The sequence below is a fragment of the Pongo pygmaeus genome, chromosome 19 (genome assembly GCF_028885625.2).
Source record: "Pongo pygmaeus isolate AG05252 chromosome 19, NHGRI_mPonPyg2-v2.0_pri, whole genome shotgun sequence".
Taxonomy (NCBI): domain Eukaryota; kingdom Metazoa; phylum Chordata; class Mammalia; order Primates; family Hominidae; genus Pongo; species Pongo pygmaeus.
In genome coordinates, this window is record NC_072392.2 from 58,520,335 (window position 1) to 58,592,423 (window position 72,089).

General features: G+C 43.5%; 1 long non-coding RNA gene across 1 annotated transcript; it reads left to right on the forward strand.

Moving 5' to 3' along the window:
- The first annotated feature begins 596 nt into the window (after nt 1-596).
- LOC129017076 (uncharacterized) lies at nt 597-16,883 on the forward strand. The gene is made up of 3 exons (XR_008495001.1): nt 597-821; nt 1,248-1,336; nt 16,667-16,883. It is a non-coding gene; the product is annotated as an uncharacterized LOC129017076 (long non-coding RNA).
- The last annotated feature ends 55,206 nt before the right edge of the window (nt 16,884-72,089 follow it).

Consider the following 72,089-nt stretch of genomic DNA (forward strand, 5'->3'; position numbering starts at 1 on the left):
CCCTCTCTTTGCGGGGAAATTTACAGTCCAGGAAGGTTCATTTCACAAATCAATGAGAATTACGTGGAAATCACTTTGAGTTCTTTGGAAGAGAAAGTATTGGCAAAAATTCCAAGACATTCTCATTTATTTCGCGAGGCCGCTGGGGTGCAGGTGCAAACCTCTGGATTTGGGAGTCAGATGATCTGGATGGGGATAAGACTCCGCAACCTAAAAGTTGTGATATGAAGATATAAATTTAAGAAACAAAATATTGTCCTGTAGTTAATAGGCTGGGAATTAGAGCCACACTGCCTGGGTTCCAAGCTTGAGCAAATCACTTCCTGCTCTGTCTCTGTTCCCTCATCTGTAAAATGGGGAAAACATATCCCTTACCTCACAAGCTTATTGTAATGAGTTAATACAAATTAAGCAGGTAGCCCAGTGCTCCGCACAGATAAGCACTGTTAAGAGTTAACTATTATTGTTGTCATCATTACCTCATATAGTTATTGTGAGGAGCAGGAGAACTAGTGTATGTAAAGATCTCACTACTTTTTTGTTGTTGTTTACTTCTGTCTCTCTAGTGCCTAAAAAAAGGGTCCTGGCACACAGTAGGTGCTTGATATTTGTATATTTACAAATGAATAGGTGGTAAGAAGTAAGAACCAAACAAAAGGTTTATTCTCTTTCCCATAAAACACCCAGTGCTTGGATGGGTTACACTTCAATATGAGTTCAAAACAGCTTCTCTGACGGTTTTAGGATTGCAAGAAAGAAAGAAGAAAAAGATGATTCAGAAGTTAGAAACATCAGTGAGTTAGGACTTACTGTAATTTTATGTAAGTATTACAGATACATAATTATGTATTATGTATTACGGATACATAATTGTATCTGTAAAATGAATAGTAGACTCTTCCATGTCACTTCTTCAGCCACGGAATGAAAGGAAGTCCTCATTCATCCACTTGTTCATCTGTGGTGGTGAAGAGCCCAAATCTGAAGCCCAAAGCCTGGAGAAAAAGTTCTGCCCCTCCCTAGTTAGTCTTAGATCAAATTTGACCTTAGATCAAATTAATTTCTCTTTCTCTTGGTTATTGTAAAATGGGGGTAATAAAAGTACCTTTCTCCTAAAGTGACTGGTGAATGAAACAATGTAGGTACAGTGCTTGCCACAGTGCTTACTTAATGTTAATTATTAATATAATTTTAAAAATCATTGAGAACGTGCTGGCTCAATTGAGTGTGTTCCTGCTCTGCGCTAGGCCGAGGATACAAATAGGAATAAGATACCTGCCTGTCCCTCAAGATTCCTGAAGAGAGGCACTAAAGGAAACATTTCCTACAGAATAAGGTAAAATACAATGGGGGTAATTGCTTGAATAAAGTATGTACCTACTATGGCATAGTAAGTGCACTAGAAGAAGAGCATCAAAGTTAGAGAAGGTGTCATAAAGTAGGTAGCATTTGAAATCAGATTTGAAGGGTAAAATGAATTCTTATAAAGCCCTTTGAAGCAGTTAAATCTTATTAAACCTAATTCGAACCCAAAGTCCACATATCAAAGTCAATTATACAACCAGGACTAATTCAATCCAGGAGCTCAAATCAACTAAGGTTGGCATCCTTTATAACTGAGTGCCAGCACCAGGAGACAGCAATCCCCAGATCCAATGAGGTAAGCGCTCCTCTGCCCATTTCCCTTTCCCTGAGAAACTCCTCAGATCTTTGTTCTGCAGCTTTCCTCAGGCTGAAATGCCCTCCTCACATCTAAAGGGGTCTCCATTCTCCTTAGAAGTCTTGCCCTCCCATTGCCCCCACCCCCTGACTTGAGCACCATCCTCAGGATTCCAGTGGCAGGTAGAATGTACCTGAAACCTACCAGGTAGGAGGTAACATTTGATTGACCTTTCTGTTTGAATGTCAATCTTTTCAAAAAGAAGAGGGAGACAAGGAGACAGAAGCGAAGAAGGAAGACCCAGAGGAAAAAGTCTGATGGAGGATCGCAGAAGGGAGCAGGAGAGAGAAAGACAGGACTGAGAGAATGGAGAAGCAGATTAGAATGGGAGGGATCCCAGTTGTGAGGGGAATGGAATCATTGGGAGAAGGGAAAGAGAAGAAATAAATATTTTCAGCCCACAAAGAACGTATCAGTAACCACTTACATTCTGTAAAAATGACATTTTGTGTGATTTAAAGAGTAATGGAGGCCGGGCGCAGTGGCTCACGCCTGTAATCCCAGCACTTTGGGAGGCCGAGGCGGGCAGATCACGAGGTCAGGAGATCAAGACCATCCTGGCTAACACGGTGAAACCCTGTCTCTACTAAAAACACAAAAAGGCGGGTGCCCGTAGACCCAGCTACTCGGGAGGCTGAGGCAGGAGAATGGCATGAACCCGGGAGGCGGAGCTTGCAGTGAGCCGAGGTCGCGCCACTGCACACCAGCCTGGGCGACAGAGTGAGACTCCGTCTCAAAAAAAAAAAAAAAAAAGAGAGAGTAATGGAAATACGGACTTTGGATATACCATCCTGGTGGGGGATGTTGATAATGAGGGAGGCTGTGTATGTGTGGGGGCAGGAGTTATATGGGATTTTTAAAAAGTAATGGAAATAAATAAAAACATTACACACATATTGTCGGCTGGGTGTGCTGCGTCACGCCTGTAATCCCAGCACTTTGGGAAGCCGAGGCAGGTGGATCACCTGAGGTCAGGAGTTCAAAACCAGCCTGGCCAACATGGTGAATGAAACCCCATCTCTACTAAAAATACAAAAATTAGCCAGGCGTGGTGGCATATGCCTATAGTCCCAGCTACTTGGGAGGCTGAGGCAGGAGAATTGCTTGAACCCGGGAGGCAGAGGTTGCAGTGAGCCAAGATCATGCCACTGCACTCCAGCCTGGGTGACAGGGTGAGACTCTATCTCAAAATAAATAAATAAAAACATTACACACACATTGTCAAAAGTTTGGCAGATACATAAAAGCATAAAGATGAAAATTTTAAATGTACATTACCCAAAGAAGTCCGTATCATCACCATTCATAATCACTTTTTAACATTTTGATGTATTGACTTTTCCCTATATATCTTTTTCCTACATGGTTGAGATCATACTATATGACCACTTAACTACACACATTTATTAACCATCTAGTATGTGTTAGGTCATGTATTGACAAAATAGAGCATATACAAGCAGTTCATAATCTTGCTTATAATGGCACTTGAACAATTAGACCAACTGGGGTCAAAACTCCATACTTGGCCCAGCACGGTGGCTCATGCCTGTAATCCCAGCACTTTGGGAGGCTGAGGCGGGTAGATTCTTTGAACCCAGGAGTTTGAGACCAACCTGGGCAGCATGACGAAACCCCCCACTGCAAAAAAAAATAAAAAAATTAGCCAGGCATGGTGACACGTGCCTGTAGTCCCAGTTACTTGGGAGGTAGAGGTGGGGAGGTCGATTAAGCCTGGGAAGTGGAGATTGCAGTGAGTTAAGATTGCACCACTGCACTCCAGCCTGGATGACAGAGTGAGACCCTGTCTCAAAAAGCAAGCAAACAAGCAGAACTCCATGCTTGCCAGCTCCCTAACTTCAATCTACCGCTTTGTAGAATGTGTATGTAATAATAGCACCTAAATGTCAGAGTTGTTGCAATGATTAAAAGAGATAATCCAAGTAAAATAGGAGCCAATCAGGAATTTTAAGATTAATTTTAGAGGTTACTTTGGGTCAATAATCTGGGTCAATAATCACCGATTGTCTTCTATTCTTTGAAATATGGATTCACTCAATGATCTGCATTTAAAACTGTTTTGCAACCCCTTCTGTCTTGTAGGGGCTCCATTCTGAATGAGATGGTAGAGGCACTGGCTTACAAATTACCACTTAGCCTCCAGGAAGGTGACAGAGTTACATCACCTGAGACAGACAAGTCCAGGAAAGGGCACCTGATGCTCCACATTGTGATTCAGAATCATATGATTCTGAAAAATCTGCAAGGTCTAGAGCAGCACTGTCCAATAGAAATGCAATGAGAGCTAAAACCTATTGAAATAAAAAAAATAAATTTTAAAAAAAGGTACAATGAGAGCTAAATAAGTAACTTGAAATTTTTCAGTAGCCCTGTTAAAGAAGTAAAAATTAGGGCCTGGTGCAGTGGCTTATGCCTGTAATCCCAGCACTTTGGGAGGCCAAGGTGGGCGGATCACGAGGTCAGGAGCTCAAGACCAGCCTGGCCAACATGGTGAAACCCCGTCTCTATGAAAATACAAAAATTAGCTGGGTGTGGTGGCACATGTCTGTAGTCCCAGCTAGCTACTCAGGAGGCTGAGGCAGGAGAATCGCTTGAACCTGGGAGGTGGAGGTTGCAGTGAGCCGAGATCATGCCACTGCACTTCAACCTGGGCGACGAAGTAAGACTTCGTCTCAAAAAAAAAAAAAAAAGTAAAAATTAATGTGAAGTACATATTTTATTTATCTCAGTATGTCAGAATCATTATCATTTTACATGTAGTCAATATAAAAATTATTGAGATAGTTTGCATTCCTTTTTTTAACCAAACCTTCAAAGTCCACACTTATTTGCACTTATAGCACATTTCAGTTTTACCTAGCAGATTTCAAGTGGCCGTTAGCCATTTGCAACTAGTGACTACTGTGTTGGAGAGTACAAGTCTAGAGTCAAACGCTGAAAGCTAAGGACCAATTAAGCTGTGGAGTGAGTGGTCTTGAGCCTGGGGACAATATTGATTTTCTTAAGGTCATTTTAATGGTTTAATGTTGTACTTAATTCAATAGAAAAAAAGGTTAAGAAGTTACAAACCATTTTATTTCTTGAATGCGCAGACACCACTTCATTGAATATAGAAATAAACAGACCTAAAAGAAATCAGCAGGTTGAGACACTTAAAAAAAATTTTAATTCAAAGCATCAAATATCCTGAGTTGTCTCAAAAGTTGCTGACTTGCCATTTTTCTCAGTAGTGTAGCATCCACCCTCAACCTCAAGTTTTATTTCATTTTAATTGTTTTATTTTAATATTAAAGTCTACTTCCCCTAATTTTCTTACTTTGAAATTACGTTTGTAAACCATATGTAAATCAGAAATTCCCCTCCCCTATCTTTCTCCTACTTGAGCCAGTCATTTGACCTCTCTGGACCTATTTTCTCAAACATGAGGAAGAGATTGGCTTAAGTAATTGCTATGATTTAACACCTAGTATGTGACAATATATATCAGACACGGTGTCAAGTATCTTTGCTACAGTTTCTGATGTAAGTACCATATTATCCCAATTTTCTAGCTTGAGATACTGAGGTTTAGAGAGCAACCTGCCTCTTTGGCCTCAGGCCAAAGAGGTCTGTAAAGTATGCTAAGGAAGCCTAATCTACCAAGAGAAGCTCTAAAGAAACTTCTTAGGGAAAACAGTTGAAACCAAGTCTTGAAGGATGAGTTGGGTTGAGCAAGGAAAAGATTGAGAGGGAGAAGAAGGACAGGCACAGAAAGAAGATGGGGAGGCCTGAACAGCTTGGTGTTAGTAGGAAATGATTTGGCTGGTGAAGTAACCCCAGGAACAAATCATGAAGAATTTGGATTTTATCCGAAAGAGAAAAACAACTTTTTTTTTTTTTAAGACAAGGTCTCTGTCGCCCAGGCTGGTGCGATCGTAGCTCACTGCAGCCTCAGTCTCCTGGGCTCAAGCAATCCTATCACCTCAGTCTCCTGAGTAGCTGCGATTACAAGAGAGTGCCACGATGCCCAGCTAATTAAAATTTTTTTTTCTTTTCTTTTTTTAAAAAATAATTTTAAATAAAATGAGATGGGGGTCTCACTGTGTTGCCCAGGCTGGTCTCGAACTCCTGAGCTTAATTTTTAAACTTTTTTTTTTTGAGATGGAGTCTCGGCCTACTGCAACCTCCACCTCTCGGGTTCAAGCGTTTCTCTTGTCTCAGCCTCCCAAGTAGCTGGGATTACAGGCGCCCGCCACCACGCCTGGCTAATTTTTGCATTTTCAGTAGAGACAGGTTTCACCATTTTGGCCAGGCTAGTCTCGAACTCCCGACCTCAGGTGATCCACCCACCTTGGCCTCCCAAAGTGTTGGGATTATAGGCATGAGCCACCATGCCTGGCCAATTTAAAAATTTTTAGTAGAGATGAGGTCTCGGTATATTGCCTAGGTTGGAAACCATTGAAAGACTCTAAACATGAGAGTGACGAGCTAAGATTTGTTTTTAGAAACAAGATACCAGGAAACTTGTTGAGGGCATTTTGGTAATCTAGGCAGGAAGTGAAGAGACCTGAACTAATTAAGAAGAGCTGGTCTAAAAACATCCTTTCTGTTTTGCATCTATTCCCTCAGTCAAGGTGTCGACAAGGAAGATATGAAAGTAGAAGAAATCACTTTTGCAAAAGGCTGAGTATTCTTTTCTTACTGAGCAGATGATTTTTCTAAGAGTGACCAAAGCTGAAAGAGGAGACAAGTGTAGTTCTTTGAACCTGCTCCTCCTGCTAAAAAGTTCCAGGCAGAACTTTGGTCTCACAGGATAATTATTCCTGCCCAGATACAAACTGATTTGTAATTTTACTATTCTCTTCCCCCAAGAAAAGGTTCAAAGGAGTTCAAAAGATGTGACCAGCCAATAAAATAGAAAGATTAGTCTAGAATCTCTTGACTCAACCAAGAGTTTAAAGGGATGTAATAGTAATGTAAACAGGCTGGGCACAGTGGCTCACGCCTATAATCCTAGCACTTTGAAAGGCTGAGGCAGGTGGATTGCCTGAACTCAGGAGTTCGAGACCAGCCTGGGCAACATGCTGAAACCCTGTCTCTACTAAAAATACAAAAAATTAACCAGGCATGGTGGCACACACTTGTAATCCCAGCTACTCGGGAGGCTCAGGCATGAGAATCGCTGGAACCCGGGAGGTGGAGGCTGCAGTGAGCCGAGATTGCACCACAGTACTTTCAGCCTGGGTGACAGAGCAAGACTCCATCTCTAAATAAATAAATAAATAGTAATATAAACAAAAGTACTAGAGTTATATAACATTTCTGCCACTGGTTTTGACATTCCTTCATTCATTCACTTAATAATATTTATGTTTACTATGTGCAAGGTTCTATGCTAGGTACTGTGATGATTGAGCAATATGAAACAATGCATCAGAAATAGATCTGACCCTCAAGAAGATTTTTAATTCTCGGATGATAAGATATGAAATAAATAACTACAATTTTTATTTGAAAATGCGAAAAATTGATATAGATCAAATGCTGTGGAATTGAAAGAAGAGGGGGCTACCCCAAGTCACAAGGAAGAAAAGGTTAGTGGAGAAAAACTTTGCATTTTAAATAGATACGAATTAATGAATAAGATTTGAACTTGCAGAGATGTGGAAAAGAGCAATTTAGGCTAGTGCTTCCCAAACTGGAGTTTGAGGACAAGGTTTTGAAGAATGCTACTGGGAATTCCATGCAAAAGAGTTCTTGGCTGTGCTGTTAATTTGCCTCTGTTCTTTTTTTTTTTGAAGCAGAGTCCTGCTCTGTTGCCCAGGCTGGAGTTCAGTGGTGTGATCTTGGCTCACTGCAACCTCTGCCTCCTGGGTTCAAGCGATTCTCATGCCTTAGCCTCCCAAGTAGCTGGGATTACAGGTGCCCACCACCATGCCCGGCTAATGTTTGAATTTTTGTATTTTTAGTAGAGAAAAGGTTTCACCATGTTGCCCAGGCTGGTCTTCAAATCCTGACCTCAACTGATCTGCCCACCTCAGCCCCTCAAAGTGCTGGGATTACAGGTGTCAGCCACCATGTCTGACCTTTTTCTTTTTTGAGATAGGGTCTCATTCTGTCACCCACGCTGGAGTGCAGTCTGGAGTACCGTGGTGCAAACGTGCTCACTGCAGCCTCGACCTCCTGGGTTCAAGCAATCCTCCTACCTCAGCCTCCTGAATAGCTGGAACCACAGGCGTTCACCACCATGCCCACTCAATTTTTTAAATTTTTTGTATAGACAAGGTCTCACCATGTTGTCCAGGCTTACTGTAGCTAGAGGCTGCTCCTTGGAAATGACATTTCTCAGGCTCCCTTATCAATTTCCTTGTGGTTTGGTTTGGCCAATAGAGGCAAGGGTGGCCAATGAGTGGCCATGAGGAAGCTAGGATTTTCCCTCTCCCTGTGCCTCAGTATTAGCTGTATCTTTATGGCGCTAACTGCAAATGAACAGTTCTTCTCTCCATAGTCCCAACTCTGTTGGGCAGTCCTGGCTCCTGGGCTATAGTATGTTTGTTATCTATTGCCATATAATAAATTATCCCTGAACATCACAGCTTAAAACAACAAGCATTTTATCTCACACAGTTCCTGAGATTTAGTAACCTGTCAGTGACTCAGCTGATGTTTCTGGCTCAGGGTTTCTCATGAGGTTTCAGTCAAGATGTGGGCTGGGGCTGCAGGCATCTCAAGGCTAATGTAGGACTGAGGCACTCACTTCCAAGCTCACTTACACGGTTATGGCCAGGACACAGTTTCCTTCTGCCAGGTGGGCTTCCCCTCAGAGCTGCACACAACAAGGCAGCTTGCTTCTCCACTAGGAAGAAGAAGGGGGGGAGAGAGAGAGTCCAAGACCAAGATGGAAGCTGCAGTCTTTTTGTAACCTAATCTCACAAGTTATATACCATCACTTCTGCCACATGCTATTGGTCACAGACCAACTGTGATACAGAGTGTGCGGGGGCTACACTAGGCTGTGAATACCAGGAGGGAAAAATAACTGGGAGCTGGCTCATGCCTGTAATCCCAGCACTTTGGGAGGCCAAGGAGGGTGGATCATTTGAGGTCAGGAGTTCAAGACCAGCCTGGCCAACATGGTGAAACCCCGTCTCTCCTAAAAATACAAAAATGGTGAAACCCCGTCTCTCCTAAAAATACAAAAATGGTGAAACCCCGTCTCTCCTAAAAATACAAAAATTAGCTGGGCAGTAGTGGTGCACACCTATAATCCCAGCTATCAGGAGACTGAGGCAGGGGAATCGCTTGAGTCTGGGAGGGGGAGGTTGTGGTGAGCCGAGATCACACCAGTGCACTTCAGTCTGGGTGGGTGACAGAGTGAGACCCTGTCTCAAAAAATAATAATAATAATAATCATAGGGAGCTATCTTGGAGGGTAGCTACCACAGTCCACCATCTGTCCCCAATGATTTGTTGCTCCCACATGCAAGATACACTCACTTCTTCCCAAAGTCACCAGAAGTCTCCCCTCTTTACAGCATCAGCTTGAAGTCCAGGTGCAGATGAGGCTCCTTGGGTAAAACTCCTTAAGCAGAGCTCCTTGAGTACAGTTCCTCTCCGCCTGTGACACCAAAGAGACAATTTATCTTCCCCTCTATATACCCAACATACAACGATGAGACAGGTGTAGCAGGATAGAGGCTTAGTTATTCCTTTTCAAAAAGGGGGGGAAATGGCAGGTGCAAAGGAGTAACTGGCCCATTTTAATTCTGAAATACCACCCCACCACCAACTTTGTAGGTCTGTGAATCTTACTGGGGTTCACTTCATTAGACAAAAGTTATACCCACAAATCTCTTTCAGGTAAGCTCTACTCCACCTTGAGCTTCTGATAAGATGCCCTTAAGCTTCCTAGCAGTTTTGTCATTTTACTGAGAGAATACGGTATGGGAGGCACACCTTTCATCTCTTTCAGAGCTTTTTGTCTAACTGAATAGTACTCTGAGGCACAACCGTAAATCTTCCTGAGATTTTATTTTTGTTTATTTATTTATTTTTGAGACAGAGTCTTTGTCGCCCAGGCTGGAGTGCAGTGGCATGATCTCCGCTCACTGCAACCTCTGCCTCCTGGGTTCAAGCAATTCTCATTCCTCAGCCTTCTCAGTAGCTGGGATTACAGGCATGCACCACCACCCCCGGCTAATTTTTGTATTTTTTAAAATAGAGATGAGGTTTCTCCATGTTGGCCAGGCTGGTCTCTATCTCCCAGGCTCAAGCAGTCCACACACTTCACCCTCCCGAGTAGCTGATACTACAAGTGTGCCTGGCTAATTTTTTGTATTTTTTTTTTCATAGAGAGGGGGTTTTGCCATGTAGTCCAGGCTGCTCTCAAACTCCTGGGCTCAAGAAATCCACTCCCCCATGGCCTCTCAAAGTGCTGGGATGACAGACATGAGCCACAGCACGGGGCAATGTTACTTCATTTTCTTGCAAGCCTTCACCTGCAGCCATTTCAAACATCATGATGTTTCTATTAATAGCTTCTGTGAGGTACTTTAGACTTTGACTAATATTCTGCTCAAAGCCCACTGCCTAGTTCCAAAGTCACTTTCACGTTTTAGAATTTTGTTCTGGCAAAACCCTACTTCCGGGTACCAAAATCTGTATTAATTATCTATATTTCTGTGTAACAGGTTACTCTGAGATTCAGCAGTTTAAAACAACAAATACTTATTATCTCACACAATTTCTGAGAACTGGGAATCTGGGACTTGGATTAGCTCAGTGGTTCTGAGGTAGGAAGCAGGACTTAACTCCAGAGTTGGAAACTCAGACACCGGACCAGATTGAGGACTACCTTAAAGGGAGGGGGTTGGCTGGTGTGGTGGCTCATGCCTGTAGTCCTAGCACTTTGGGAGGCGAAGGCGGGTGAACCAATTGAGCTCAGGAGACCAGCCTGGGCAACATGGCGAAACCCATCTCTACAAAAAAATACAAAAAACATTAGCCAGGTGTGGTGGCACAAGTCTGTGGTCTCAGCTACCAGGTAGGCTTAGGTGGGAGGATTGCTTGAGCCCAGGAGGTGGAGGCTGCAGCAAGCTGAGATCGTGCCATTACACTCCAGCCTGGGTGACAGACTGAGACCCTATCTCAAAAAAAAAAAAAAATTAAATTAATTAAATACATTTTAAAAATATAAAGGAAGGGGGAGAAGGGAAAAGCAGCTTTCCATAAGACATGCCCACCAGTGTGCCATATCAGTTTACCATTGCCATAGCAACAACCGGAAGTTATACCCTTTTCCATGGCATGATGACCTGGTGACTGGAAGTGGCAACCCTCTTCCTAGAAATTTCTGCATAAACCACCCTTTAATTTGCATGTAATTAAAAGTGGATGTAAATGTGACTACAGAACTGCCTCTGAGCTGCTATCGTGTGCCTCTGTTGCTGCTGTACACTGCTGCTTCAAAAAATGTTGCTAACACCACTGGCCAACCCTTGAATTCTTTCGTGTGTCAAGCAAAGAACCCTCCCAGGCTAAGCCCCAATTCTAGGACTTGCTGCCCTACATCAGTTCTGGCTGAAAGTTTCTCATAAGGTTGCAGTCAAATTGTCACCTAGAGCTACAGTTATTTCAAGGCTTACCTGGGACTGGAGAATCTGTGAGAAAAATCTGTAGCACATCTGAGTAACAGTTCCTCTTCCCTTACTCCTTGCAGCATCTCCCTCATGTTGCTCATCTCTGGGTTGTCCCACCATCCCTCTATTTGCCCTTTGAATTCCTCCCCTACATTTTAAACTAGTTTCTCTCATTATTATATTCCTTGTATTAAACTCCTTGGCATAGGTACTGTTTTCTGGATCCTGAATTATATAATAGTCAACTAAGTATTATTGAGCTGAACAAAGTTAAACAGATTTCTTACAAAAGAATTTCTCACAGCTTTTAATGCGCATTGTAAATCTCCCGGAGGAATCTATAACATGCAGCATTTCCCATACTGTTTTGGTCACAGTCCTCTTTTGTTTTTTTACATGCAACTAATAGCTAGCATGCAAAAGGCATAAATTAGAAACATCACAGTTCAGTTTGACTGAAACAACAAGTATATGAAGGAAAAGAGTACAAAATATGATGAAAAGAGGGTAGAAGCCCGGCGCGGTAGCTCACACCTGTAATCCCAGCACTTTGGGAGGCTGAGGCGGGTGGATCACCTGAGGTTGGAAGTTCCAGACCAGCCTGACCAACACAGAGAAACCCTGCCTCTACTAAAATTACAAAATTAGCCAGGCATGGTGGCGCATGCCTGTAATCCCAGCTGCTCAGGAGGCTGAGGCAGGAGAATCGCTTGAACCCGGGAGGCGGAAGTTGTGGTGAGCCGAGATCGCACCATTGCACTCCAGCTTGGGCAACAAGAGTAAAACTCCATATCAAAAAAAAAAAAAAAAGGTGGTGGGTAGATGCTGAACCATACAGAGTAAAGTGTTTACACTTGATCCTATAGGCATTGGAGAGTCAATGAAGGTTGCCTCCTGCTAGGTTAAAAGATAGAATTGTTGAGCTAAATCATTTAACCACAGTAATACACTTTATTTTTCTTTTATACTCTGAACTACTTAATACAAAAGGAAAATTACTTTTCTTTTTGAGTTGGAGTCTCATGGTATTGCCTGGTCTAGAGTGGAATGGCTATTCCCGGGGGTTATCATTGTGCACTACAGCCTGAAACTTCTAGGCTCAAATGATCCTCATGTGTCAACCTCCCAAGTAGCTGGCACTACAGGCACATGCCACCATGTCCAGCTGAGAATTACATTTTAAACCTCTCTCTTTCTTCTGCCTTTACCTTTGGTTCAATAGGGTTGAAGACCTTTGGCCCAAACTTTAGAAGCCTCATATTGTTTGCCTTATGTTTTCAGTATGGTAGAAGAAACTGAAAAAAAAAATGGGGAGACCCTTGGGAGAGAAAATATTTCAACATACCCCCTAAAACACAGCATTGTCAGTGGAATTAAAAGATGAAGGAATTCTTTTCAAAATAATTGGTGATAAGAAAGGAAGACGGAAGTATATCTCAGGGAAAGAATTAGCTAGTGATTAGGAAAAGAACAAACATCCTTTCTGAAAACTAACATTTACATGGCAGCACATATATGGCTTATTTATTGCTGCAAAACAAATTATATCAAAGATTTGTGGCTCAAACAACAAAAAACGTTTTTTTTGTTTTTAAAGACAGATTCTCACTCTGTCGCCCAGGCTGGAGTACAGTGGCACTATCTCAGCTCACTGCAACTTCCACCTCCCAGATTCAAGCAATTCTCATGCCTCAGCCTCCCTAGCTGGGACTACAGGCACGCACCAACACACCCAGCGAATTTCTTTTTGTATTTTTAGTAGAGACAGGGTTTTGCCATGTTGGCCAGGCAGGTCTTAAACTCGGCCTCAAGTGATCTGCCCGTCTCGGCCTCCCAAAGTGCTGGGATTACAGGCGTGAGCCACTGCTCCAGGTCACAACAATAAACATGTCTATCTCATAGTTTCTGTGGCTGGACAGTTCAAAGTTAGAATTTCTCACAGGATTCATTCAGATGCTGGCTGTGATTGCAGTCATCTGAAGGCTTGAGTCAGGCTAGCAGATCTGCTTCCAAGAGGGCTCACTCGTACGAATGGCAAGTTGGTGCTGGCTATTGGCAGGAGGCTTCATTTTCTTTTCACATGGGTCTATCTCCAGGGGTCCTTGTGTGCACGGAAGCTGGCTTTCCCCAGAGGAGGGGATCCAAGATGCCAAGGCGGAAGTTACAGTCGCCTTTATTATCTAGCCTTAGAAGTCCCACACTGTCACTTCTGCAGTAATCTATTTGTCATACAAATCAGCCCTGATACAATGTGGAAGGGGAATACTATGATGTAAAGATCATTCTAGGTTACTTTGGAGGCTACCTTCCACATCATGTTTTTTACCTTTCTAGGTCCTTTGCTGGTACTCTTTTCCTCAACAAAGCAACTTACAAAATAGATACATCTTGGGTAGCCAAATCAAGTACATCATACTGAAAACGTCACAGTATCTGGTCAGATTTTTAAAAATTTCAGTGTAAGTTCAGCCAGTCATCTGGCTTTCTGTCTTTTGAAAAATGTACAGCTTTCCTGTTGCAAAAAATAAGCAACTCAGGAATCTCTCAAGAACAAGGACAGGTCCAAAGGCTGAAAATACAGCATTAATGGAGAAAAGCAGTGTGTGATACTAGTTTTGGCATTCTTCTACTCGCCGTTAATACATTCATCTGTATTTTTTTTTTCTGGGATAGGCATGTGTAATATTCCACATGCTTGATTTTAGAAGATGTCTTTTTATTTTTATTTTTTTGAGACAGTCTCGCTTTGTCACCCAGGCTACAGTGCAATGGCATGATCTTGGCTCACTGCAAGCTTTGCCTCCCGGACTCAAGCGATTCTCCTGCCTTAGCTTCCCAAGTAGCTGAGACTACAGGCACATGCCACCACACCTGGCTAATTTTTGTATTTTTAGTAGAGACAGGGTTCCACCATGATGGCCAGGCTGGTCTCAAACTCCTGACCTCATGTGATCTGTCCGCCTTGGCCTCCCAAAGTACTGGGCTGGGATTACAGTCATGAGCCACGGTGCCTGGCCAGAAGACTTTTTTTTTTTTAAAGCATGAAAACAATATAAATATTAAATAACTTTTGTTTTCTGTAAAAAAGCCCAGGCTGCATCCATTCAAAACTTATCTTTCAATGTGGAATAAATTACTAAAAGTATAGGACCAAAATCAATGTTACATTTTAATTAACAAAAGGATGTATTCTTCTCACAGGAACAACCTCAAACTTTATATAGTTCCCCACTATGAGATTATTCCAAAGATAAAGGACTGCACTTTCCATCTATGATTTGAAAACAGAGGCAGTACGGTGTATGCAAAGGATCAGTTCTAGAATTAGACAAGGATTTTTTTTTTTTTTTTTTTTTTTGACAGAGTTTTGCTCTTGTTGCCCAGGCTGGAGTGCAACAGTGCAATCTCGGCTCGTCACAACCTCCACCTCCCAGGTAGAAGCCAGTCTCCTGCCTCAGCCTCCCGAGTAGCTGGGATTACAGGCGTGCACCACCATGCCTGGCTAATTTTGTATTTTTAGTAGAGACAGGGTTTCTCTATGTTGGTCAGGCTGGTCTCGAACTCCCGACCTCAGGTGATCCGCCCTCCTCGGCCTCCCAAAGTGCTGGGATTACAGGCGTGAGCCACTGTGCCCAGCCAACTATTTTTATTTCTTCTTGTTGTTGTTATCCTTGTTTTGACACTTCCTGCACTACACTCATTGATTCCCTTTTCATCTTATGTGTGGGCAGCTGATAACCTGTTCAGTCTCCACTATCTCAGGTTAACAATTCCTCCTACTGGCCAGGCACGGTGGCTGATGCCTGTAATCCCAGCACTTTGGGAGGCCAAGGCAGGTGGATCACGAGGTCAGGAGTTCAAGACCAGCCTGACCAACATGGTGAAACCCCATCTCTATTAAAAATACAAAAATTAGCCTGGCATGGTGGCGTGTGCCCATAATCCCAGCTATTCTGTAGGCTAAGGCAGGAGAATCACTTGAACCTGAACCTAGGAGGCAGAGGTTGCAGTGAGCCGAGATCACACCACTGCACTCCAGCCTGGGCGACAGAGCAAGACTCTGTCTTAAAAACAAACAAACAAACAAACAAAAGGCCAGGCACGGTGGCTCACGCCTATAATCCCAGCACTTTGGGAGTCCAAGGCGGGCAGATCACTTGAGGTCAGGAGTTTGAGACCAGCCTGGCCAACATGGTAAAACCCCGTCTCTACTAAAAATTAAAAAATTAGCCAGGTGTGGTGGCGGGCGCCTGTAATCCCAGCTACACCAGAGGCTGGGGCAGGAGAATCACTTGAACCCGGGAGGCAGAGGTTGTAGTGAGCCAAGATCTCCCCACTGCACTCCAGCCTGGGCAACAGAGCGAGACTCCATTTCAAAAACAAAACAAAACAAAAAAATTCCACCTACTTTCTTATATTAATCATCAAGTGCCCTGGGGAACTATGACTTCTCAGAGACATCTTATTACATTTTTACCATAGCCAGCACCATACCTTGGGGACTCTGGTAATAATAAAATAATAATAAATATAATTATTGAACATTTACTGGCCCATAGTGCTAAGCAATTTACATGGATGATTTTTTTTTATTGGTTTCTTGGTATCTTCTAATAGATTATTTGATTTCATCCTCTCCACAACCATAGGAGGTCAAATTTGAGCAGATAGGTCTACAGAGGCTTTATTTGCATTATTATAAATTAAACCATTTACAAAAGACAGTGGCTGGATATGTTAAGGTATATGACTAGCTCTATACACGAAGATGTAAGAGAGGAAACTTCTGGCATACGTTTACTAAACCTAGGAACTACAGATAAAACTGACACTACTATTTTTTTTTTTTTTTGAGACGGAGTCTCGCTCTGTCACCCAGGCTGGAGTGTGGTGGCGAGATCTCGGCTCACTGCAGGCTCCGCCTCCTGGGTTCACGCCATTCTCCTGCCTCAGCCTCCTGAGTAGCTGGGACTACAAGCACCCGCCACCACCCCAGACTAATTTTTTTTTGTATTTTTAGTAGAGACAGGGTTTCACCGTGTTAGCCAGGATGGTCTTGATCTCCTGACCTCGTGATCTGCCTGCCTCGGCCTCCCAAAGTGCTGGGATTATAGGCGTGAGCCACCGTGCCTGGCCAGATACTACTATTTCTTGCAGCCCCCAATCAGCCTCACCTGCTAGCACTTACACCCTAAGTAGTCCCCTCCTCTTGAATAAGGGCCAGGCAGAATGTAGCAGAAGTGACTCGTTGCCTCTTCCAGCCCTAAGCCTTAAGAAGGCCTGATAGCTTCCACTTTTATGCTTTTAGGAGCCCTGAGCTACCATTTGAGAAACTGACGTGGAGAAGCAGATTCCCTGGGAGTATAATGTGAGAGAGGAGGTCTAGCCTTACCAGCATCCAGTTGAGCCCAGCGTTCCAGATGTCACTGATAAAGTGTCAGACACGTGAGCAAGGCCATCCTGAAGATGCCAGCCCTGACCGCCATCTGACTACAGCTATGTGAGACACACAAATGAGACCAGCGGAGCTGAACAGCATGGCACTCACCAGTCAATCCGCACAATCATGAGAAATTACAAAAAAAAAGATTGTTGTTTTAAGCCACTAAATTTTGGAGTGGTTTTTATTAAGCAGCAATAGATAACAAAAATGCTACTAATGTTAATAATGTTAAAGGTTATGTTTGGTTTGGAGTCCTATTAGATAATATTAGGTCAAGAGGACCAAACGTATCAGAATCCTACCTTAGACTACAGCCATTACCTCCTCCTTCACCCTCACCAAGGTCTAGAGGGAGAAATCTACACACATGAGACAGTGGAGAAGGTAAATAAAAACCACCACTACCAGGGCAGCCAGAACCCTGCTTAGTCAAAATGGACACCAGGCTAGGCATGGTGGCTCAGGCCTGTAATCCCAACACTTTGGGAGGCTAAGGCGGGCAGATCACCTGAGGTCAGAGTTCGAGACCAGCCTGGCTAACATGGAGAGACCCCGTCTCTACTAAAAATACAAAAATTAGCTGGGCTTGGTGGCGGGGGCGTATAATCCCAGCTATTTGGGAGCCTGAGGCACAAGAATTGCTTGAACCTGGGAGGCGGAGCCTGCAGTGAGCCAAGATCCCGCCACTGTACTTCAGCTTGGGCAGAGCAAGACTCCATCTCAAGAAAAAAAAAAAAAAAAGGACACCGGCTGAAACAGGCTGCACCTTGCACCTTCACGGTATGACTGTCCACCTGGCTGTTCCCTCTGTCTAAGCCTGAGAACAGGCCTAGGTTGGAGTGTCACTGCAGTCTCATGGGGAAGAAGGAAGAAGAACCCCAAACGGAGCCACACCCACGTTCAAGACCTAAGCACATCCACCATGATGCTGAACACGGGAAAAAATAGCCCAGTTAATGTCTTAGAATCTGACTAACCAGATTAGCCACTTCTCTCACGGAGAGGAGGGAGAACAAGAGGAAGATAAGGAAGAAACTGAAAGTGTCCCCTTTCCTAGACCCTGTACACATTGTCTTATTTAATCCTCACAAAAAATCCAGAAGGTAGATATTTTTCTTACCCTAGTATCCATGAGAAGATTAAATAGTAGAGAGATTGAGTAACTTTTTCAAGGTTACATAGTAAGTATTTGGAATTACAGGGGTGGGTGGGGGGAGTTACCTGGCAAAAATGAGAAGAGATGCCTTTGGAGAATGGCACATTGTAAATTCACTCACATTGTTCCTCAGTTGTTTTTTTTTTTTGCTAAAGTAAAAAACCAAATCAAATGAAAATGCTGTAGGGCCAGGCACGGTGGCTCATGCCTGTAATCCCAGCACTTTGGGAGGCCGAGGCGGGCAGATCACCTGAGGTCAGGAGTTCGAGACCAGCCTGACCAACATGGAGAAACCCCATCTCCACTAAAAATACAAAAAAAATTAGCCAGGCATGGTGGCGCATGCCTGAAATCCCAACTACTTGGGAGGCTGAGGCAGGAGAATCACTTGAACCCAGGAGGCAAAGTTTGTAGTGAGCTGAGATTGCGCCATTGCAGTCCAGCCTGGGCAACAAGAGCAAAACTCCGTTTCAAAAAAAAGGAAAGAAAGTGCTGTACCGTTAGAGGCACCCAAGGAGAGAGGGCCCAAAGTCAGTCTTTTCTGTGGCTTGATTGTAGAACAGGTGGAGGGAAAGTATCTCTTTCCACTTCAGCAGAGAAGTGGCTGCACACTGGCTGTGGCTGGTGATAAGAGTCAGGAAGCAGCCACTCAGAAGTGCAGAAGAGGCTTCCCCTACCTCCGTATATCCTTGAGAGATACAGAAGGGACCTGTGGTGTTAATGACCTCTTTGTAAGGGCTGCTATGGTCCGTAGCATCCAATTGTACTGCCACACTAGACTGGCCTGGAGAAACGTGTGTTACCCAAACATTACATCTCTGACGAAAAACTATATTTGTTCCACCCCCACATTCTCCATTCAAGTTCCCAGAAGTTTGCAATTATCCTCAAAAGAAGTTTCCAGACAAGGCTTACTCAGCTTTGGTTTTCAGTGGGATGAGATTGTTTTGTTTTGTTTTTTCATTTCTTTAAACTTGGCTGACCATTGGCATTCCATCCCCAGATGGTGCGTACAGGCCAGTCATGAACCACAAACCTGTTTCCATTCACTCTTCACCTGCTTGTTCTTTTTGCTCCTCTCCCTGGATTTGTGGCTCTACAATCCAGCTGGATCTATGCATCTCCCTCTTTTGTTCCTGTCACCCTCACTACATAACCTGTTGGACCTCTCTTCGGGCCTCTTGGACTTTGATCCTTGCCCAGTTTTCAGCTATACTAACTCCTCTGGCTTGGTATCCCACATTAACTAGCTGAAGTTCTCCATACTAAGTTCCAGTATTGCAGAATTGCCCCAGCCATCTGGACCTGGGTGGCATGTACTGTCTAAGCCCTATGCATTGGGAAAGAAACTCTATCTGGAAAAAACAATGGCAGGGACGAAAGAAGAGTTGCCCTTTTTTTTTTTCGAGATGGAGTTTTGCTCTTGTTGTCCAGGCTGGAGTCCAATACCGAGATCTCGGCTCATTGCAACTTCCGCTTCCCGAGTTTAAGCAATTCTCCTTCCTCAGCCTCCCGAGTAGCTGGGATTACAGGCATGTGCCACCACGCACGGCTAATTTTGTATTTTTAGTAGAGACAGGGTTTCACCATGTTGGTCAGGGTAGTCTCGAGTTCCTGACCTCAGGTGATCCGCCCACTTCGGCCTCCCAAAGTGTTGGGATTACAGGCGTGAGCCACCATGCCTGGCCAAGAGTTGCTTTTAAACTATACTTGCTGGCACTACCAGCAAAATTTTTACCTGCCCGCCTCTGCACTCCTTTCCTCTGACTCCAGGAGATTTGGGAGTATAAAAAAATCTCCTTGGTTACAACAACTTTGGAACACTGTTTGGCAGTATCTACTAAAACTGAACATATGCATATACTTTTACCCAACAATTCTACTCCTAGATACGTACCCAACAGAAATGCACACATATGTTCATCAAAAGACATGCACAAGAATGTTCATAGAAGGATTATTCATAATAGCTAAAAACTGGAGTCTCCAAATGTCCAACAGCAGTAGAATGGATTAAAAATAGCATATTCATACAATAGACTATAGAGTAATGAAAAAGAATGAACTACGTTATACACAACCTGGATGAATCTTACAAACACAATATTCAACAAAAAAAGCCACACAAAAAAGAATGCATAATATACATTCCATTTATATGAAATCTAAAATGGACAAAATGAATCAATGTTATTACAAGTCAGAATAGTGGTTATCATATGGGGAGTAGTAATCAGGTGGGGGCATCAGAGGATTGGGTGCTGGTAATGTTGTGTTTCTTGATCTGGGTACTGATCAGTGCATTCACTTTGCAAAAATTCATCCAGCTGTATACTTGCAATTCATGTACTTTTCTAAATATGGATATACATGAATAAAGTGAATGACAGAAAGAAAAATGTCCTTGCTTTCTCCTGAAAATGTAGCTATAAAGGATACCCAAGGTTAGTGACTGAGTAAATGAATTTTCTTGTTTCCCATTTGTCATTTGGGAAAACGTAGCAATATGTGATTCTTCTGCTATAATGGATACCTGTCCCCTGTACAAGTGGACATCATGATATTTGGTGGGACATGACCAGTGGGATGGTTCACAGCCAACATTATACAGCTCTCCAACTCTTGGTTCTCAGGTGGACTGGAAGGAACATCACTGTGGGCCTAGCTCTGAGAAGGATTTGGAGGGTGTCCTAAGATGAGTTAACCAGATTGACTGGATGAGACAGCTTACAGGCTGAAGAGCGTAGGGCCACAGCAAATTTAAAGGACACTGTCAAGGTCCGAAGGTGGAATAGAAGAACAGGGAGAGTATCTTAGAGAACTACTTCATCAAAGACGTTAGGCAGAACAGCAGAAGATAGGTACATGACAACAGGATGGAAATGGAGACCATCAGGACAGAGCGAGTGGTTTTGGAAGAAAATGGAGCCTGGGAATGAACAATCACAGGCTTTCTCTAGGGCTTTTTTTTTTTTTTTTTTTTTTAGCCTCTATGGAAAGGGCAAGAGCTATAAAAGTGCTGAGCTGCTATAGACAAAAGTTCCGTACTGTTTCCACTACTCTCCTTTCTGGGCTGTTTGTTTTGGTGACATTCTCCATTCACGTTTTACCTCCAGACTCTCCTTCCAGCTTCTAGAATTTTGTTTCCTTGAATATTTTTCAGTTCTCTGGCTTCTACGATTTGGGCCTCCTATTGGGGTGAAAAATTTTATACTTTAGCCAACGACATCCCAGCCCCAACCCATGACTCCCAACGCCTTATAGGTCAACTATATTCCTCTCCTTCAGTCACCATCACCCCACGAGGATGCGGATCCTGGATTTAAAACAACAACAACAACAACAGCAGCAGCAGCAGCAGCAGCTGGAACCAAGCAAGCCTATTGCTTCAGAATTCAAGATCATTTCTTTGCTGCTGAAGCCCCTGTTCACCTTCTCTGATACTCCATCCCTGCTCTACTCTGGTCCCTTTTGGACTATGTTATTGTACTTGGCAAATCCATGCAAGTTGGCTTGGGAATTTTTCTTTTCTTTTCTTTCTTTCTTTTTTTTTTTTTTTTTTTTTTTTTTGAGACAGAGTTTTGCTCTTGTTGCCCAGGCTGGAGTGCAATGGCATGATCTAGGCTCACCGCAACCTCTTCCTCCCGGGTTCAAGTGATTCTCCTGCCTCAGCCTCCTGAGTAGCTGGGACTACAGGTATGTGCCACCATGCCCGGCTAATTTTGTATTTTTAGTAGTGACGGGGTTTCTCCATGTTGGTCAGGCTGGTCTCGAACTCCCAATCTCAGGTGATCTGCCCTCCTCAGCCTCCCAAAGTGGTGGGATTACAGGTGTGAGCCATTGCACCCAGCTAGCTTGGGAATCTTATAAAGAGGTCCCTAGTATGTCTTCCACGTTGGGAATTCCTCCAGGCTTTAATTTTTTCTTTAGCCTTTGTTTCTAATCCTGTTGTTTTTCCATATATGTTGGTTCTATACCTTGGCACCCCTCTAGGACAGTAAGGACAAGAGGCACCCTACCCTGGTTGCTCTAGGATGCCACCCTTCTTGGCCATCATTATTTCATTTTATACCATCAGGAGAGGATAATCAGAATTCCTTTGTTTCTATGCTCTTTCTTGCTGCTTACCTGGCTATTTGATATTCTCTTTCTAAAATGTTGCAAACAGATCTTAGTCAACAGCAGCAATAAAGGGTGGTGGAAGTCTGCATTTTGGAAACCAACAAAATGGAGTTGAAATCCTGCATCTATCTACCACCTATTAGCTAGGAGACTTTGTGCAAGTTACTTAACCTTTCTAAGCTTTAGTTTCCTCATCTGTAAAATAGGGATCAAGTCTTGAAGGGTTGTTTGGAGGCTTATGTAATATTATGTGAAGATAACATCTGGCCCATATGAGCGACTTAATAAATGCTGGCTGTTATTGTTGGGCTCTTTGTTATAAGAACAGTCATTATCTACCTTCCCAGTTACTGAATGGTGTTAAGGAGTCCAGCTGATCTGAAAAAAAATGAATGCATTTGCTGAGAAGTACACAAATGAATCCCTCTTTATGAGTGTCAGCCAAGAGAAGCATAAATAGCAAACTCTGCAAAGAAGCACATTCTGATGTACAGAAGAATGCAATTCAAGAATACAAATTAGGCCGGGCATGGTGGCTCACGCCTATAATTCCAGCACTTTGGGAGGCCGAGGCAGGTAGATCACCTGAGGTCAGGAGTTCGAGACCAGCCTGACCAAAATAGAGAAACCCCATCTCTACTAAAAATACAAAATTATCTGGGCATGGTGGTGCATGCCTATAATCCCAGCTACTTGGGAGGCTGAGACAGGGGAATTGCTTGTACCAGAGAGGTGGGGGTTGTGGTGAGTCGAGATTGTGCCATTGCACTCTAGCCTGGGCAACAAGAGTGAAACTTCTTCTCAAAAAAAAAAAAAAAAAAAAAAGAAAAGAAAACAAATTTAACACCAAAATTGCATTTCACAATAAAAGGCACAAATATTAAGAAACTGAAATAATAAGAAAGTCACAGTCCTAGAGTATTGCTGGTCTCAATAAATGGCTTTGGATTGTAGTAGGCCCTAAGAGAAGCTAGTTCCAAGTAGTATATGTTGGATCTGCCTATATAGAATTCTAGAAGGAGATGGTAGTTATGTTGAATGTGGCAGCAGGCTGAGGGTCTGAGAGCACAAGGCTGCAACATGAAATGCAAGGGTTTGAGCAGCAATAACACAAAGGCCAATTAATCAACAGAAAGCAGGAGTAAATAAATATCAGAGGGCAGAACAAGATAGTATGACCAAAGTACATGCAAACAGTCTGCAGGGAGCGGAGCTATTGATCCGTCAAACAGCTGGCCTCAGAGAGGGTCACAGAAAATGTGGAAGGAGAAGTAAAATTGGAGGGAGAGCAGCAAGGTACCCAGAGCCAGAAGAGGAGAGCTCGCAGTGCAGAAGCAATATCCTCTCTCAGCTTCAATAGCTATTTATTTCTCTCACTTGGTGAGAATGCATCTGTAGTGAGCCCGGTCTATAATCTTGCAGGCAATAGTAATTGGATGGCTAGGAGTGGGGCTGAGACATTACAAGGTTCTCAGGAAAAACATTTCAGGACGGTCTTCACAGGCTTCTTGGATTCAGGTTTACCTGTGTGTCATTGATAGAAAGAGAGGACTTGATCGGAGCATGGATCTGATGAGTAAATCCCCCATGGGCAGTCAGTCCTCAGGTCCATAGCCTTCCCAGTTAATAAAACAGTAGGATTATCCATGGTTACTTTCTGAAAAAATTATGTGGTGTATCTAGCAGTCTTCCTGGTTATAGTCCAAACACGGAAATAGAGGAAACATTCTGTGCTGGGGTCAAGTTTTCCTTTTAGATGTGCAATGCCAAATGTATATTTTTTAATTTACTTTTGAGACAGGGTCTCCCTCTGTCACCCAGGCTGGAGGGCAGTGGCATGATCTCAGCTCACTGCAGCCTTGGCCTCCCCAGCTCAAGCCATCCTCCCACCTCAGCCTCCCGAGTAACTGGGACCAAAGGCGCACACCACCACGCTAGACTAACTTTTTGTATTTTTTGAAGAGACGGGGTTTCGCCATGTTACCCAGGCTGGTCTCAAACTCCTGGGCTCAGATGATCCACCAGCCTTGGCCTCCCAAAGTGCTGGAATTACAGGCACGAGCCACTATGCCTGGACTTGTACAAATTATTTAACCAGTCTGAGTCTTGGTTTCCTCACTAGAAAAATGGAGAAAATATCTTTTGGAAAGAGTTGCTATGAAGTTTAAAAGAGATACATCTCACCATGCCTGACACATTGAAGCTAAGAGCACTTAGTAAGTGGTCTTTCTATTTTCTTTCTGCTGATCCTTGATTGAAAGAGCTGTGTCTTGGTTGGGCGCAGTGGCTCATGCCTGTAATCCCAGCACTTTGGGAGTGAGGCTGAGGTGGGCAGATCACCTGAGGTCAGGAGTTGAAGACCAGCCTGGCCAACTTGGCGAAATCACTTCTCTACTAAAAATACACAAAATTAGCCAGGAATGGTGGCGTGGACTTGTAGTCCCAGCTACTCGGGAGGCTGAGGCGGGAAAATCGCTTGAACCTGGGAGGCAGAGGTTGCAGTGAGCCGCAATCACACCACCGCACTCCAGCTCAGGCAACAGAGTGAGACTCATCTCAAAAAAAAAAAAAAAGAAAAGAAAAGAAAGAAAGAGCTGTATCTTATTTCTTATTGTGAGGTTCCCTCCATCTAGCAACCTACTTGGACTTTTTAGACATACTTGGCTGCTATCTTGATCCTAGGTGCTCTCATAAGAACATAGAGAAATTTGTAATTACGGTATGGTAGAAAGAATAATTGCTCCCTCAAAACAGCCATGATCTAATCTCCGGAGCCTGTGAATATATTACCTTACTTGGCAAAAGGGACTTTGCAGATGTGATTAGTGTTAAGGATCTTGACATGGGGTTTCCTGGGTGGGCCCAACCTAACCAGTGAGTCCTGAAAAGCACTGAACCTTTCCCAACTGATGTCAGAGGGAGATGTGACTGGAGAAGGGTCAAAGAGATGTGTATGTGAAAAGGACTCACTGTTGCTGGCTTTGAAAACAGAAAGGAACCATGAGCCAAGCAATGAAAGTACCCTCTAGGAGCTAGAAAAGGCTAGGAACCAACTGGGTTGGGTGGCTCGTGCCTGAAATCTCAGTGCTTTGGGAGGCCCAGGTGGGAGGATTGCTTGAGCCCAGTAGCTCAAGACCAGCCTGGGCGACATAGGAAGACCCTGTCTCTGTAAAAATAAGCATGGTGTGCCTGTAGCCCTAGCTACTCGGGAGGCTGAGGGGGAGAATTGCTTGAGCCCAGGAATTCCAGGTTGCAGTGAGCTATGATTGTGCCGCTGCACTTCAGCGAGAAACCCCATATCTTCAAAAAATAAAGAAGTCGGCGGGGCGCAATGGCTCACGCCTGTAATTCCAGCACTTTGGGCGGCCAAGACGGGTGGATCACCTGAGGTCAGGAGTTCTAGACTAGCCTGGCCAACATGGTGAAGCCCTATCTCTACTAAAAAAAAAAAAAAAAAAAAAAAACACAAAAATTAGCTGGGCATGGTGGCAGGCACCTGTAATCCCAGCTACTCAGGGGGGCCGAGGCAGGAGAATTGCTTGAACCCGGGAGGCAGAGGTTGCAGTGAGCCGAGATCGCATCATCGCACTCCAGCCTGAAGGACAAGAGTGAGACTTCATCTCAAAGAAAAAAAAAAGTCTAGGAAACAGGTTCTCTAGAGCTTCTGCAAAGGAATGAAACCTTGCTAATACCTTGATCTTAGCCCAGTGAGGTTTGTGTCGGACTTCTACAGAACACCAAGATAATATGTTTGTGTTATTTAGGCCACTAAATGTGTGACAATTTGTTTTAGCAGCAACAGAAAACTAACATATACAGGCACTGAAAAGGGCTCAAGACCATGAGGGTAATTGACAGTATGACTAGATGATTCATAACCAAGCAATATGTGTGGATGATGATTTGATAAAAAATGATCTATCTTCTTAATTCCTCTTAAGTATTATTCCAAAATAATGTTTATTTTTTATTTATGATATTCAATTTAAAAATACAGATTTGGCCAAGCAAACCTATTTGCTCTTGCTCAAGAGTGATAAGAGCATTTTCTTAAAATGTGTGGTGATAAAATACGGTATGTGTGGCAGGGGTTCTAGGTTGAACCTAAGCTGTGTCTGCACACTGAATTCAAACATGTCGGGCCAGCTCATGAGCTGGCCATGATTCTAGCCACAGAAAGGGATAATGTGCTTCATGGGATATATAATAATTGGACTCCTCAGGGCTCACGTGCTGTGCCTAGGGGTGCCTAAAACTGAGACTCCCAGGAAATGGCAATTCATTCAAGTCACCTTTAGTAATAAATGGTTGATTGTAAAGGCACATATTCACGGAAACCCAGGAAAGGCTGAGCAATCAGGATCAGGAAGAAAGGGCTAAGAAGGTGGCTATCGATTCAAGGCAGTTCCAAGACCTTAGCCGTGGGATTTTGTGAATCTTTACTCTTATGTGACTCAGACACTCCCTTTGTGTCTGCCACACTCTGTGCTCACAACAGACTGGCGTTCATACCATCTCATCTGTGTCTTTTCTGCATCATTGGTTATGCTTACTCATAACTAGGCTTACTCATAACCTGACTTTAGCCAAACCTTTGATTCAAACAAGTCCTCTCTTGACTTCCCCAGCTTCTCTTGACCCCATAGCCTTTCAACTTTATTCATGCATTTATTTGCTAATTTGAAAATATGCAGCACTTATAATGTACCCCTATGCACTTGATTATCTAGTCAGAGAGGCAACAATCAAATAATTACAAAAGTGTTGCAGGTGCATTCTGGGGGACTCAGCTCATTTGTTCAAACAAGGCCCTAGGATGTGCTGCTGGATGCTCTGTGAACTGGCTGCCTTCAGGAGCAGCAGCAATGAACTGGCCATCCTGTTTAATACAACGTGACCTTTCCCTCCCCTCAAAGTCCAGATACAGCTAATGAAACTACAGATTGGCATTTGACCAAGGACAATTAATACATTGGCTGGCCAGCAACCAGCAGTTTAATTCAAATTAATAAGCTTCCCTTAGAAGGAAGAAATTACAGCATAATGGACATTATACAGAATGGACATGTTTACCACAGGGGGATAAATTTTGTATTCCAGAGCCATAATCTAAATGTAGAAGGACTTCATCCATGGAGAACTTTCTCATTGTGAAAGAGAAAGTTAGAGAACACTTGTTTGATTCAGGAACTCGAAGCAGGGAGCAGGGCAGAGAGCAGGGTTGGTTTTACGTAGAGTACAGGGCTGTGTTTGTCACTCAAATGATGGCCAGAGTGAGGCTTAGGGAAACTGGGCCACTTTCCTTGCAGGAAAGTATCATAGCCCCAGTTAGGATTAAATCAGTTATAGTTTTCATGCAGTTTGCTTCTCAGGGATTCTCTGGGACAGTCCTTGGTCTGGGCCCAAGTGCATGTGTTTCAACACAGCATTGACTCTTATGCCAGACTCCAGGTTGTCATGTTTATCTTAAGCAATTTTCTTTACAAAAAAATGGAATTAGGCTGGGTGCGGTGGCTTACGCCTGTAATCCCAGCACTTTGGGAGGCCGAGGCAGGTGGATCACCCGAGGTCAGGAGTTCAAGACCAGCCTGACCAATATGAGGAAACCCTGTCTCTACTAAAAATACAAAAATTAGCTGGACGTGGTGGCATGCGCCTGTAGTCCCAGCTACTCAGGAGGCTAAGGCAGGAGAATTGCTTGAGAATCCGCCTGGGAGGCAGAGGTTGCAGTGAGCCGAGATCGCGCCATTGCACTCCAGCCTGGGCAACAAGAGCAAAACTCTGTCTCAAAAAAAAAAAAAAAAAAAAAAAATTGAATTGAATTAACTTTTTTTTTTTTTTTGAGACAGGATCTCCCTCTGTCGCCTAGGCTGGAGTGCAGTGGTATGATCATAGCTCACTGTAACCTCCACCTCCTGGACCCAAGCAATCCTCCCACCTTGGCCTCTCAAGTAGCTAGGACTACAGGTACAGGCCACCATGCCAGGCTAAGCCTTAGGCAGTTCTCAACGAAGTATTTTAGAGATGCCATGACATTTTAGACAAGCCATACAAAGTCATCATGGCACAACTACAGCACATGACCTTGAATTCTCCTGCTGGAACCCACAGTTAGGAGTTTATGTAGAGAAGGTCAGATTGAAAGGCAGCCCCTTACACTGTTGATTGTGGGTTGGCAACAAAGTTGGCATGGCTCAGTTAGCTATAGGTTCTGTGTCATGTCACTGCCGTAGCTGGAAAGGAGGTGAGGCTCCAGGAGTGTTGATAGTACAGGATTTTCTTTTCTTTTCTTTTCTTTTTTTCTTTTTTTGAGACGGAGTTTCACTCTTGTTGCCCAGGCTGGAGTGCAATGGTGCAATCTCAGCTCACTGCAACCTCAGCCTCCCAAGTAGCTGGGATTACAGGTATGCGCCACCACACCTGGCTAATTTTTTTGTATTTTTAGTAGAGACGGGGTTTCACCATGTTGGCCAGGCTGGTTTTGAACTCCTGACCTCAGGTGATCCAAAGTGCTGGATTGGCCTCCCAAAGTGCTGGGATTACAGGCGCGAACCACCGCGCCTGGCCACAGTAACAGCATTTTCTAAGAGGCAGATTGACTAAAGGGCTGGCAGCTCCTGGGAGTTTGTGTACTCTGCTTTTGGGAATAAAATGTAGGCACAGTTGTTCTGTTGTCTGAAGATAGCCTTCATTTTGAAATAGAAACACACAGAGAACTAAGTTTCCTCTGAGACCGTCAGGTGGTATGTCCCAAAACTGACTTGGAAAGAAGTACTTGGCAAGAAATACAACAAAGTTACTTGGGGTTATTGTGGTTTATGCAGACCCAAGTCACAGTCCTGGAACGCCGAAGCAGGAATCCAGAACTATAGATCTGCCAAGAACAGAACATGGACCAGCAAATTGGATGTATTGTCCTTCATTATGAGAGCCCAGGGGTAGAGGAAAGACAAGCACGAAAGATATTTCAGTGTCTGGAAGATCTCTAGCTGCTAGAGACCACTGGCATCACCCATCCCCTCTTTGTAGGATCCTTAGGGGCTGTCTGGTTCAGCTGTCTCGTATTACTGGTATAATAAATACCAAGTCCAAGAGAAACTAACAAACCTTGCCTACTTCAATTAATGGTTGAAGCATGAATAAGACTCGTGGGATGACCTCCTTTTTAAATGAGATCTGGCAGGAAATGATCATGGTCAGAGCTGAAATGTCTTTTGTGTGAGCATCACATTTACACACATGCTGAGAATCCATGTGTTCAACAGGTCGTCAGCATGCAGCGAGGGTGTTGATAAAGTTGTCCCAGGTCCACGGTAATGACTGGTGAATGGTGTCATTTAATCATGGAGCTGGGCAAGCCAGAAGCCTCAGTGGCCCTTGATCCCTGCCCAAATCCAGTCTATCACCAAGTCTTGTCAAAACTGCCTTCTATCTACTTCTTTTTCTTCAGAACTGGGCTCACTATCATCTTCTCTTGCCTGGGCTTCTGGGACAGTGTTCTAATGGTCTGCCCACATTTCCACTGCCTGCAATTTACTTTTCTCACAGCAGCTGATGGTCTTCCCTCTACAGCCTTATTTATTTATTTTATTTTATTTTATTTATTCATTTATTTTTTAGATGGAATCTCGCTCTGTTGCCCAGGCTGGAGTGCAGTGGTGCGATCTTGGCTCACTGCAAGCTCTGCCTCCCAGGTTCACACCATTCTCCTGCCTCAACTTCCCGAGTAGCTGGGACTACAGGCGCCCGCCACCGCGCCCAGCTAATTTTTTTGTATTTGTAGTAGAGATGGGTTTCACCGTGTTATCCAGGATGGTCTTGATCTCCCGACCTCGTGATCTGCCCGCCTGGGCCTCCCAAAGTGCTGGGATTATAGGCGTGAGCTACCGCGCCCAGCCTATTTTTTAATCGTTAATTAATGAACTTTATTTTTAGAGCAGTTTCATAGGTTTACAGAAAACTGAGCACATAGTACAGGGAGTTCCTTTATACCCACTTTCTATGCCACTCACAGTTCCCCCTATTATTAGCATCTTGAATTAGTGTGGTACATTTCTTACAACTGATAAACCAATATTGATACTTATTATTAACCAAAGACTGTTACTATGAACCAAAGCTTACATTATGGTTTACTCTTCTGTTGTATAATAAATGTGTGACATGTATCCACCATTGCAGTATCATACAGAATAGTTTCGCTGCCCTAAAAATCCCTCGTACTTCACATCCCTTGCCAGTGGTTGTTTCAAAAGTGGATCCTGTGGCCGGGTGCGGTGGCTCGTGCCTATAATCCCAGCACTTTGGGAGGCCAAGGCAGAAAGATCACTTGAGGGAAGTCTGGGCGATATAGCGAGACCCCATCTCTACAAAAAATTAAAGAATTAACCAGGTGTGGTGGTGTGCACCTGTAGTCCCAGCTACTCAGGAGGCTGAGGTGGGAGGATTGCTTGAGCCCAGGAGTTCAAGGCTGCAGTGAGCCATGATTGCACCACTGCACTCCAGCCTGGACAACAGAGTGGGACTCCATCTCAAAAAAAAAAAAAAAATTAAAATGCAGATCTTTATTACAGCAAAACATACCTCCAAAAATGCAGATCTTCTGTCTCTCCCCTCACTCAGCCTTACCTTGTTCCACTATCTAGCATTCTGTCTCCAACCATACAGGTCTTTTTGTTTCAATCCCTCAAGCCACACTCAATTCTGTCTCAGAGTTTTGCTCATGTTGTTTTTTCTTCATGAAATGTCCCTTTCTACCTCCCGGCCCCAACTCCAGGTCTTATCACAGCTGCCTCCTTCCTAAACTGTGAGCTCCTCACTGGCAAAGCTGTGTTATTGTACCTATGGTACCCAGCACATAGTGGATGTGTAATAAATGTTTGCTGAATAATATTAATAATTCAATTAATAGATGAAGAGAACAACAGCACAGAGTTTCACTTGATTGTGAGGAGCTTGGGAAGGGTACTGAAAGTTTGCAATGATGGCTAGGGGATAAAAGGGAAGGAAATGCTGATAGGAAAAATGCCTATTCAATAGGCTGAGAACACAGCTAAAAATTTGTAGAGACAGCCAGGCACATGGCTCAGGCCTGTAGTCCCAGCACTTTGGGAAGCCAAGGGGAAAGGATTGCTTGATCCCAGGAGTTTGAGACCAGCCTGGACAACATGACAAGACTCTGTCTCTATAAAAAGAAAAAAGAAAAGAATTTAATTAGCTGTGCATGGTGGTGTGCACCTGTAATCCCAGCTACTTGGGAGGCTGAGGCAGAAGGATGCTTGAGCCCGTGAGTTTGAGGCTACAGTGAGCCGTGATCATGCCACTGCACCCCAGCATGGGTAAAAGAGTAAAAGTCTGTCTCAAAAAAGAAAAGAAAATTTGTAGAGGCCTCAACCCATCGGATGGTGTCAGGGGAGAGAGCTGGATGAATAGTTACAGTGATAAAGAGTTTAAGATTTGCAGGGTGGAACTGTTCTGGTAGTGACAAAGTACAGGGTGTGGCCATAGGAGTCCACTGAAGAGAACTGGAAGTGAAGATGCTGAGTATGAAAGGTCAGGAAACTAAGAAGCTGGGTCATTGAGTGGGTGGTCCACAAAGTCAGCAAAATCTCCCTTCCGCCCAGGAAGAAGAAGTGAGACAGGTATTTAAGAAATATGGCTGATGGATGACAGAGATGAAAGGAGAGAAGATGACAAGTTGGATGTCATGGACTTCAGTGGGGCAGAGGTTTTTCATAGGGGAGAAATTGTTAGAAGGGTCTTAGGGAACTGGAAGAATGTTGTTGCTAATGCCTCCCTGTATTGGGGGCATGAAAGAATAAATAGCTTCTACTCGAAAGAAGTACAGGGGAAGTGGTAACCTCAGGGGAAAGCCAGGTTTCAGTTCAGGCTAGAAGGTGAGGGAGTTTGCAAGGTCTCTGGTTGCACATAACAGAAATCAGCTCCAGCTATCTGTGGCCAATAGTGAGTGACGGGTTGAGGGAGTTGGGTATCTTGGACAGTTGCACAAGATGGTAGCCACAGGCCTATCATTATGGGTGAGAAGATGCTATGACGGTCTTGATGAGCTGGGAAGACACTCCAAAAAGGTGTCCACTTTAAATAGTTCTGTGAAGAAGTTAAGGAAGTAGGAGAATTCACCAACAGACAGGGGTTCCATAGGACACAAATATTAATAGAATGTCTGGGGAAGTAGAGAGAAACAGAAGTACAGAGAAGTATGGGGATTAGAGTGGTCTCTGGGTTCCAAGTGGTGGTATCAGGAAAGTGGTATCTAGAATGGCAGGTACAGGAGGACCTACAAGCACATGGTGACATTTGTCGTGTCTGTCTAGCCCCTATTCTATTCCAAATATCTGTCTGCTCCCTGATTCATCTTCACCCATTGAATTAGAGTTTCTTTCCTTTGTGTGTGTGTGTGTGTGTGTGTGTGTGTGTGTGTACAGAGTCTTGCCCTGTTGCCCAGGCTGGAGTGCAGTGATGCAATCATAGCTCAGTGCAGCCTTGAACTCCTGAGCTCAAGCAATCCTCCCACCTCACACTCCTGAGTAGCTGGATATACAGGGGCACCACCATACATGACTAATTTTTTTGAAAAATTTTGTAGAGTTGGGAGTCTCACTGTGTTGTCCAGGCTGGTCTGGATCTCCTGGCTTCAAGCAATCTTCCGACCTTGGCTTCCCAAAGTACTGGGATTATAGGCATGAGCCCAGCTGAATTTGAATTTCTGACTTTCTTTTCCTCATCCCCTTTCTTTGCCCCAGAACATCTCTTAGAGCTTCACTGTGCCACCAAGACTTCTGCTACCTCCTTAAGAAGCTGCACCCTGGATTATTTCTTAAACACCCAATGTGCGGGTTGGATGCTGACCCAGCCTGCTCCACCGAGCCCTGTGAAGCCCCCACCATCTTCTAACTTACCATATTATATTGTAATATTTTTGTGTCTCTCTTGTGTTCTAATCTATGAGTTTCTTCAAGAGCAGGCATCGTTTCTTGTTCTTATTTACAGTCCTCCCCTGTAATGTCTAGCACATTGCTCATGACCCAGGCAGGGATGGACTTGTTGAATGACTGACTGAATGACTGAGTGAGTGAATGGACTTTGATCTCTTATTGTCCTGTTCCTGTAGTCTAGAAATGTTAGACTCAGAAGTACCCTCTCTGGCAAGACTTTCCCATTCTTGCCCACGCTTTTATCTGATTTTCTGGTTTTGATTTCATGCTTGCCAGACATAGACCATTTGCTGGGCTAAAGAAACCCAGCTTGAGAGATACCCTGTCCCAATTCTTCCTAGCCTGCTCCTCCCAGGATCCTCCCAGAACATGGGTCTGAGACATATCGAATGTTTTCTCCACTTCCTAAAATGACATCTCTATAATATAGGCTGAGTCCCCATCCCTGAACACTTGGGTTAGGGCCAGGATCACCTGGTCCATATTCCCCAGACTGAGTTTTTTCCCACCTTCAACACATCTACCATCCTAACAGGAGGGAAGCCCAGGTTTAGTGAACAGAGTGGCTGAGAAGTTACACGGCCATGATAATGCCTGATTTCAGGAAAGGGATTACTTCTCGAATAGCAGGCAGATGACATGAGAGCAGGTACAGGCTATGGGAGCTTCAACTGTATGGGCGATATTTTATTTCTAAGATGGGTACATACTCATTCGTGATTCCTTAAATCTCTCTCTCTTTTTTTTTTTTTTTTTTTTTTGAGATGGAGTCTCACTCTATCGTCCAGGCTGGAGTGCAATGGCATGATCTCTGCTCATTGCAATGTCCACCTCCCGGGTTCAGGTGATTCTCCTGCCTCAGCCTCCCGAGTAGCTGGGATTACAGATGTGCGCCACCAGGCCCAGCTAATTTTTATATTTTTTTAGTAGAGATGGTGTTTCATTATGCTGCCCAGGCTGGTCTCAAACTCCTGACCTCAAGTAATCCACCTGCCTGGGCTTCCCAAAGTGCTGGGATTACAGGCCTGAGCCACCACACCTGGCATAAACGTTTTGTAATCCTGAAACATTTCAATGACAAAGCTTAGAATGAGAGGTACTCAGCTTTTGCCTTAGCAGAATGCCTGCAGGTGGACCTGGGGATAGAGACAGTAGTGGTTAATGGACTCTAGGGGTTTAGGGGAATTAAATCAAAGTGTTCAGCAGAGAGAGGACAAAGGGGCAGCAGAGGGCTTCTGGGCTCAGGGCCAACATCTTGGACCACAAGGCTATAAGCTCAGTTTGACTGACTGTAAAAGCCTGTGAATCTATTGTGTTCACTGGCGAAAATCTTCAAAATAGGCAATCCCCAGCTTATTAGTTTATTTGTTGGTCTGTTGTCTGGAACTGGGAACGAGTTTTCCTATAGAAACAATATTACAAATGGTGGCTCTGCCCCAAGGCCAGCCCACACAAGCTCACAGAACCGTAATGTACCTGAAATATTGTACTTATAATACTAAAGATCCTGACCACTATTTATAAAAGTGTTTCTGTGGGAAAGTGCATTTCGAGTTTTAATGCCGGTAACACATATTCCTCAGCCCTGTGAGTCCTCTGGACTCTTGACCTTACTCCCACTGTGCTGATTCTTATCAGAATGGCACCATAAGTGCTGGCACCATAAGCAGCAGGAAGGAAAGTTAGTTGCTTTCTGTTGCTACAGAATTCAAGTTGAAGTTTCAAGCAATTCATCTTCACTGAGCTGACCCCAACCCCTACCATGTACCCTGGCCTGTGATCTAAGTTTAGCCTTTTAAACACAACAAAGAGCCTCTTATGCAAAACATGCCTTGTGCACACTATCCCAAGCTGATACATAAACTCTGTCACATTAGGGACTCAATTTGGATGTTTTTGGAATGTCAAAGATGAGCAGGAGTCTTCGTTTCATGAGGAAAATGGTCTGGAAAATTTTGGGACTGGTAAAATCCCTGAGACACTGGAATGGGACAGCATTTGAACAGGGGCTTGTATAATCAAGTGGAGAAGTCACCTGATGTTGACTGAAAGGAGATGAAAAATGTCCCTAAGGAGGCCAGGCATGGTGGCTCAAGCTTATAATCCCAGTGCTTTGGTAGGCCGAGGTGGGCGGATCACTTGAGGTCAGGAGTCACAACGCCAGGAGTTTGAGACCAGCCTAGCCAACATGGTGAAACCCCATCTCTACTAAAAATACAAAAATTAGCTGGGCATGGTGGCGCCCGCCTGTAATCCCAGCTACTTGAGAGGCTGAGGCATGAGAACAGCTTGAACCCAGGAGGCAGAGGTTGCAGTGAGCCCAGATCGTACCACTGCACTCTAGCCTGGGGGACAGAGAGAGACTCTGGCTCAAAAAAAAAAAAAAAAAAAAAAAAGTCCCTAAGGTTAGAACACTGGTGTCTTTGGCAAGGACAAGTATCTCTGAGTATGATACAGATACTCAAATACTCTCACTCAGAGAGTTCAGGTGGAGAACTGAAATCTGAAAGATCCACGTGACATTCTGGGGGCCTAAAAACTATGATTTCTTCATAGACAAAAGATATTTTCTGTTGGCTATGAAGATTGTAATTGTAGGAAACTTTCTCACTATATCCAGAGCCCCAGCCTCAGTGGTAGAGGACAATGACATGTGGTGGTCCTGTTGGCCTGGAGAAGTAGCAAGGATTCAAGATTAGAGCCTGGGAGAGTCGCAGAAGCTGTTGAAGGACAGCATGAGTCCCTGCGACACTCAGGCCTACAGCCACTTTGGGCAGTTGGGGCTTCGAGCCCTAGTGCCACACAGGGCTTATTTTGGTAAAGCACTCTGATTGGGACAATACCTTTCCTCTATGGTATACAGTCTTGATGGGACTAGAAATCAAACTGCCTTGTTCTTCTCTAGCCAGGGAACAAGGTGAACAGACTGTCTTCTTAGATTTGAATCTTGAGGCTGGGCATGGTGGCTCACACCTGTAATCCTAGCACTTTGGGAGGCTAAGGCTGATGGATCGCTTGAGCACAGGAGTTCGAGACCAGCCTGGGCAACATGGCGAAACCCTGGCTCTACAAAAAAAATACAAAAAAATTAGCTGGGCCTGGTGGCGTGCACCTGTAGTCCCAGTTACCTGCGGGGCTGAAGTGAGAGGATCGCTTTAGCCCAGGAGGTCTAGGTTGCAGTGAGCCGAGATCACGCCACTGCACTCCACCCTGGGTGACAAAGTGAGGTGCTGTCTCCAAAAAAAAAAAAAAAAGATTTGAATCTTGAATGGCATAACCTAGACACTAAAAGCTGGTTGGCACCTATTGTCCCAGCATTGTGCACCCAGCCACCTTAACCTCTAGAGTTGCCTGGCTTCCTGTCTTCCAAGCAGACTCTCTAGCTTTCCCATGAGTCCCATCTGCTACCTATTATCCTCCTAAAACAGTTGTCTCCTACTCAAGTCATCCAGTCTGTTTCTGTTTTGTATGATTGAGGAACTCTAACTAATACAGACTCTGATGGCAGAAGGTTGATAGATCAAGGAAAATCTGCCAGGACAATTTGTAAAGCAACTCAAAGCCTAAATCAGCAGAAGGAATAGTTATAGCGTATCATCTTCAGATACAAAAATGACAGTTCATATCATTAAGATGTGATGAGCTCAACTTTTACCTGATATGTTCACAATGTCAAGTTCAAATTTAAAAAACAAAAAACAAGCAAACAATAAAACCCTTTTGGCCAGGCACAGTGGCTCATGCCTGTAATCCCAGCACTTTGGGAGGCCGAGGCAGGCAGATAATTTGAGGCCAGGAGTTCGAGACCAGCCTGGCCAACATGGTGAAACCCCATCACTACTAAAAATACAAAAAATTAGTGGGGCGTGGTGGCTCGTGCCTGTGATCCCAGCTGCTTGGGAGGCCGAGGCAGAATTGCTTGAACCCGGGAGATGGAGGTTGCAGTGTGCTGAAATCATGCTACTGCACTCCAGCCTGGGTGACAGAGCAAGACTCCGTCTAAAAAATAAATAAAAATAAAAAATAAAAAAAAATTAGCCGGGCATGGTGGTATGTGCCTATAGTCTTAGCTACTTGGGAGGCTGAGGTGAGAGGATGGGTTGAGCCCAAGAGTTTGAAGTTACAGTGAGCTATGATCACACCACTGCAGTCCAGCCTGAACAACAGAGTGAGACCTCATCTCTAAAAACAATTTTTTTTTTACCTGAGAAGGCAAAGATGGGTGAGTAGAAGGAAGGTTAATATAAATATTATTCTGGGAACAAGTTACAAATTCCTAGCCCTGCATCATGCAATTTACTCTGATGACATGATAAATATGTTGGCTGTATTCAATGGTAACTATGGTTTTGTCTCATTTATTTTGGGAAATAAATATATTCATTTATATTAATAGAAGGATTTTTAGGAAAACAGGCAAATTGCAATGCCATTCCTTTGTTATCATTTAAAATAACTGAGTTAAGATTCAATGGTAGTTTAAAAATAACAATGGAGAAAAATGTGTCTGGAAATGGCCAGTTGGCCAAATGAAGTGCAGTATGTTTCAATTCAACTAGTTGGTATTTTCTTTTTTTTTTCCTCTTTTTTTTTTTTTTTTTTTTCTTCTGAGATGGAGTTTTGTTCTTGTCACCCAGGCTGGAATGCTGGAATGGCGTGATCTCAGCTCAGTGCAACGTTTGCCTCCTTGTTTCAAGCAATTCTCCTGCCTCAGCCTCCCAAGTAGCTGGGATTACAGGCCTGCACCACAATGCCCAGCTAATTTTGTAGGCATTTTCTATTTGCTCCATGATTAGCAGACTGGGTGGCGGAGCTTGTCTGAGAAAGGGCAGGCTACTTTATCCATCAATGCCTGGTGCAAAGACATGCCATCTACTGCACCGGATGATCATCTGGGCCTCAGGCTATGGGACAGCCTGATCCTCAGCCCATGGAGCAGCCTGGTCCTTAGTCACAGGACATGTTTCCCATCCCAGGGGAGCTCAGGTTTGTGGGTTCCACTCTTGAGATCTAAACAACAATGGACTCACGGGGCTCAGGCAGCTTTCTCTGATCCAGTTTGTCTCTCTCCCACCTGAGTTGAGGCCACTGCAGCGTAGATAAAAACTAGGGACACTCAATGTGCATGCTGCCTCTCAATTCTTATCTTCCACTGGAGGCCCAGGACTCAACCTTGTCCTGGAAAAACCCCCTTCCTTCTCCCCTTTGCCGTGTTTCTGCCATCATCATAGCCTGTGCCTTCCCTCACCCTCACTCCCAACGAAACCCTATCTCACCCATGATTTCTGCTTCCAGAGTTCTGGCTCAACACGAGTTGGAGCAAAGCACTTTTAGACACAGAAGTGAAGCAGCTTCCCTGTTATATAAATGGGACGATACAATAGATCTGGTGCCATGTGACAACCCTCCCCATATAGTCCCTTCAGAGGCAGAGGCAGAGACCTTAAGCAGCTGTCATTGACCCCCTCCTTTTTGTGACAGTTTTAATCAGCCTCTCCACCTCCTTCTTCCCAGCCCCAGTGCCCTTTGTGATAAAGAAAGGGTATGGGCCTGGGATGCGGGAGGTGGAGAGGCTGATAAAGGAGGCTTTCTGCCTCTATGGAATTACCACTTCTGAGTCCTCTATCTGAGATCTCTGTTTGCTCTGATTTCTAACTTCTGGCACAGGTCTTTACAAAATAAAAACTTCAAGGAGCCTACAACTTTATCCAGATTTGGAAGGAAAATGAGAGAAAAACTGCCTTATAGATTGGTAAGTCTAAATCATGGCATTGCCTTTTGCCTATGTAGAGTCTCAGTCATTTAAGGAACAGTATTGTGTGTGACTTTGGGGAGGTCATATGTACCTGCACAATCTCCTGAAATACTTTCCCAACCTGACATAAGCCCAAGAGCCAGGTTCCTTGACCACTGGCCATAGTGTCACTCCAAGCCAACTCCAAGAATTGGGCTAGAGATCCCCATGGTTACCTACATCATGGCTGTAAACTTTGTACCCAGCCAGGTACAATTATTCCTGGGATTCTTACAGCCTTCTGCTTTTACTAAACCAAAATTTACCTTCTCAAAAGGAAGAAGTTTCCCTCAGTTATAGAGTTAAATAAAGCACTCTAGCAGTTGAAGACTTGCTTGTCTCTTTCCCAGCTTTGACTTACCTGGACGCAAAAAGCCCTACACCATTGAAATCAACACCTTTAACAGTGCAGTGGGGTCATATGGCCCCAAGATAAGTGATCCGTGGCTCAGGCAACAGTCAGTCTCTGCAGAAGAAGCTAGTCTGGTTGATATCAACCAGCTGACATAAGATTGGAAATCATTTACCACGGCCATCTTTGTGGTCTGGAAGCATCACCCCCAGGTATCCAGCATCCTGTAGTAATGTGTTTGGAACATTAGAGCCTGGTGCTGTTCAGACAGACCTAGATGAACACTTAAGTGTTTGGATTTTACTATCTCATAAACTTGGCAGTGAAATGGCCAGGTGACTTCTCTATTTCAAAACACTAGGGAGTAGAGGAAACATTTCTATTCTTGGAAATCCTCCTGTAGCTACAATAAATAAAAGCAAAATCCAAATGTCTGCGGTTCATAGTGCCTAGCACAGGCACCTAGCATAGAGCTAGAGTCACCCAGGAGTAAGTCGGGACACACCATGAGTCCTCTTTACCCAGACCAGTGGCTGTTTTTCCACAAGCAGGGAGCCCTGTCACAAGTACTTTGCCTTTCCATAACAGTACTGTAATTCTCACCTCATGTACCTCAGAAGGAAACCCTGCTGATTTAAAGCATTAAATATAAGAAGATAACATCTTAAAATACTAGAAGAAAATGTGATAAATGTTCATCTTGCTCTTAAAGAAAAACCTTGTAATCATTAAATCAATAGAAAAAAATGCCAAAATAAATAAATTCAGTTACATAAAAGAAATATATTAGCTACAGCAAGTTATCATAATAAAAATAAATGCTGATCAGGTGCGGTGGCTCATGCCTGTAATCCCAGCACTTTGGGAGGCCACAGCACACAGATCACTTGAGATCAGGAGTCCAAGATCAGCCTGGTCAACATGGTGAAACTCTGTCTCTACTAAAAATGCAAAAATTAGCTGGGCGTGGTGGTATGTGCCTGTAACCCCAGCTACTTGGGAGGCTGAGGGAGGAGAATCGCTTGAACCTGGGAGGCAGAGATTGCAATGAGCCGAGATTGCGCCACTGCATTCCAGCCTGGGCAACAGAACAAGACCCCATCTCAATAAATACATGCCAATAATTTAAATAAAATAGAATAAAGACTTTAAAAAATACTTTCTTATGCATTTAAATAAATTCATAAGAAAAGCATTGTGATTCAAGTTTAGAAAAATAGGTAAGACTTGGGCCAGGTGCGATGGTTCATGCCTGTAATCCCAGCTCTTTGGGAGGCCGAGGTGGGCAGATCACCTGAGGTCAAGAGTTCAAGACCAGGCTGACCAACATGGAGAAACCCCGTCTCTACTAAAAATACAAAAATTAGCCGGGCATGGTGGTGCACACCTATAATCCCGGCTACTAGGGAGGCTGAGGCAGGAGAATTGCTTGAACCCAGGCAGTGGAGGTTTCAGTGAGCCGAGATCACACCACTGTACTCCAACCTGGGCGACAGAGCAAGATTCCATCTGAAAAAAAAAAATGCTCAGACTCTTTGAACTACTAATTTTATTTTAAGAATCAAATCAGACGCCAGTCACAGTGGCTCACACCTGTAATCCCAGCACTTTGGAAGGCCAAGGCAGGTGGATCACCTAAGGTCGGGAGTTCGAGACCAGCCTGACCAACATGGAGAAACCCTGTCTCTACTAAAACTACAATATTAGCCAGGTGTGGCGGCACATGCCTGTAATCCCAGCTACTTGGGAGGCTGAGGCAGGAGAATCACCTGAACCTGGGAGGCAGAGGTTGCAGTGAGCTGGGATTATGCCATTGCACTCCAGCCTGGGCAACAAGAGCGAAACTTCTTCTCAAAAAAAATAAATAAATAAATAAATAACTATCAGAAACGTGAATATAGTTTTGTGCACAAAAGTGTTTATCATAATGTAATTTAGAATTGGAAACAACCTAAATATTCAACAATGGTGAAAGTGTTATAATAATTTGTGATATATATAGATGAAATTCGTGGCTCCCATATGCAGTCATTAAAAATAATTTTGTTACATAAAGATACTTATGAGACAATGGTAGGTGTAAAAGTCAAAATAGGGCCAGGCGCAGTGGCTCACGCCTTGGGAGTGGCTCACGCTTGGTGTAATCCCAGCACCTTGGGAGACAGAGGCTGGTGGATCACCTGAAGTCGGGAGTTCGAGACCAGTCTGACCAACATGGAGAAACCCCGTCTCTACTAAAAATACAAAATTAGCTGGGTGTGGTGGCGGGCGCCTGTAATCCCAACTACTCAGGAGGCTGAGGCAGGAGAATGGCTTGAACCAGGGAGGCGGAGGTTGCAGTGAGCCAAGATTGTGCCACTGCACTCCAGCCTGGGCAACAAGAGCAAAACTCTGTCTCAAAAAAAAAAAAAAGAAAAAAAAGGCAAAATAGCAAACTGAATAAATCATAAACTATATTTTTAAAATAAAATTAAAAGAACAATTAAAGGCTGAACACAGTGGCTCATGCCTGTAATCCCAGCACTTTGGGAGGCCGAGGTGGGAAGATCCCTTGAGACCAGCCTGGGCAACATAGTAAGACCCCATCTCTTAAAAAAAAAAAAGACCAATTAAAATTGATGGGAGTAGAAATAATTTTTTTGTTTGATTCTTTATCCTTTTCTATATTTTCTATATTTTTGCAGCCCAATAAATGTTTTTAAAATCACCTCTGAACTTTTACTAGTAGTGCTTTTTTTCGACAACTTTATACCATAATGAGATTTCTGATGGTGCACAAAAACCTGCAGTTTATATAATAAGTGACAAATCATTTTTATTCATTAGATAATTGCATATTAAGTAACTGTGTTTTAATATCTATTATCTTAGAGGATAACTGAGTTAATCAGTAGAGTTTACTTTAGACTGAAATAATAATTGTACAGTTTAGTCTGAATGTCTTCAACACTTTGAGCAGACCCCTCCCAGATGGCAGCCTGAAGGACAGATGGTCTGTCAAAGGCTCCTGGCCTCTGCTACCTTTGTCTTGGGTCATATCTCTGGGCTCCATCCTTTATCTCACTCTCTTGGCCATGTCTGACTTCTATATAAGTTCTTCAACTCAAATCAGGTTCCTAATATCCCCAGCGCTCTTGTCTTGATGTCTTAACACTTCCCTTCTTCTAGCCGGGCACGGTGGCTCACGCCTGTAATCCCAGCACTTTGGGAGGCCGAGGCGGGCAGATCACCTGAGGTCGGGAGTTTGAGACCAGCCTGACCAACATGGAGAAACCCCATCTCTACTAAAAATACAAAATTAGCTGGGCATGGTGGCACATGCCTGTAATCTCGGCTACTCGGGAGGCTGAGGCAGGAGAATCGCTTAAACCCAGGAGGCGGAGGTTGTGGTGAGCAGAGATCACACCATCGCACTCCAGCCTGGGCAACAAGAGTGAAACTCTGTCTCAAAACAAAAAACAAAAAACAAACAAACAAAAAAAACAGTTCCCTGATTCTTCAGCTTGATCCCTTTGACATGATAGTTTGAGACTGCAACCTAGACCAAGACCATGCAGCGATTTCCTGAGGCTCCGTGTTTGCTTGGAGTCTTGTCCCAGGTCTCCAGAGTTCCTGCCTGGCATGGCACCCCCAATAAGTTAGTAAGGCACCTGCTCCTTGGTTGGTCCTCCTTCCTTACCCTAGCTCAGCTAGTTCTGCAAGAACAGTCTTCTAGGCCAGTTGAGAATGTGTCTGGGCCAGCTCCCCATCCTGAGGATCTGGCACCCTCCGGTGGCCATGGGTGGGTGCACTTAGCCTAGCAGTGAGTTTCAGCGCTAGGGCCTACTAAAATGTCCCCAGGCGTATTAGCACCCTCCAGTGACAGTTTAGTGGCGCTACTTCAGAGAGCTGCTATCAGATCCTGGCATGCCTTACTTCTGCAGAGTCCCTTGTAATTCAATTCACCTCCTGCAACTTGCTGATGTATCAAGATAGACTAAGATCTACATTCTTAAAGGAGAAGCCTTTTGAGGTTTTGCATTTGGCAGGAAAGTTCTAAGTACTAACTCGAATGCCAGATACTGAGCTAAATGCTTTATAAACATTATCATAAATAATCTTCACAACAACCCTGGAAGGTAGCACCTATTTTTAATCTCCACCCTCTAGAAAAGGAAATCAAGGCTCATGGGGTTGGGGGGCGGTTATATAGAAGTCAAGGTTAAGCTAAAAGGCCAACAGTTCCCTGTTAGTTGATGGCTAAGCTTGGATTTAAAACCAGCTCAACCTGACTCAACCTGACTCAGGTCCTATGCTTTAATAAGCCATACAGTCTCCTTAGGACATTGGGATACTCTCAAAGATCATTATATATATATAGAAGTTAGTCTGTATGAAGAAGAAAGTTTTTTTTTTCCCCAAGACAGGGTCTTGCCCTGTCGCCAGGCTGGAGTGCAGTGGCACAATCTCAGCTCTCTGCAAGCTCCGCCTCTCGAGTTCAAGCAATTCCCCTGCCTCAGCCTCCTGAGTAGCTGGGGCTACAGGAGTGCACCACCATGCCCGGCTAATTTTTGTATTTTAGTAGAAACGGGGTTTCACCATGGTTTTACCGTGGTCTCGATTTCCTGACCTCGTGATCTGCCCACCTCAGCCTCCGAAAGTGTTGGGATTACAGGCATGAGCCATCACACCCGGCCTAATGTTTGTATTTTTAGTAGAGACGGGGTTTTACCATGTTAACCAGGCTGGTCTCGAACTCCCGACCTCGTGATCTGCCCACCTTGGCCTCCCAAAGTGCTGGGATTACAGGCATGAGCCACTGACCCCAGCCAAGAAAGAATTTTTCAAAGCTGGGCATGGTGGCGCACACCTGTAGTCCAGAGGTACACAAGAGGCTGAGGCAGGAGGAACCCTTGAGCCCAGGAGTTGAAGGCTGCAGTGAGCTATGATGAGAGCCACTGCACTCCAGCCTGGGTGATAGAATGAGACCTTGTCTCTAAAAACAAAGCAAAACAACAACAAACTAAACTTATAAAAAAATATGTAGAGAGAAGCAAAGACAAGAGTTAGAGCTAGAGTCCTGACAGGGCTTAAGCTCTTGGTTCTAGTTGTTCCTGAGGCCCAAGAATACCATTGTCCTCTTCCAGACTTGGTTTTTTCATCAGATTCTCCAGCCCTTCCAATAAATTCCCCTTTATAGACCAGTTTGATGTGGCTTTCTGCCACTTGTAATGTAAGAGCCCTACTAAAACAGGAAAGAAGTAGAGGACTTTGGAATATAGTCTACGTACTAACACCCACAGCAGCATTAGACAGGATACTGATGATCCACAGTCTGATCCACACTGTGTTATTTTGGTTGCAAGAAACAGACAGTCAATTTACTAGAGACAAGTTACTCATTACTCAGAGACAATTCAAAAGGATGGTTCATAGGAAAAACAAATGTGTACCACACCCTGAGTCAATTGAACCTCATAGCGTTGGAAAGGATTGGAACTACAGCTGTAGCACTAGGGAACAACCACTGCCTCCTTTCTCTCGGGCTTTTTTTTTTTTAGATGGAATTTTATTTTGCTCTTGCTGCCCAGGCTGGAGTGCAATGGCACAATCTTGGCTCACTGCAACCACCACCTCCTGGGTTCAAGCAATTCTCCTGCCTCAGCCTCCCAAGTAGCTGGGATTGCAGGCATGCACCACCACGCCCAGCTAATTTTTTAAATTTATTTAGTAGAGACAGAATTTTACCATGTTGGTCAGGCTGGTCTCAAACTCCTGACCTCAGGTGATCCACCCACCTAGGCCTCCCAAAGTGCTGGGATTACAGACATGAGCCACCACACCCGGCCCCCTAGGGGCTTTTTAACCTCTCAGTGAATCAGCACCACCCTCTCTGGACCAGCCTTTTCAGCTTATTCCCCTTGCCCCTGGCTGGAAAAAAAAAGAAAAAAAAGCCACTCTAGCTCCTGAAGCTCTGTGGCTTTTCAGTTTCAGCTCATAACAAATCAAAACTTTCCTTTGTGACACTTTATTGTGAGTTCCCAAGAGGGAAGATTTGACTTCTGCTTAACTTTTTAAACCAAAGCTCAAGAGGCATAGGTCACTGGATATAGCTTAAGGCCACACCCTTGGACCAGGTGACCAATTAGCTGTAGTCATGGTCATGTGGCCCATTGCCCACTCAGTAAGTTGAGTGGGTAGGGATTTTACTCCAAAGGGATATGGGGAGGGCCAGTAATAATTGGCATCTCTAATCAAGTCTACTTAATTGTAATTTTAACTCTTGCCAATAAGAAAAATTAAACACGTTGTAAACATGGGCAACCTATTCCCCAAAGACCCTCTCTAATTATCTAGTTGGCAAGAGGACTCACCTTCTGGTGCTTGTAGGCATGTGTGTATCCTCTAACTCAAAGTGCACCTTCTTCAAGTCCCCAGTCTCGCCTGCACCTGCCTTAAACACTGTGCAGTGAGCTAGACTACTCCACTCATTTGGGAGTCTATTAATTTTTTTCTCCCCTTAACCACACTAAAGACTTTGCTTAGTAAAGCATTTTGAAGATTTAGAAAGTGACTGCTCAGTCTGCTTAGGATTTATATCCCAAACAGATGTGCCAAGAAGTCATAGGAATCAAACTGCTATTCTGTGAGTAGAATAATATATTAACTTGCCTTTTAGTAGTTTTCGATTACACAGCTGTACAAATTGCAATGGAGTCTTCATAGCTAAAGTTGCTTTTATCAAAAGTACATTGCTTCTTCAAGGTAGAGGTTTTAGCATAGCAGGCACCCTGGGGGACATGCATGCATCCTTATAAAATACTGCTCATTACTTGCAATAAAATCTTCCAGGTAGTTGAGATATGGTAGTTCTGAATTCACCTTGAGGAATCCTCTGCCCTTCATCATCACTGAACTGTGTATTATTTCACAGTGAAAATAAGGAGTTCCTCAATATGGTACCAACATCTTACACTTTGGTCTCTGTGACTCTCAGTATTCTTGACTGTCAAATTGGGATATTGATACCCATCTTACAGGGTTGTTGTAAGTAGCCAATGAAACAATGTTTATAAAGAGCTTAGCAGCTGGGCGCGGTGGCTCATACCTGTAATCCCAGCACTTTGGGAGGCCAAGGTGGGTGGATCACGAAGTCAGGAGATTGAGACCATCCTGGCCAACATGGTGAAACCCTGTCTCTACTAAAAATACAAAAATTAGCTGGGCATGGTGACATGCACCTGTAGTGCCAGCTACTCAGGAGGCTGAGGCAGGAGAATCTCTTGAACCCGGAGGTGGAGGTTGCAGTGAGCAGAGATGGTGCCACTGCAGTCCAGCCTGGTGATAGAGCAAGACTCTATCTAAAAAAAAAAAAAAAAAAAATTATACTAAAGGAAGAATCCTCCACAACTTTTATCCGAGAATTGTTACTTGGCTAGAAATATTGTGTGAACATCTATTTTTGGCAACCTGGAAAGCTGGATAAAGGGCCCATTAGCTAAGATATATTAAATCTTGATTTGAATTACAACTAACATACATTTTTAATTTTTTCTAGGGTTTCATGAAAGGGGTCAAAAATTTTTTAAAAAGTGAGTTCAAACAAGAACGGAAACAATAAGCATAAAAGCCGGAAAGGCCAGTACCAGCCAGTACCAGTCCTAGAACAAGGAGAGTAAGCTTGGAAGTGCACTGCAAGGTGTGGCAATTACACCTGAGTCATTGAGCCTGATTCTGCAAAGGGAGCTTCAGAGATCCCTGATCAATTGCATCTGAGAGCTCCCTACAGATTCAAATGCAGGTACTCCCTGGAGGAAAGCAACTCTCGGTGCGTGTCCTTGGGATTTCCACAATTAAGTTAAATAAAATATAAGCTCACAATTAAGAAAAAAATCACTGGACTCACTGGCTGGGCACAGTGGCTCATGCCTGTAATCCCAGCACTTTGGGAGGCCAAGGCGGGTGGATCATGAGGTCAGGAGTTCAAGACTAGCCAGGCCAACATAGTGAAACCCTGTCTCTACTGAAAATACAAAAAATTAGCCAGGCATGGTAGCATGTGCCTGTAATCGCAGCTACTCGGGAGGCTGAGTCAGGAGAATCACTTGAACCCAGGAGGTGGAGGTTGCAGTGAGCCGAGGTCATGCCATTGCCCTATAAGACATCATGAGTTAGGATGAATAGAAACAACAAACAATAAATTTATATCTGTAAGAACTGAAGAATTGGAATCAGAATTGTCATATACAGATTATTAAGTAAGCTTTTATGAACAACTTAAAGAAACCAAATATGGAATGAAATAGAGAAAGAAGCAAGGAACTATTAAAATGACCAGAAAAATTAAAAAAGAACTAAATAGAACTTTTAGGACCAATATATATAGATTTTGAAATTAGCGACTCAGTGAATGTGTTAAAAATAGAATAAAAATAGCTAAAGACAGAATTAGTGACCAGGAATTTATATCTGAGGAAATCACCCAAAATGCAGCAGAGAAAGTTAAAAGGCATGGAGGGTAAAAGGCATGGAAGGCAGAACAAAATTTAACATATGTCTAATTAGAGTTCCAAAGGGAAAGAATAGATAGGAAAAAGGCAATATTGAGAAGTATCAGTTCAAAAATTTTCCTGAGGCCAGGTGCAGTGGCTCACGCCTATAATCCCAGCTCTTTGGGAGGCCGAGGCAGTTGGATCACCTAAGGTCAGGAGCTCAAGATGAGCCTGGCCAACATGGTGAAACCCCGTCTCTACTAAAAATAGAAAAATTAGCTGGATGTGGTGACGGACACCTGTAATCCCAGCTACTCAGGAGGCTAAGGCAAGAGAATTGATTGAAGCCAGGAGGCAGAGGTTGCAGTGAGCTGAGATCATGCCACTGCACTCCAGCCTGGGTGACACAGTGAGACTCCATCTCCAAAGAAAAAATTTACTGAACTGATTAAAGATGAATCCATGGACAGAGAAAGCACAGCACCTATCAAGAATGACAAACAGAACTCTATACCTAGACATATTGTGACGAAACATCACCAATGCCAAAAATTAACACCTTAAAAGTCCCAGAGAAAAAAAGCCAGAGCACCTAAAAAGAACAAAGAACCTACCAGAAGACTTTTTTTTTTAAAGGAAACATAACAATAGTTATATTAGTGCTCACAATAGCCCTATGTAGTAATTACTATTATTGTTTCTTTTTAAGATAAGGAAACTGGCTGACAGAGAAAGCCCAAGGGCCTACAGATACACAGCAACAAGGATGTAGCTTAGAAACACAATGTTGAGAGGAAAAAGCAGGTAATAAAACACTGCTTCAGCCATAATGTAACAAAGTTGATGAATCTTAGAAACATTGCTAAGTGAAAAAAGCAGACAGCAGGAGATTACATACAGAGTGTCATTTTTATAATGCTCACAAACAAAATTAAATAATATATTGGTTAGAAATACTGACATGTGGCAGGGCATGGTGGCTCACGCCTGTAATCCTAGCATTTTGGGAGGCCTAGGCGTGCAGATCACCTGAGGTCGGGAGTTCAAGACCAGCCTGGCCAACATGGTAAAACCCCATCTCTACTAAAAAATACAAAAAATTAGCTGGGTGCAGTGGCGCGCGCCTGTAATCCCAGATACTTGGGAGGCTGAGGCAGGAGAATTGCTTGAACCCAGGAGGCAGGGGTTGCAGTGAGCCGAGATCACGCCACTTCACTCTAGCCTGGGTTACAGAGCGAGATTTCGTCCCTCCCCCCAAAAAAAGGAAAGAAAGAAAAGAAAAGAAAAAAAGAAATATTGACCGTGCATGATGAAATTACTTTTAAAATGTAAGAGTGAGCCCGGGCATGGTGGCTCACGCCTGTAATCCCAGCACTTTTGGAGGCCCGGGCAGGTAGATCACTTGAGGTCAGGAGTTTGAGATCAGCCTGGTCAACATGGTGAAACCCCCTCCCTACTAAAAATACAAAAATTAGCTGGGCGTGGTGGCACAAGCCTGTAATTCCAGCTACTCAGGAGAATGAGGCAAGATAATTGCTTGAACCCGGGAGATGGAGGTTAAAGTGAGCCGAGATTGCGCCACTGCACTCCAGCCTCCAGCCTGGGCGACAGAGCAGGAACTTGTCACACACACACACACACACACACACACACACAAAGCAAGAGTGAAATACTCAAAATTCAGGATAGTGGTTACCTCTTGAGAAGGGGGATAGAAGAGTGGAATAGGGAGAAGAACAAGAACAAGTTACAAAGGCAAAAGTAATGTTCTAGTTCTTAGACTGGGTAGCAGGGAACAGGGACTCATTTTATTATATTTCACATTTACACATCACTTGTATTCTTTCATATGCATCAAATGTCACATAAAAAAAATAATAAGGCTGGGAGCAGTGGCTCACACCTGTAATCCTGCACTTTGGGAGGCTAAGGCAGGCAGATCACCTGAGGTCGGGAGTTCGAGACCAGCCTGACCAACATGGAGAAACCCCATCTCTACTAAAAATACAAAATTAGCCAGGCATGGTGGCACACGCCTGTAATCCCAGCTACTCGGGAGGCTGAGGCAGGAGAATTGCTTGAACCCAGGAGGCGGAGGTTGTGGTGAGCCGAGATCATGCCATCGCACTCCAACTCCAGCCTGGTCAACAAGAGCGAAACTCAGTCTCAAAAAAAAAAAAAAAGAAAAAAGAAAAGAAAAATAAAATAAACTACCAAAGGACTAATTTTAACTGGATTCCTAAAACATACATTTGAAAACACTGGTTCATCCTTCTGATTGATGGTTGAGGGATATTATCAGACTGTAGAACTTAACTGCCAATTTTTTGTAGCAAATCTTGAAAAGGCTTGCTACATAATTTTTTTCTACAAAATTATTAAAAGCTTTATTTACCACTGGAATCATTCAACAAAAAGCAAAAGCAAATGAGCCTGAAAAAGGAGCTAAGCAATTACTACCTAGGGTTGTCATGAGCACTGATAAACTATGGTTATATTTCCTTTTTTTTTGATTAGTTGAAGACAATGATGCAAGTCATTGCTGGCCTGGGATTTTAAATCACTGCTTTTGTATGTTCTCCCCAAATGGAATGGTCTATTCATACAGCTTTAATAACAGGTATGCTATTCACATCATTTGAATGGGTATCTTCAAGTTTGTATTCCAGATGGCAAAAAAAAAAAAAAAAATTCTACATAGAAAAAAATATATTTATAGGACAACTGTATTAGGAATAATTAGTTTCATCTTGCATTTGGTGTCATGTAATTAAAGTTGGTAATAAATGAAAAAAATTGGTGTCATTTTTTTTCTTTGGTTACTGTCCTGCCAAAATATTACAAAAAGTCAAATTAAAAACATATAACAAAATTGTTTTCTTTTGGTGGTAGGATTATAAATAACTTCACTTTTTGGCCAGGCATGGTGGCTCACGCCTGTAATCCTAGCACTCTGGGAGGCCGAGGCAGGCAAATCACCTGAGGTCAGGAGTTCAAGACCAGCCTGGCCAACATGGTGAAACCCCGTCTCTACTAAAAATATAAAAATTAGCCAGGCATGGTGGTGGGTGCCTGTAATCCCAGCTACTCAGGATGCTGAGACAGGAGAATTGCTTGAACCCAGGAGACGGAGGTTACAGTGAGCCGACACGGTGCCACTGCACTCCAGCCTGGGCAACAGAGTGAGATTCCCCTCAAAAAAAAAAAAATTTTCACTTTTCTCATATCAATATTTTATGAACCAATCAGTTCAGTTTTAACGTAAATAAATACACCTGGTTTTCAATCATAGTAAGAGATTTACTCAATAAATTCTACATGAATGTATTTGTACTGGACTGAATTTACATATTAATCAAGTTCGAATTGCTTTTCTAGATCAATTTTATGCAAATATATTTACTACTATTTAAATATTTTTCTTAATAGAAAGTGCTCAAACCAAAATCTCTAATTAACAATTAGGAAGCAAAATCAAAATTGTTAGATATTTTCACATTTCATCTTAGAGAAAGAATTCTTTGAAATGGTATTGTCTTGTTTTTCAATCCTTTTAATAAATTAAAAATTGCTAGACTAATTTAAAATGATTTTTCCTATTACCTGTATTTCCCTCATATTTTAATAGTTTATAATTATCATTAAAACATCTTTGGCTGGGCATGGTGGCTCACGCCTATAATCCCAACACTTTGGGAAGCTGAGGTGGGTGGATCACATGAGGTCAGGAGTTCAAGACCAGCCTGGCCAACATGGTGAAACCCTGTCTCTTCTAAAAATACAAAAATTAGCTGGGTGTGATGACACACATCTATAATCTCAGCTACTCGAGAGGCTGAGGCAGGAGAATCACTTGAACCCAGGAGGTGGAGGTTTCAGTGAGCCGAGATCGTGCCACTGCACTCCAGGCTGGTGACAGAGTGAGACTCTGTCTCAAAAAAAAAAAAAAAAAGAATCCTTATACACATATTTATGCTGAACTACCTGGTAATACAGATAATAATTCATTCCATTGTATTGGGCCCAGTGATTCTCAACTAATCTTTTTGATATCTCACTGAAGTTATGGTATTAAGAATTTCTTTATACATGAACACAAAGAGGGGAACAAAAGACACTCGGGCCTACTTGAGGGTGGAGCATAGGAGGAGGGAGAGGATTAAAAAAATAACTATTGGGCGGGGTATGGTGGCTCATGCCTGTAATCCCAGCACTTTGGGAGGCCGAGGTGGGCAGATCATGAAGTCAAGAGTTTGAGACCAGCCTGGCCAACATGGTGAAACCCTGACTCTACTAAGAATACAAAAATTAGCCAGGTGTGGTGGTGGGTGCCTGTAATCCCAGCACTTTGGGAGGTTGAGGCAGGAGAATTGCTTCAACCAGGGAGGTGAATGTTACAGTGAGCGAGACAGTGCCACTACACTCCAGCCTGGGCAACAGAGCAAGACTCTGTCTTGAAACAAACAAACAAACAAAAAAACAAACAAAAACTATTGGGTACTAGACCTAGTACCTGGGGGATGAAATAATCTGTACAACAAACCCCTGTGACATGAGTTTCCCTATATAACAAACCTTCACATGTACCCCTGAACCTAAAATAAAAGTTTAGAAAAATTTTAAAAAGCACTTATATAAAAAAAAGAATCCTTTTGTTAAAGAAAGTTACCTAAACAAGCTTAATATTACTTTTGCAAACAAGATTTCAAGACTCAATGAGCACATCAAGGAAACAGCATCCGTTAGAGAAGCCTACCCCTTCCTATTGGGGGTTTCACAGGTTGCACAGTGCAACTAGGTTTAGGTGATAAATTTAAAAAGCAAAAGGATGTCAGTGTAGCAGCTCTCTGCAATATAAGTAATATCTGTATCTTTGAAGCCTAATACTGAAACCAGATGCTCAGTTTTATGACTTCCTTCTCTCAAATGACAAGATAAGAAGAAAAACATATATAAGTCAGTTAGTGTTATCAGGAAGTGATTATTAGTTTTGCGGAAAACATAATGCCTTTGGGGCTTTGAATGAAAGTACTAATTTAAACCATTCCCAAAATGAATGAATATTCAAATGAAGTAGTGCGTAAACTTTGCTTGCCTAGGACTAACATAAGTATTTGTGACTCTATCATGTATGTTCTTTGGAATTTTTCTCTTTCATCTGAAAAAGTCTTTCACCTGGTTACTCTTTTGGAATCATATTTAGACACAATGCTTGGATTTTTCCTTATGTATAATAAATCAATTAATGCAACTCCTTTCCATTAAGAACAGTCCACTAATAACTGAGTGAGCATGCTTTAAATTAACCTGATATTCAAGAGCCTGTTAAGTTTTAAATCTATGGATTAAAGTCTTACCATATCTAAATCTATGTTTTGTAAGAATTACTCAAAGTGTATACATTTTATAATTAACATTTTAGCAACATCAGGATTGAAATTATTGTCTTAAGAGAGTCTATAAACTCCTCAGAACAAGGACTATATCTTTCATATCTTTTTGCTCCCCAGAACGTCTGCTGGGGTGAATTGGAGAGTTGTTTAGCAGTGAGGGGAGTTGGATTAATAACAGTAATGGGACAGGTAGGCCAGAAGAGAAGAGACAAAACAGCATGGAAAGTATGTGATTTCAGACTTAGTAAATGGGCAGAGCCCAGGGCTAGGAAAACATGGAAAAGACATGTGGGCAAGGATGAAATATAATTTTGTGCATCTTTAAATACAGTTATACGTAAAATACAGACATCAGCAAATTTCCCGAGTCCCACTCTTTTGGGGCTATGCGGATTTCAGTGAGTCAGGATGGCAGTGAGCACAGATGGAGGAAGAGACATTGCTGTTAGGTAAAGGTCCATCATTCAGTTGCTTGTGTCCATATCTTATTAGTGAAGTGCATGTGTGTGTATCTCAACCACAAATTCAGGTGCTCTGGGAATGTACATTTATTTTCCTATGATACTAAGTTTCTATTACAGGCTTCCATTCTATCAAGTGCATCAATCAGGATGTGGAAAGAAAACAGAAAGGTCCAGTGCGGTGGCTCACGCCTGTAATCCAAGCACTTTGGGAGGCCGAGGCAAGCGGATCGCCTGAGATCAGAAGTTTAGACCAGCCTGACCAACATGGTGAAACCCTGTCTCTACTGAAAATACAAAAATTAGCTGGGTGTGGTGGTAGGCGCCTGCAGTCCCAGCTACTCAGGAAGCTGAGGCAGGAGAATCGCTTGAACCCGGGAGGCGGAGGTTGCAGTGAGCTGAGATCACACCACTGCACTCCAGCCTAGGTGACAGAGTGAGACTCCGTCTCAAAAAACAAACGAACAAACAAACAGAAAACAGAAACTGCTGCAAATGTTTCAGGCAGGAAGGGATTTAATATGAGGAATAAGATGTTTACCACTCTTTGGAAAGGGCTGGGAGAGCAAAGGTCAGGGAAAACCACCACTAATCTGAGGAAATAAGGAAGTTGCAGAAATCTTAAAAAGCTATCTCAGCTGCCTGCATAGTCAAAGCAGAGGGAATTCAGCAAGACACCCAGAAGCCACTGTAAAATGTTCACAGAGGCCCATGTGCCTTTGATGTCGGAGGAACAATGGTGGCTTCTGCTTCTCTTTCACCTTTCAAATCTTACTGGAATGCCTCCCATTGACTGAATCTAAACAAGGTTGTTATCAGGAGAGCTTGGGGAAAGTAGTCACTAGAAGTACCGGGAGGTGCTTACAAGAACAGGGATGGTTTTGAGTACCAACAGACAATATCTGGCACGTGGTGGAAATTTAATCTCAGTTAATTCAATGATCCTTTACTCTTTCCCTGGCTAACAAACGAGTTCTGGGCGATGTCTGTAGTGTCAGGCACTGAGGCAGTGGGTGCAAGGGAGGGCGTATTCCGTTTTTATGGGACCTGAAGTTTACGCACCTGGGGAGGAGGGAGTCTATTAAAAACAATTAAAAAAATATGAAATTAGATGCAAATATGAATTTTTATTTAGAATGAGAAAAAAACACAACAAAATATCAAAACATGATATTTTTATTATGGTGTTTTTTAGCTTCATAATTCATAATTGGTAATGTCATGTAAATGTTTAGAATTCTCAGGACGGGTGTGGTGGCTCACGCCTGTAATCCCAGCATTTTGGGAGGCCGAGGCAGGCAGATCACAAGATCAGGAGTTCGAGACCAGGCTGGCTAACATAGTGAAACCCTGTCTCTACTAAAAATACAAAAATCAGCTAGGCATGGTGGCACAAGTCTGTAATCCCAACTACTCAGGAGGCTGAGGCAGGAGAATTGCTTGAACCTGGGAGGAGGAGGTTGTGGTGAGCCGAGATCGTGCCACTGCATTCCAGCCTGGGCAATAGAGCGAGACTCTGTCTCAAAAAAAAAAAAAAAGTTTAGAATTGTCAAGTCTGGTAAAACTTCTACCAAGTATTTTTCATAAAGTAGCTATAGAGATTTTTTTTGAAATATTAATCTCAATTTTTGAATTGATTAGCTGATTAACCAGTTTATCGTCGATGTCCTCATTGTAGTCATACAAGTTTTAAGCTATTTTTCTCAATGTTGGCACTTTGTGTCATATCTGAGAAATTTAAATTTTTTGGCTGGTCTGAGTGCAGTGGTGTTTACAACTAATTGATCACAACCAGTTACAGATTTCTTTGTTCCTTCTCCACTCCCACTGCTTCAATCGGTTAGCCTTAAAAAAAATTTTTTTTTAAAGAAATTTAAATATTTTCCCCAATGTGTTCATATGCTCTATTTCTCTTTATTAATTGGATGGTCAAAACAATCCGAAAGTCTATTACCTTTCTTTGAAATTTAGCTTGGCCTGTTAATGAATCATTGCTTTCATTATGATTTGAGATTTATTTTTGTTATAATTTACTTCTTGGTATAGAATAACGTCCATTGATTTAATTGCTGATATTTATCACTCTGCTTCATATTTTATTAATTTTTTCATAACTGTAAATTTTATCGGAATTTTCTTTCATTTCTTTAAAAAAACACATTTAAATTAAAAAAAAATTAGCCAGGCATGGTGGTGCACACCTGTAGTCCCAGCTACTCAGGAGGCTGAATTGGGAGGATTGCTTGAGCCCAAGAGTTTGAGGCTGCAGTAAGCTACGGTTGTGCCACTGCACTCCAGCCTGGATGACAGAGCAAGACCCCATCTCCAAAAGAAAAGAAAGAAAGAAAGAAAGAGAGAGAGAGAGAGAGAGAGAGAAAGAAAGAAACATTTAATTTAATGATTACAAAACAGGCATTTCCCAGGCTGGAATGAGTTGCAATCTCAGCTCACTGCAACCTCCACCTCCCGGGCTCAAGCAATTCTCCTGCCTCAGCTTCTGAGCAGCTGGGATTACAGGCATACGCCACCACACTTTGCTAATTTCTGTATTTTAAGTAGAGACAGGGTTTCACCCTGTTGCCCAGGTTGGTCTCGAGCTCCTGGGCTCAAGTGATCTGCTGGCCTTGGCCTCCCAAAGTGCTGGGACTACAGGCATGAGCCACCGTGCCTGGCAGGAAGTATATCATTTTAACTACATTTTAACTACAATAAAGACGTTTTGAAATGTTTCAGTGGCTGGGTGAGGTGGCTCATACCTGTAATCCTAACACTGTGGGAGGTTGAGGCAGGCGGATCACCTGAGGTCAGGAGTTTGAGATCAACCTGGGCAACAGGGTGAAACCCTGTCTTTACTGAAAATACAAAAATTAGCCAGGACTGGTGGCACACACCTGTAGTCCCAGCTACTAGGGAGGCTGAGGCAATAGGATCGCTTGAACCCAGGAGGCAGAGGTTGCAGTGAGCCGAGATTGCGCCACTGCACTCCAGCCTGGGTGACAGAGTGAGAGCCTGTCTCAAAAAAAAAAAAAAAAAAGATATATTTCCTTTTTTTTTCTTTTTAAGATAGGGTATTGCTCTGTCACCCAGGCTGGAGTGCAATGGCTCAATCTCGGCTCACTGCAACCTCTGCCTCCTGGGTTCAAGCAATTATCCTGCCTCAGCCTCCCAAATAGCTGGGATTATAGGCACGGGCGACCACACCCAGCTAATTTTGTATTTTTAGTAGAGATGGAGTTTTGCCATGTTGGCCAGGCTGGTTGCAAACTGAGTGAAACTTCATCTCAAAAAAAATAAAAAAGTAAATTATTAAAATTTAGAATATGTTATCTTGCCATATGAGCATCCACTTGTTCCTCACCTAACTTGCCCCTCTGCCTTTCTGCACATTATCAAATAGGAATGGGGTAGGCTCCCGAGCATCACAGCTCCCTCTTCTCCTGCATCTATATTAAGTTTTCTTTCCTGCCCTACCCCAGCCATCGCCACCCCACTTGAACCTGCTGCTTGTTCAGTATCTATGAGTCTCCTACCATAGCCCCTTGAAAGAAATTACACCCTTGGGAAGGGTTTCCAAGGTACAAATCCAGAGAGTCTTGTAAATAAATCCACCAGGCATATTATAAAGGGACAACTGTTGCAATCATCCTACTCTCTTTCTCCCTTTCTCCCTTTCTTTTCATCCATGTCTCTCTCTAATTCACTCCATCTTCAGTTGGGTCTGCAGCTTCCACACCTAGGCTGAGAGGTCACAGAAGCAGAGTGTCCCACATTCTCAAGCCTCTTTGTGATGACAGCAGCAGCTGGGAAGGCTAGTGAAGCATGGCAGGGAAATTAGGAGAGAAATGGAAACTCTAGACCAAGAGAGAGCAGGTGGTTTTTTGTTTTTGGTTCTGCTGTTCATTGAGAGGCTCTTCCCCAGAGCAGATTCTGCATTTTGAGGTTCTGGGTGCCCTCTTATTTTCTGCAGGACAATGACAATTTGTCATCGTATCATACCTCAGCCTTACCTTCTCCACAGTTCCTCTGTGTCTCTCAAGATCCACTTTCCCATTCTCTCGCTCTCTTTTATTTTTTTCAGACGGAGTTTCCCTCTGTCGCCCAGGCTGAAGTGCAGTGGCCCGAACTCGGCTTACTGCAACCTCCGCCTCCTGGGCTCAAGTGAACCTTCTGCCTCAGCCTCTCCAGTAGCTGGGGTTACACCATACCCGGCTAATTTTTGTAGAAAAATTCCATTCTTACATGAAGACTCCCATCCCTATGGCTCAGCCTTCAAGATCCAACTGAAAGAATGCATCATCTTCAAACCTTCCAAGATTCTTTTAAAAAAAGTTTTCTTGAGATGAGGTTTCACTATCTTGTCCAGACTAGTCTTGAACTTCTGAGTTCAAGCGATCCTCTGACCTCAGTCTGATGGGATTACAGGCATAAGCCACTGCACCCAGCCACCTTCTAAGGTTCTAAACCTCTCCCCATCTCACCTCACCTTCACTATTATTTCAGCTGGACTATTCCCCACCCCTGAGTTTCTTGGAACATTTCATTTACCCTTCTGTTACAGCACCGATCACCTCGAGCCTTGTGGCATACTTTAAGCAGATGCCTCATTGCCCTTGACAGAGGTGGGTGACCACTAGCTGGGCAGGATCCCTGTCTGGTTTATACCTATGCCCCCTCTCCCCACCGGCACCTAACACAGTGTCCTTTCCATTGCAGATGTGTGATAATGTTCTCTGAGTCAATCTCTTGGCCCTTACGCCACTACAGTTGCCTTCCCCTAGAGCCTGGGGCTCTATGTGTGCTCATTTCAACTCCCTTGCCTACTTGGGAACCTCCCTCTGTCCCTCTCCTCTCCTTTCCTGTTCTTTTCTGCCACAGTTTCCATCTTCCACCCCTGCTGCCCTGCCTGGTCTCCTAGTTAAATGCTGGCAATGCTCCTTTAAAGGTACGCCCTTTTGGCCGGGCGTGGTGGCTTATGCCTGTAATTCTAGCACTTTGGGAGGCTGAGGTGGGCGGATCACTTGAGATCAGGAGTTCGAAACCAGCCTGGCCAACATGGTGAAACCCTGTCTCTACTAAAAATACAAAAAAGTAGCTGGGCGTGGTGGTGGGCCCCTGTAATCCCAGCTACTTGGGAGGCTGAGGCAGGAGAATTGCTTGAACCCGGGAGGTGGAGGTTGCAGTGAGCTGAGATTGTGCCACTGCACTCCAGCCTGGGCAACAAAGTGAGACTCCATCTCAAAAAAAAAAAAAAAGCTATGCCCTTTTGCATGGTGGCTCATACCCGTAATCCCAGCACTTTGGGAGGCTGAGGCGGGCAGACCACTTGAGGTCAGGAGTTTCAGACCAGCCTGGGCAACATGGTGAAATTCTGTCTCTACTAAAAATACAAAAAAAATTAACCCAACATGCTCCCTTGAACCCGGGAGGCAGAGGTTGCAGTGAGCTGAGATCGTGCCACTGCACTGCAGCCTGGGTGACGCAGTGAGACTTTGTCTCAAAAATAAAAATAAAATAATGATATGCCCTTTTGGCAGTTGTGAACTCTCCTACCTCCTGCTCTTCCTGATGTTTACGCCCTTAGCTCTGCTGATATCGGCTGCTCTAGAAGTTTGCACTAACCAGATTTCACCTGTTCAAAATGATAGGCAGGAAGACCTCAAACCTCAACTTGCTCCCAGGCTCACCCAGCCCTAGGAAGGACTCTTCTTGGAACTGAGCCCAACATTAATAATACAGTAAAATGGGGAGGCAAGAGTAGCACCTGCCTTATAATCATGGTACATTAGACTTTTAATGTAAGTCGTTTTTCTTGTGGGAGGCAAGATCTAACTTGTTCTACATATGAATCCATGTAATGATAAGCTGTGATATACTGTAACTTACATTTACCCTTTTGCTGATCTCAAAATACTAAACTTCAAAGAAGAAAATATGCCTGTGAGGACTGAATAGTCTGAATTTTTCTAATCAATGAAACACGCACACACACACAGAGCTTTTTAGAGAAATTTCTCTAAACATGACTCTGCTGTAATTAGAGGAAAGGTGTACCTGTCATGTTTTACCAATGAGATTCTTGGGCTTAAAGAGGTCTGCTGTCTGGTTCAAGGTCCTAAAGAAAGTAACTGAATCTGCTCCACTGATTCAGTACAATGAAGAGTTCAAACAAGGTCCTACAAAATGATCTCCTAGCCAAATTCTCAGTTTCTTACATATGATGCCTAAATTCCCCTTCTTAGGAAGAACATTGACAATGAGATGTAGGGTAAGTTATTACAATGGAAATCAACATAACTATAGCAGATCCTAACAGTTGCCTACCCCAAGTACATTCTCTCCTTCTTCCATGCTACTTCCCTACTTCCTTTATTACTGAGGGCATCAATGCACCCAGCTAAAAGACCAGATTCCCTTTAAAACTATATGGCCTCAGCCGGGCACAGTGGCTCATGCCTGTAATCCTAGCACTTTGGGAGGCCGAGGCAGGCGGATCACGAGATGAGGAGTTTGAAACCAGCCTGACCAATGTGGTGAAACCCCATCTCTACTAAAAATACAAAAATTACCTGGGCATGGTGGTGGGTGCCTGTAATCCCAGCTACTCAGGAGGCTGAGGCAGGAGAATGGCGTGAACCCAGGAGGCAAAGGTTGCAATGAGCCAAGATTGCGCCACTGTAGTCCAGCCTGGGCAACAGAGCGAGACTGTCTCAAAACAAGCAAACAAACAAAAACTATATGGCCTAATGACTAAATTCTGAACAATTACATAAAAGCAGAAACGTTATGAAGGACCTGGGGACAGACTCCATAGAGGTAAACTTAATCAGCTGGGAGACGTGATCCTTTTGCCCTTCCACCTTTTTTTCTGCTGGGAATGCGGATGTGATGGCTGGACTTCCAATAGCCATCTTGAACCATCACTAGCTATACACGAGAATGGTTGATTTGTAAGACAGAAGGAAACCGGGTCTAATAATTGTGAGGCTACCAAACCAGCCCCGAACACCTCATCCATATGAAAGATAAATGAACTACCTCAGTTAAGCCATTTTTTAAAAAAAACTTTAGATTCAGGGGATACTTGTGGTATGTTCATGACATGGATATATTACATAATCATGAGGCTTGGGCTTCTAGTATACCCATCACCCAAATAGTGACCATGGTACCCAATAGGTGATTTTTCAACCCTCAGTCCCATTCCCACCCTCTCCCCATTTGGAGTCCCCAGTGTCTATTGTTTCCATCTTTATGTCAATTTGTACCCACTTTTAGCTCCCACTCACAAGTGAGAACATGCAGTATTTGATTTTCTGTTTCTCAGTTATTTTACTTAGAATAATGGCCACCAAGCTCCATCCATGTTGCTGCAAAGGACATGATTTCATTCTTTTTAAAATCTATTGTTATTTTAAATTTTCAATTATATGCAGCTGAATCTAATTATGACTGACAAAATAAACAGGCCTAGTAACACATTTTTATTGAGTTTTAAATGGACAAATTAGGAAGTACTTAAATATTTTTCTCTCTCTCAAATACATTATTAAATGACTATAAGCCTATTTTAATTTTTAAATAATATCTATTTCCGGCTGGGTGTGGTGGCTCACGCCTGTAATCCCAGCACTTTGGGAGGCCAAGGTGGGCAGATCACATGAAACCAGGAGTTTGAGACCAGCCTAGGAAACATGATGAAACCCTGTCTCTACTAAAAATACAAAAATTAGCCGGGCGTGGTGGCATGCGCTTGTATTCCCAGTTACTTGGGAGGCTGAGGCAGGAGAATCACTTGAACCAGGGAGGTGGAAGTTGCAGTGAGCCAAGATCACACCACTGCACTCCAACTTGGGCAACAGAGTAAGACTCCATCTCAAAAAATATATATAATAATAATAATAATATCCTTTCCCTTTGCGGGTGTAGTGAATGTAAAGAGGCACAAGGAAGTTCCTGGGATGCTGATACTGTTTGTTTCTTCATCAGATATGTTCAGTTTGTGAAGATGCAATGGCTGTACGCATATTTGAAGTATTCATATTTCTCTATATATATATTATACATCAATAAAAAGTTTCAAAATATAGTCATTGTAAATTTATCTTTTTGAGCAGAACTAACCAGTTTAGGTAGGATTAGAGATTTTAAAAGGCTAAATCCTCTGAGAATTGTGAAGATTAAATGAATAATTAATGAAAAATGAATGGAAATTAGTTAGTTTTAACCTATTTATTTATTTATTATTTATTATTTTTTTTTTTGAGATGGCGTCTCACTCTGTCCCCCAGGCCGGAGAGCAATGGCGCAATCTCTGCTCACTGTAAGCTCTGCCTCCCTGGTTCATGCCATTCTCCTTCCTCAGCCTCCCGAGTAGCTGGGACTATAGGCGCCCGCCACCATGCCTGGCTAATTTTTTGTATTTTAAATTTTAGTAGAGATGGGGTTTCACCGGATTAGCCAGGGTGGTCTCGATCCCTTGACCTCGTGATCTGCCCGCCTCTGCCTCCCAGAGTGCTGAGATTACAGGCGTGAGCCACTGTGCCTGGCCAGTTTTAACCTATTCAGTTACGCATCCGTGAATATTTTTGGAGAACCTACTATTCATCAGGCACTCAGCTATTCCTCTTGGTGCTAACGTAATTTTTTGCCTATTTTATTTTCATTCCTCCCACTAGACTATAAGCTTCATGGGGACAGGGACTAATCTGTTTTGTTCCTGTTGCACACACAAGTGTCTAACACTAATCTGTTTTGTTCATGGTGTACACATAGTTAACACAGTGCCAGGCAATAAATGTAATGGCTTTTAATGGAATGAATAACTGAGTTAATATATTATAGGTTAAATAACCTCTTATGGACCACTAGGAAACTGGATTTCAAGTTCCAAAACAACTGACTTTCATGTGATCTTTTGGAATTCATTTGTAAATTACAGGCAATCTATGGCTCTTCAGCATCAATATTCAATCATGAAGTACAAGTGAAATTTCAGGTGATTCTCTTAAAGTTTAGGAAATTATGGTGTCTAAAACATAAAGCCAGCTGCGGTGGCTCACGCCTGTAATCCTAGCCCTTTGGGAGGCTGAGGCGGGCGATCACCTGAGGTCAGGCGTTTGAGACCAGCCTGACCAACATGAGGAAACCCCGTCTCTACTAAAAATACAAAATTAGCTGGGCATGGTGGTGCATGCCTGTAATCCCAGCTACTCAGGAGGCTGAGGCAGGAGAATCACTTGAACCTGGGAGGCAGAGGTTGCAGTGAGCTGAGATCGTGCCATTGCACTCTAGCCTGGGCAACAAGAGCGAAACTCCGTCACAAAAAAAAAAAAAAAAAAAAAAAGGGCCGGGCATGGTGGCTCACACCTGTAATCCCAGCACTTTGGGAGGCCGAGGTGGGCGGATCACGAGGGGTCAGGAGATCGAGACCATCCTGGCTAACATGGTGAAACCCTGTCTCTACTAAAAATACAAAAGTTAGCCGGGTGTCGTGACAGGCGCCTGTAGTCCCAGCTACTCAGGAGGCTGAGGCAGGAGAATGGTGTGAACCTGGGAGGCGGAGCTTGCAGTGAGTCGAGATTGTGCCACTACACTCCAGCCTGGGTGACAGAGCGAGACTCCGTCTCAAAAAAAAAAAAAAAAGTAATAAAATAAAAAAAAAAAGGGTGAAAATCATAATGCAATTATCACAAGAAACTGTCAAAAGCCCTTAACTACACTAGTTAAAAAGAGTGGAACAGATTAACTTCTTGATATCATAATGAAAATGCAAACACTATGACTAACACACACCATATCAAAATAGAACATTTTCGTTGCATGGCAAGAAAGAAAAGACGTCTGTGTTTTAAGCAATCAAAGAACAAAATTGAAAATGCAAGCAACTGGAAAATGGCAGTCCCTAGAAATTCTCTGTTAAAATACAGTAAACATATGACTATAAATTTTCAATATAATTTAAAGCATTCTCCTTGGTAGGTTAAAGAAATTGTCTAGATTCAAAAAGAGAGAAATATCAGTTTGACATCTGTAGGAGTCTTATTTTGGGAGTGCATACTCAGCCCCCCATCCTTTCTGTGGAAACTGCCTCTTGACAAAAGGGCAAGCCTAGACAGTCGTTTTTGTCAAACACTCCCACCATGGTGTATTGGACAACTGAAGATGTCTTCACCTAAGCTGAACCAATGAGAATCGTTATCCTGAGAACCTGAATCAGAAGGCCTTAAGTCTGTAGGTAGTGGTGGGCTCTAGAACTGGAAGGCCAACTAGAGTTGGAACTGAGGTTGGCACTATGGCTAACCAAAGTTTAACAAAAGCCAAAATTATGGGGAAGCAGAAAGTATAAATAAGCAAAGGAAGCCCACTTGGAAAAAAAGGAAAATGGAATATATATGCCAACAAGAGCAGAAGCAAAAGATGCTGGTTGAGGGGCATGATAGAAAAATGAGTTCTGTTCTTGAATTTTCAGTTTCTGTGAACTCTGGCTGACTGTCTTACTTTTAAAATAATTCAAGTAATTAACTAACACTCCTGTCCCTTCCCAGTTTCCCCAATTCTACATTTTTTTGAGACAGAGTCTCACTCTGTCGCCCAGGCTGGAGTGCAGTGGTGCAATCTCTGCTCACGGCAACTTCTGCCTCCCAGGTTCAAACGATTCTCGTGCCTCAGCCTCATGTGTAGGTAGCTGGGATTACAGGTGTGCGCCACCACACCTGGCTATTTTTTGTATTTTTCATAGAGAAAGGGTTTCGCTGGGCGCGGTGGCTCACGCCTATAATCCCAGCACTTTGGGAGGCAGAGGCGGGTGGATCACGAGGTCAGGAGTTCAAGACCAGCCTGGCCAAGATGGTGAAACCTTGTCTCTAATAAAAATACAAAAATTAGCAGGCACCTGTAATCCCAACTACTTGGGAGGCTGAGGCAGGAGAATCACTTGAACTCGGTGGGTGGAGATTGCAGTGAGCCGAGATCACACCACCGCACTCCACCCTGGGAAGCAAAGTGAGACTCCGTCTCAAAAAAAAAAAAAAAAAAAAGAGAGAAAGGGTTTCACCATGTTGGCCAGCCTGGTCTCGAATTCCTGACCTCAAGTGATCTGCCTGCCTCGGCCACCAAAAGTGCTGGGATTGCAGGCATGAGCCACTGTGCCCGGCCTCTAATCCTACTTTTTATTGGAACAAATATTTCTTCAGCATCTACTATTTGTCAGACACTGTTCTTTGCACCAAGGATATAGTAGTAAATACAAGAGAGAAAAATCATGAATTTATTGGGGTCGAGTGGGATAATTATAATGAATATATAAACAGATAATTATAATGCAGTGTAGTGAATGCAATAAACCCAAGGTACTATGAGAGAAGAATATCTTTTTTTTTTTTTTTTTTTTTTAGACGGAGTCTTGTTCTGTCGCCCAGGCTGGAGTACAATGGCGTGATCTTGGCTCACTGCAACCTCTGCCTCCTGGGTTCAAGCGATTCTTCTGTCTCAGCCTCCCAAGTAGCTGGGACTATAGGTGCCTGCCACCACGCCTGGCTAATTTTTGTATTTTTAGCAGAGACGGGATTTCACCATATTGGTCAGACTGGTCTTGAACTCTGACCTCAGGTGATCCACCCGCTTTGGACTCCCAAAGTGCTGGGATTACAGGCGTGAGCCACCACGCCCAGCCGAGAGAAGAATATCTTACTTGGCTTATGGTGAACTTCACCAAACATTTTATTTGAAATCGTTTAAGTAGAGTTTTGTATCTTGCAACCAAAAGAATCTGCTTGGGCCAGGTAAAGTGGTCCACGCCTGTAATCCCAGCACTTTGGGAGGCCAAGGTAGGCAGATCACTTGAAGTCAGGAGTTCGAGACCAGGCTGGCCAACATAGTGAAACCCCGTCTCTATCAAAAATACAAAAATTAGCCGGACGTGGCAGCGCATGCCTGTAGTCCCAGCTGCTCAGGAGGCTGAGGCAGGAGAATCGCTTGATCCCTGGAGGCAGAGGTTGCAGTGAGCTGAGACTGCACCACTGCACTCCAGCCTGGGTGACAGAGTGAGACTCCGTCTCAAAAACAAAACAAAACAAAAACAGAAAAAACAACAACAAAAAAACCCCAGCCCTGTGCGGTGGCTCACACCTGTAATCCCAGCACTTTGGGAGGCCGAGGCCGGAGGATCACCTGAGGTCGGGAGTTCGAGACCAGCCTGACTAACATGGAGAAACCCCACCTCTACTAAAAATACAAAATTAGCTGGGCGTCGTGGCACGTGCCTGTAATCTCAGCTACTCGGGAGGCTGAGGCAGGGGAATCGCTTGAACCTGGGAAGCGGAGGTTGCAGTGAGCCAAGATCGCCCCACTGCACTCCAGCCTGGGTGACAGAGTGACACTCTGTCTCAGCCTCCCAAAGTGTTGGGTTACAGGCATGAGCCACCTAAACGTGTGTGTGTGTGTGTATTCTACAAAATTAGTGTGGTGCTCCTCCCTCCCCAGGTGTGGTTAAAAATGCAGACAGCTTACCTAGGTTAAATTTAGTCTCCATCACTCATTAACATGTAACCTAGCACATATTACATAATCTGTGTTTGCATCTGTTTTTTATTTTACCTCACGGGATTTCTGTGAAGACTCAATGGGAAATTTATATGCAGAGCTTTAGAAGTATACCTGACATTTAATAAGTACTCATCAATTGTTAGTTGCCATTTCTATTATTGTTGTGGCTGTTATGTTAATCTTGTGTGTGTTGCAATTTGAGGAAGTGTCAGCTGGGAAAGGCTGGGTAGCGGTACTTGCATGTGATTGCCGTATTTAAAGTCTGGTCCTCAGCTTTGCTAAACTAAATTTTGTTAGTATACACAGAGACCAGCTCACATGAGTCATACTAGCACATATATATCAATGTGCCAGTTATTTTGTCACACAAATTTTATTGTCACACAGGACATTCTGATAAAGGTATCGGCTCCACTGACTTGACGCAGCTATCAGAGACCCAAGCAGACCACTCTCTTCCCATTAACATATTCTCTTTACAAGCAGTGTAAAATATTATTATTTTTTTTAAAATTTTTTTGAGACAGTCTCTCTGTCGCCCAGGCAGGAGTTCAGTGGCACAATCTCAGCTCACCGCAACCTCCGCCCCCCCAGGTTCAAGCAATCCTCCTGCCACAGTCTCTTGAGTAGTTGGGATTATAGGCACCCACCACGCTCAGCTAATTTTTGTATTTTTAGTAGAGACAAGGTTTCACCATGTTGACCAGGCTGGTCTCAAACTTCTGACCTCAAGCGATCCACCTGCCTCGGCCTCCCAAAGTGCTGGGATTACAGGCGTGAGCCACCACGCCTGGCCAAAAAACAGTAGTAATCTCTTTCTAGGCCTGCTAGCTGAGGGTGCTTACAGGTCACCTTGACTGGATTTTGGGTGTGCCCAACCCTTCAGTCTTATTTTAACAGCAGATTTCTCAGTTCTGTCATTCCTGCTGATGGATAATCTCATCCATTACCTTTTGAGTGTTTTCTAATTTTATTTCTCAGAGGGAAACCTCAACTTCAGCTTTAGGGGTGCAGTCGTTGCTAATATGAAAGATCATGTCAACCATTTCCAAATAACTTTATTCAATTTAAAATTACTGTGTACTTCCAGCCATGATAAAATGAAGTAGTATTCCTTCAGTTGAGTCTAAAATTGTCTTCTTCCCATCTTCTTGGAATCCTTGCTATTTAGATAACTCCAGAGGGGCAAATGCTTAAAGTATTGACTCATCTACGTGAGAGAGAGTGCTTGGCACTTATGTATGCTTTAATAGCTATCACTCCACGGAACAGATGTTTGTATGTTTCGTGGGCATCATAAATATTAAGAACGATGCTATAAGGTTTAGAAAGCATTTTCCATTAATTGTTAATGCTCACTGCATGGATAAGAGAGAGAAACTCCTTCGGGGAAAATCAAGAGACATTTTTATTTCTAACATTACTGTATTTCGATTTCAGGGCTGAAGCTGGAGAGAATTAGTCTCTGATTTCTGGAATATTATATGAAAATTCTAATTACTGTAATGCTTGAGTGTCCCTTGTTCCTTATAGCTCCGTATTGACATATGTAATGTGTAGTGATAATAGGAAACATGGTGGAAGGAGAAAGCAGGGGTGGATTCAAAGGCCAGTTCCACCTCTTCCTGGCTCAAGGATCATGGATTTACTTAGCCTCTTTGAATTTAGTTATTTAACCTGTAAAACAGAAGCTAATAAAAATAACCTCATGGCGTTATGACAATTTTTTAAAAATATGTAAAAATGCTAGGTCAATTCCTGGATTGCAGTTAATTCTTCTTTGCATCAAATTAGAGATAGTAAGTGCTTGGTGTGGGCTACACTCAAAAAAAGCCAATGTGTGCCTAAATTCTTTAAATTTTTGGCAAGTAAAGATTGCTTAGTGTTTCTTACCATCACATAGAAAGCTTTGCCCAGTAGGCTGGGTGCGGTGACTCATGCCTGTAATCCTAGCACTTTGGGAGGCCAAGGTGGGCTGATCACCTGGGGTTGGGAGTTCAAGACCAGCCTGACCAACATGGAGAAACCCCGTCTCTACTAAAAATACAAAAATTAGCCAGGCATAGTGGCACATGCCTGTAAACCCAGCTACTTGGGAGGCTGAGGCAGGAGAATCACTTGAACCCGGGAGGCAGAGGTTGCAGTGAGCCGAGATCGCGCCATTGAACTCCAGCCTGGGCAACAAGAGCGAAACTCAGTCTCAAAAAAAAAAAAAAAAGAAACAAAGCTTTGCCCAGTGAGACTTCAGGTCTCATATGCAGGTCTAGTGCCTGTCGATCTTTCCTGTCTGCCCATGGCATTTATTCACTCATTTACTGAGGGCCCACTAGGCACTATACAGGCAATATGATGTCTGACCTAAACAAGCTCATAGTCTTGTAAAGGACATTGATGCAAAAACAATTACAATGTCATGGTAAGTATTACCTCTAATCAATGCAAGTTAAAGGGTGGGGGAAGGTCAGAGGGAGTACACAGTTCTGTTTAGGTAAGGGAAAGAAGCATATTAAGGAATAAGAAATCCAGGTACCCAGGGCACCAGGACATACTGGATGCCACGAAAATGAGAAATGTGCTGGTTAACTCAGGTTTCTGTAGAAAACTCTTTACCTTGCTAGTAAAAGATAATTTGCTTCTGCTTGCACCAAAGAAGACAATGCTTTCAGATGGAAATTAACAAAACAAAACAGAAGACAAAAACCTCCTCTCTAGAGCTGACCTATGTCTGTTGATTAGTTTTATCATGAGCAGCTGCAGATGAAGTCAACTGAAATTCTGAAACCAAATCATGCATAGCACCAAGCTGTTTTTTTCTGGAATGAATTTTAAACTGTTGAACAAAGTCTAAATTTTAAATCCTTTGGTACATCTCCCAAATGGTCTGATTCAGTAAATTGCAAAAAAAAAAAAAAAAAAAAAAAAAAAAAAAAAGCGAGAGAGAAAGAAAGAAATGAGAATAAGAATTATAGAAAAATGAAGCTGGGCACAGTGGCTTATGCCTGTAATCCCAGCACTTTGGGAGGCTGAGGTGGGTGGATTACTTGAGGCCAGCATTCAAGACCAGCCTGGTCAACACGGTGAAGCCCCGTCTCTACTAAAAATACAAAAATTAGCCAGGCGTGGTGGCGGCGCACATCCATAGTCCCAGCTACTAGTGAGGCTGAGGCAGGAGAATCGTTTGAACTGGGGAGGCAGAGGTTGCAGTGAGCCAAGATGGCACCCCTGCAACTCCAGCCTCGGTGACAGTGCGAGACGTCGTCTCAAAAAAAAAAAAAAAAAAAAAAAAACCAAAGAAAAGAGAAAAAAAAGAACCTTGGCACGGTGAATTTGGGTGAATAGAGAGCATTTATTTTTCTTAGTCTTCTCAAACTTCTTTGAAGGTCTGTCTACACTTGCTGTCTCACTTTCTACCCATTTCTCAATTCACTACAACATGGCTGCTGCCTGCGCCACACCACGTAAAGGCTCCTTCCACTTCACCAACAACTTTCTTGTTGGTAAATACAGGGGGCATTTCTTCAGATCTTAATTGATTTTTCTATACTCTGATTGCTTCCTCTTTCTGAGATGCTTGCTTCCCTTGGCTGCTTGGAACCATAGTCTCCTCTTTCTGCTTGCTCCTTCTTAGTTTCCTCTTGGGCTTTTTTTCCTTTGCCTGACCCTTACATGTTCGAGCTCTTAGAGATGGTCCTAAGTCTCTACTCTTCTCACCTTCACCCTCAACCATGGACATTGAAAGATTCTCCCCGGGGCCTGAAAGCTTAAGGGATTGAATAACTCTTCCTTACTCAGGCCCAGTGCGAAGGCTCAAGGCCACTTGCACCAGCAGCATGCGTCAGCAAGATAGCAGAAGCAAGAAGACAGCTGGCCGGAGGACACATACCCCGGAAGATTGAGAGGTAGGCCGTCCGGGTACTACGTAGCAGACACGTCAGACTGGGACACTTCCTGTTTACAGAGCACTATAAAACCCCTGCCCCGGACTCACTTGGGGCTGACGCCGTTTTAGGCCTCAGTCCGCCAGCACCTAGGCGCTCACTGAGACAGCGTGTTGTTCCACACCGCCTCATGTTTGTTGGCGCGCTGTGCTCTCGGGGTTCGAACGATACAAGAGCCTTGCAGACATCTCATTTTATGGCTTTCTTTACTCTTTAGAAACAAATGACTCAAAAATCTATCATCTCTGGCCAGTTGCGGTGGCTCACGCCTGTAATCCCAGCACTTTGGGAGGCTGAGGCAGGTGGATCGCGAGGTCAGGAGATCGAGACCATCCTGGCTAACACAGTGAAACCCCATCTCTATTAAAAAATACAAAAAACTAGCCGGGCGTGGTGGCACACACCCGTAATCCCAGCTACTTGGGAGGCTGAGGCAGGAGAAACGCTGGAACCTGGGAGGCGGAGGTTGCAGTGAGCTGAGATTGTGCCACTGCACTCCAGCCTGGGCAACAAGACCGAGACTCCATCTCAAAAAAAAAAAAAACTATCATATCTACCGTGATTTCTTTGGTGAGACCCAAATGCGGTATTCATCTACCTTCTAGATATCACCTAGATGACTTACAGGCACCCCAAGCTCCAAAATGGAACACATCCTTTCGCCTCAACATCTGTTTCTCCTCTAGTGTTACGTAGCTTATTAAATAACTTTACCATGAACTTGGTTGACCACACCAGAAACCTGGGAGGTCTCCTTCAAATTGTTTGTTCTCTCTCCTCCACCCCCAACCTGTCCGTGATAATCAAATATGAAATCTTGTCACCTTGAAACCCTAAATATTTCTTTTTTTTTTTAACTTTTAAAAAAGTTTGGTAAAATACACAAAACATAATTTTTTTTTTCAAGACAGGGTCTTACTCTGTCACTCAGGCTGGAGTGTGGTGGTGCCATCATGGCTCACTGCAGCCTCGACCTCCCAGGCTCAGGCAATCCTCCCGCCTCAGCCTCCTGAGTAGCTGGGACTACAGGTGCCTGCCCCCATGCCCAGCTAATTTCTGTATGTTTTTTAGAGAAGGGAGGAGGGGTTTCACCATCTTTCCCAGGCTTGTCTTGAACTCTTGACCTCAAGCAATCCTCACACCTCAGCCTCCCAAAGTGTTGGGATTACAGGTGTGAGCCACTATGCCTGGCCCAAGTTTACCATTTTAACCTTTTTGTTTGTTTGTTTTTTGAGACGGAGTCTCACTCTGTCGCCCAGGCTGGAGTGCAATGGTGCAATCTTGGCTCACTGCAACCTCTGCCTCCCAGGTTCAAGCGATTCTCCTGCCTCAGCCTCCCGAGTAGCTGGGATTACAGGCACGTGCCACCACTCCTGGATAATTTTTATATTTTTAGTAGGGATGGGGTGTCACCATGTTGGCCAGGCTGGTCTCAAACTCCTGAGCTCAAGCGATACAGCCACGTCGGCCTCCCAATGGCCTAGGATTATAGGCATGAGCCACCGCGCCCGGCCCCATTTAAACCATTTTTTAACCGTACTATTCTGTGGCATTAAGCACATTTGCATTGCTGAATGGTGCAACCATCACTAATATCCATGTGTAGAACTTTTTCATCTTCTCTGATTGAAATTCTATACCCATTAAACATTAAATCTTCACTCCCTAGTCTTCACCCAGACCCTGGCAGCAACCGTTCTACTTTCTGTCTCTATGAATCTGGTACCGCATATAAATGAAATCACACAGCAGTTGTCTTTGTGATTGGCTTCTTTCACTTAGCATAATATCCTCAAGATTCATCCATGTTGTACCACATGTCAGAATTTTCTTCCTTTTTTAAGACTGAATAGTACTACATTGTACTACATTGTATGGATAAACTGTATCTTGTTTACTCATTCATTGCTTGATGGACTCTTGGGTTGCTTCCACCTTTTGGCTATTGTGAATAATGCTTCTGTGAACACAAGTGTACAAACATCTGCTTGAATCTTTGTTTTCACTTCTTTTGGGTATATACCCTATATGCACGAGTGAAATTGTTGGCTCATGTGCAAATTTTATTTTTTATTTTTTGAGGAGCCACCTTATGATTTTCTT